The following is a 71,609-nucleotide window of genomic DNA, read 5'->3' as shown; positions in this document are numbered from 1 at the left end:
TCTCTTTCTATTTTTATTTTAATTTGTCCGCACCAATCCCCTCGCGTATTTATCTCCCAAGTTCTCTTCCTCATGCGCGAGCAAAATGCCAGATATTATTAAATGCTGGCTAAATTCTGTGTTTTTTCATTAATACGTTTATCTCCCTCTTCTGGCGTGGTTTTGGAACAGCAAACACAAGGTTAGAATTGTCCACCCGGTAGTTTCCTTCATCGGCTGTTTGGCTCACTCCGTCGTCGCACAGCATGATGCCGCCATTGGTCGGTTGCGTTCAGCGCTGCGACGCTGTCCGCCCGTGTGGCGACGTTCATGATGTTCAAGCATATGGCACAGAAGACTGGGTGACGCGGCAGGGTTCAGATAGGTTTAGGAAACCCTGCCTTCGTGCCTGATGTTGGAGGCCATTGCTGAGAGCTCTCGTACCTCTCATTGCCTGTGAAGTGGCACTAGTTCGCCCTCGTCGTCAGTAGCAAAGGGTACTTTTTCTAGGCGCTTGAAACCATGGTCACAGTTGATATACAGACTTCGTGTGCCTCAGAGCGGAGATAGTAAAACATGCTTCCAGGCAAGTTGGCGCATTGTTGTAGAAAAAATAAAGCGCCAAAATAGGACTGTATACTCGTTGCCTCTTCCCTGTGCTCTCCTGTTTGGCGCTTGACTTTTTCTGCGGAAAATAGCGGAGATATTTTTGCGTCTTCCTAGGTGTGCCGCTTCAACATTCGTTTTGTACCAAATTCGCGCAAGAGCCGAAGAGTGGTATGAATGTTCGATATTTGTTTAATTCAGGTATTATATAGATAATTGGTGTAAAATCGGTTCAGAAAACAGACTAATCGTATCGGATTCGGTTTCGCATATTGTTATTCGGACGTCCCTATCATATGTCACATAGAAAGGGCCATCAAACGCAGAGATAATTTAACTTCAAAATCTACCTCAAATTATTTCCGCTCTCATGAAGACATCAGAATCGGCCTGCAATTGTCAAAATCATTTCTATTATGGGTCGCCCTGGAACACCACCAATCAAAGTTACCGTGGGCAGCTTTCAAAAGGAGCAAGTGCTCAAGCCAAAAGTAGCCAAAAGCAGCCACGCCACTTATTCTTAGAGCCAACTTTATAGCCAAGTAGAGCAAAAGCGATAATACGCCAACAACTTTTATTAATGAACAAAATCTAACAGGACATTAAATGAACACAATAAACACAATAAAAATCTGAAAAATTCGGCATTTTTGCTTGGTCTTGAAGGTGCACGTACGTTGTGAATAAATATATAAATTATTATAAAGAAGAGTGCGCGTGCACATCTACAACAGAGAGCGTTTTTGGTGCAATGTTTAGGGGAATCCCCAAATGCGGATTAGGTTTTCAATAAGGGTGTAATACTTCATTAGCATCCACCCGAGCGCTCCACACGGCTTAGAATCAAAGCTATATGGCTTTAAAAGAAACTCCGTAGCAGAAGAAAAATTCGCTCTCGTCCGAGGTTCGAACACAGGACAACCGCTTGTCAGGGGAGTCACTTTACCAACAGCGCTAACCAAGACGGCTAGGACATGCAGATAGGGCGAGAGCTAACTGATAAACAATCTGAGATGTGAACGGTGTTGGTCCAATCTTCAGGAAGTAAATACTGATTAGCATCCACCCAAGCACTGCTAACGGCTGCATTAGCATCCACCTATGTTTCTTGCCTTTTAGCCATTCCCCTCGGAACGTACCCCCTTTGCGAGAAGTAATCAAGCGGCAGCTTTTTGCTTCTCAACCGTATAACGGAGCCTTTACGGCACCGCTAAAAACAGCAAGGTGTTGAAACATGAGGACAAGGGTTCGCTTTTCTTTACAGAGATTCAGAGCTTAAGGGCTGCCATGAGTGCTTCGCTACACGGCTAAGAAACAAACCCCCGTTGCTCGGTTCTTTTGGCAAAGACTGTACGTTAGCACTGCGTGCACTCCTTTGGCAGACGGAGGTCTCGGTACGTTGAAGGCATAAAACAAAAGCTCTGTCACCTTGGGCCGCACAAGTGTTTTCTCGCCGACATTGTGCTTGTTCCAAAGTTATGTAGCGTTACGTAGCGTTGCGCCATCCAGAAGGCTGTACCTAAGGCAGCACCCTCTGGCATGGCTCTGGATGCTTCGATACGCCCCATCGTCGTCGCGGGGAGGACGCGCGCGAAATGGCCACCACGATTGCAACGCTCAGAAATAACGGGTCGTCTTTATGCTTTTTAGTATTGTATGTACAGTTACCAAAAATGGCTAGTAATGCAATAAACAAAAGTCAGAACTCGCCAGAATATACTCAGGCAGCCAACCTGAAATTCTCATCGCCGCACGGGCTCCTACAGTAGACAGTTTAGAGCAAAGTAGCCACTAATGACAACCCTGCAAATGGCAACCCTGCACCTAGTATCCGCAAGCAAGCACCCCAGAGTCAGGCATTGGTGCTGCAAGGGGCGCCGACCAGCAGACAAAGTACTGAGACCCCAAAGGGAGTGAAGAAAAACCGCACAAGAGCATATCTAAAGCGACAGACTCAGACTAAATTTCTTACTACTCTGCGAAGGCGAGACATTCGTGCACTTGCAACAGCTCCCGCAGCTACGTTCCCGGATTGAAATTGGGGCGGCGAAGTCGATCCCACGGGAAGCGCATTTTCGTTCTTCGACGCCAGAGGCAGAAGTTCGGACTGAGTGCACGATAGTAAACAGTCCGGGTAGCGCGACTTCGAACGTGACCAAGTTTTGTTACAGCATTCACCCAGAAATACGTGTACATTGACCGTACCCAGGCAGCGCTCCTTCAATGCCCGCTGCCATGCGCGGCTGCTGTTATCTTCCGCGGCGTCGGGCCCGTTCGATTCTTTGGTTCTGACTCTTGGGACAAAAAAGGAGTTCTAAGCAGGACCCGCCGCGGCATCACGTAACACACCTGCGCCCCTTTGCGGTAATGGATGCGCCTCCTAGTGCGCTGAAATGACCCGGCGAAGAGAGCAGTCCAAGACCTCTGCGCCGATGAGTTGCATTCTGCTCGACGTTTCGTGTGCGGTGGAGTGTCCCAGACCGCTGGAATACTAATATGGAGTATAGATGCTTGTATGGTGTTCTGGTATGGCGATGCACTTTACCTTCGAAGTCTTTTTTTTTAGCTACCCGGATCTCAGTTTTGATCGCCTGCATATTTTACCAGCGCCGTATTCCTAATGGCTTCAAAAGCAGATTCGAAAGCTCACATTCTCATTGGAGGTTGTTTTTGAGGGGTATAGGGCTATAGGAACGGGCAATGAAGTAGCATACGGAGCAAATAATGCTATCACAAATTTAGCATTATGGTCGGTCACAATCTTTCTCCAGTTATTGTAACCGGAAGGTGGCGCCTAGACAGCAAACTAAGAGGCAGGTGGGCCATCTAGGTCACGGGAGCTTGCACCGTCCAGCCTCCACTAGGCCTTTATCAATCCCCCAACCGCCCCACCACGGCGAATTCAAGCCTCCACTCACCGTTCCTCACCCTCCGAAGATACACCCACCTCCACCTTTCAAGGCTTTAGCCATGTGCATCCTTCAGAAGCATTCACCCCTCCCAAGCCTACGCAGAAGCGGCACGAAAAATCAAATGGAAAATCGAATTGAAAGGCGCAATGGAAGGCGATCATTTTAAGAGCTAAAATGAAACGCTGTAGTGTAAAATAAATAGTTTTAAAGGCCGCCGCTGTGGCTCAATGGTTATGGCGCTCGGCTGCTGACCCGAAAGACCCAGGTCCGATCCCGACTGCGGTGGTCGAATTTCGATGGAGTCGGAATTCTAGAGGTTCGTGTACTGCGCGATGTCAGCGCACGTTAAAGAATCCCAGGTGGTCGAAACTTCCGGAGCCCATCTCTACGGCGTCTCTCGTAGCCTGAGTCGCTTTTGGACCTTAAAACGAAGCAAATAGTTCTAACGCTGATTTGTCGCCTCAGGTCATAAGACCACACGGCAGTTCTTTTGTTTCGCGATATGTTATGCATTACGATAACTGACGCACTTCTCACGGTGCGTTAGCGACGTTCAGTTATACTGCTCATTGAAACAGCTTTAGAAACATGTAAAGTACGGAGAATGCCAAGGATGGGCCCTGCACATAAATTATGGCAAGGAAAAGAAAATATTTCTATCGAAAGTTTAGTACAACCTCGAGAGCTGCGCATACACGCCCTCAATATGGTGAACAGAATAATGTGAATAGATCATGGACCGTTTATGTGAAAGAATAGTAGAACACATGGGTGCGCCAGTACACCTGGCAGAAATTTTTATAATTTCGTGCACTGACTCTCCTGACAGTCCATGTGCTTAAGATCTATAAAATAACGTAGTAACACTTTTTTTAGCGCTGAATAAGTCGTCCGGCCTTACATGGCTCAACAGGATGCTCAACATACCGTGGCATGTTTTAGTGCCATTCCTGGCGTCCTCGCTGCGTACGGCAGGAGAATAGCGTATATCCGACACCTGCGCAAGACCCCTAACAAGGAGGAGGTTTCCCGCTCCTTGGCGGGGCTCATCTCTCTTTTCGCTTGTCCGCTTGTGGTTTCTAACTGTGTCCAACCAAAAGAAGAGTCGCCTTCAGGACCCGCTGACGAGCGGGCACTGTTGTGCAATGTTTCTTTGAAAATACACAGCTTTTTTGTGCCTGTGAATGCCTAGTTTCAGGTCTGCTTCCGACATAACGATGATGACGTGGAAGGCGATCAGGAGAGTCGAGTCATTTGCTAAATCCGTACATTATGGCTATCCTTCAGCCTCCAGGCCAGATATCAGAATGAGCGAGTCATCCTAGGCATCATGTTGGGTCGACTACCGTTCATCTTCGGTGGAAATAACATCATAGATCTGAAGACGGCCGAAGACAGCCTAGTTGCTCACAATCGGCAGGCAAGAAAGGTACAACCCCGTCTGCGTTTGAGTTCAATAAACACTCCAGCTGCCGAGGCCTAAATGAAATCACATGTTCACTGTGGCGGCACTTTGGTCCCAGCCATCTGAAGGCTCACTTTTAACGAAAAGGCCAGTTGGTACTTAAAAAGTTGGCAGTGGCTTAGCTCGGCTATGCCAGTATATACGTAGCGAAAGCCGGCGTGTGACACAGCTGGCGAAGCGAGCGCAACGAGGAGGCAAGCGGTGTGAAGTTATACCAAACAGAGGCGGCGGCTCCGCTACGAGGCGCGGCGTCCACCAGCTACGATTGTTGCTAGGCAACGTCTCAAGGTCGGTCTCTTTACCTCCTCAGAGCACCGCCAGAGCGAAATCGCAAGTTCGTGGCCAATGTAGCGAAAGCTACATTGGCCGCGGGACTGCAACATTGGCACACTCCCTATGAACGCAGCACCCACCTGACGCCTGAGCGGAGTTACATCATCCCCTGCAGGAACCACTGCGGTGGCTGAGTGGTTACGGCGCTCGGCTACAGACGCGAAAGACGTGGCTTCTACCCCGGACGCGGCTGTCGAATTTCGTTCGGTGCAAAATTCTAAAGGCCCGCGTACAGTGCTAAGTCAGTGCACGTTAAAGAACTCTTGATAGAAGAAATTATCCGCAGCCCTGCACTATGGCGTCCCCATAGCCTAAGTCGGTTTGTTACGCTAAACCCCGCAAGCCATAAATCACCATCACCCAATAACGCCACAATGTGTTCCGTTTGGATGTCATGTGAGACCGAAACATATGAGGATTGCACGACGAAGCTCTGCGTCACAGCCGTTTCGCTGGGAAGAATCTTTCGTACGATAAACCAGATGAGATGGCCGTAAAGTTCCACTAAACCGGCATAACAAGTCACTCTTGGTTGATAGGTTAACGTCAGGCTATAGCAAATTAGCCTTTCTCGCCGAAAACACTGCTTTTATAAGTAGAAAATTGCATAAAATCCGATGACACGTGGCGCCCCCTCTTGCGGTTTCGTATGACAAAGCTAGCTGACATTTTTGTGAGCGCCATCGAGGAACCTATTTCGCCGACAAGGGTTCGAAATATGAGGATAGGAGCGATGCTAGCCTAACTAGGAATGCGACGAGTCTCATAATTAAATCAGGGTGATACAGGCGACGTAGATAACGGCTACATGCAAAAACTAGCGCTGCATTTCTTCCCTTGCATTCTATGCGCGCAGGCTGCGTGCAGCCTTTGCACGCAGCAAGCTCACAACCGCAAGCTCTCCATTGAATCCGCGATTTACTGGTCTTGTAAGGCGGCCGGTGAAGCGGTTTAGTTCTGCCTTTAGCAGTCGATTCAGCTACTTCATGCAGTTCAGAAATTTCAAACTGTCTGTTTCTTTTTTTCTTTTTTAGTGGCGCTCTTGCAAACACATGCAAGCATGCCTTCAACGTGAGAAGTGTGGTGTGAGCATGTGGTCTCATGTTTCCTGTGCATTGACAAAGCGGATACGTTTTCAGTTGTCCTGAAAAATATCTCAAAGTGCCACATGTTTGGATCGTCATCCCTTATTAAGCTTAATAAAGGAAAAATTTTTTATCGTGGGTCTTCATATATGCCGTACATGAGGCGCCGGAACGCAAGCGTTGGTTAAGAGCCTTCCATTCACGATAAGCGGCATGCAGCTATAACGGTATTACGAGGATGTGCGCTTCCGCGAGGAAGTCTCCTGCAACACTAACACGGTCTTCAACACGGTATCCTGCAAAACTGAAACTTTCAAATCTGCAACCAATTTTTGTTCATGCACTTCGGAACAAAGGCTTTATTTGCACAAAGCACCTTGGGGCGAATGAGTTGTTTTCAACCTAATATACAAATTCCAGAAGCAGATACATCATCCGTTCAATTACAAGAAACTTTGCAAGTGGTCACAACTAAAAAAGGCATAATCACCCCGTCTCGCCTCTCTCTCTATCGCTATCGATCGGACCCTTCCTGTCCCAACTGCCCCTGTATCTATGCGGACCTGGCCCATTGCCTCCTCTATTGCCCGGCTGCTCAGCAGTCGGGTTCCTTTTTTTTTTATTCGAGCTGTTTGCCATCAGGCATAATGAAAAAGAAAAGAGAGTTATAAAAAGGACTGCAAACAAGTTCCTACTCCCCACCTTCTCTATTCATTACCACCTGGCTCGACTGGCTTGGCGCTGAAGTGGAGGAAGAACAGCGACTTCTGGTCGCCCAGGCGGTCGACATGCTCGGCCTGTAAAATATGGCGGAATAAAGGTCTTCTACTACCAACCATCAGTGTGCAGGTGCTGATATTAATTTACCAAAACATTTACCCGTCATTTTCGTAATAAAATACGCAGGGAAAAAATTGGCGAGTGTCAGAAGTTTATGATAAACTCGAATCAACAAATAGCAATCTAATTTTTCGCGGCTGCTAAATGTAGCTGTAAATTACCAAGCGAGGGCAGGACTTCACCGTTGAAGCTCCGGATTTGGCTATAATGCTCAAACTGCGCATTCATACAAGTAAAGTGTAATATTTTCTTTGCTTGTCATACCCGGAACACAAATTATATTAGCTGCCAACCCAAACAACGAAAACCGCTGTCTTATTAGACCGTAAATAAGCCACTAACAGATCTTTGCCGAGGCATCTTTTCGTGAACCAGCACAACCTCACCGTAACAGAGATACCACGTCTGCACTTCCTGTTAGCGCTGGTCAAAACAACTTCATTACTCGTTTCCACCACGCTTGGGCCGGTTCTGCTGAAAGGAGTCGCTGTTGATTGAGAAGGCAAGCACTGGACGAGTCCAGTTCCCATCCCGGTGTGGCAGACTCCTTCCGGCCATGAAGAGGGCAAGATTGATCACAGCCTCCTAACGAGGTGGAAACATCTACGAAGACCATTGGACAAGAGAAGATAAAGCATGTCGGCGCTTCGACCGGGGCCAATTTGTTGCGGAATCTAGCTATATAACTTAGTGCAAGGGCTATAGCTCGCGTCATCGATCATTGCAGAAACGCTTGGGATTAGGTAACGCTCGAGTAAGTAAGAGAAGGAACATGTGTAGTGCAAGGTAGGAGAGTCCTCTAGAGGGATCCTGGATGGCTTGATTACACCGGCAGCCTCCAATTTGTTATCATAAAATATGAGTCTTTTTTGGGACTTGTCACTGTTGTTCCAGTGCTGAGCCAGATTTTTTGCATCTTTCTTCATTCCCGCTCGCGCTGTATCTGAAGCAAGCCTTCCTGTTGTAATTACTGTTGCAGTTCCGTGTTTTTTCAAAACCACTTTGTTAATTGATGTGCGCAAAAACCACAAGTTTTTTCTTCTTTTTGAAGTTGTCAGAACGCGCCGTGTGGAATCCTTCTCGTAGCTAAAAAGGTGTAAACGTACCCAAGGAAAATGTTCCGTCTTTTCAATTTTACGGTGCTCGGCTGCTGACCCGAAAGACGCGGGTTCGATCCCGGCCGCGGGGGTTGAATTTCTTTGGAGGAGAAGTTCTAGAGGCCCGTGTACTGTGCGATGTCAGTGCACGTTAAAGAACCCCAGGTGGTCGAAATTTCCGGAGCCCTTCACTACGGCGTCTCTCATAGCCTTAGTCGCTTTGGGACGTTAAAGGGAAGCTGAAGAGATTTTTCGAATTCATTAAGATGCTCACGTATGGATGTGGGAACCTTAAAAATCATGCGGGTGAAATTTTTTTGCAGATTAATCACTTAGGAGCGACGTAATCGCCGTTTAAAATTGCGCGGTAGCTCCGCCCCCCGCTGTCCGCCGAGCGCTGCTGATGACACTAACGATGCGAGCCGAAACCTGAAACCGTGGGGTGGTGACGTAAACGTTGGTGTTCCGTCGCCTCGCAGCCTCCGCGACCGTGCTTGTTTCTGCGTGCGTGCCATCATAAGCTGCTTCGAGCTGCCGTGTGTTTCTTTATTTGTGCGTTTTTATGTTTGTGGTGACGTACAGAAACGTGTGCAGCATCGAGTGAAGCGGTGAACCATCATGCCGGCGTTCTGCGCAGCCTTCGGCTGCGCTAACACCAGCGGCCGCGACGATGTGGTCTTTCATTATTTCCCGCAAAATAAGAAGCTTTCCGCGAAGTGGGTCGCTGCTCTGAAGCGAAGGGATTTCAAGCCCTCAAAGACTACAGTGCTATGCTCTGACCACTTTCGTGATGACGACTATAACCAGAGCCTGTCGATAATGCGTTCATTGGGCCTGTCAACAAAGTCAGCTCGACTGAAACCCGGCGCAATACAGTCTGTCTTCGCGCATAGGAGCTCGTCACCGCCACCGAGGCCAGCTTTCGCGAAAAGGAGGAAGCTCGAGCTACGAATTTGTGTATTAACTCTATGAGAATTTGACTGCGCGAACCGGTGATCTGTGTAGTGTATGGCGCGTTATTTCGTGGATGCAAGACTTTCGGTAGTAGTGAGATGAACGGCGCTGGAATGAGAACGTCAGGACGGCAGCAAACTGCAACTTACAAAATAAGTGCTTAGCTTTTATGCTTGCAGGCATGCATCATGCATCTCGTACAGCATTACTCATATCAGAGCTCGGCCCTAAATTTTTTGGCTGAAGCAAGAGCTGGAGCGACGCGAAGTGCGCCTCACAACCGGAGACTGCGCACCGCGCGTGAGCAGAGAACTTCGTTCGGTATGCGAGCATGTGAAAAGACGTTATATGCAGCCACTTTACTCAATTATGTTGGAGCTCACATATTCTAGGATTCATGCGTAGCCCTCAGTGGCGAGAACATAGGGAGTAATACGCGGCACATTTTTCTTCGTGCTCGGAGCGCCGAGAAAACTCTTTGCAGATGTTTCTGGTATACGGGCGCGCGGCGGTTCGTTTTCAATTTGGTTTCGCCTGGGGCCTGGCTGATAGCCGCCTCGTCAGCGCCCAATGTGCGCAGTCATGGCGCTTGCAGTCCGGCCCCAAAGCGTACTTTTTTTTTTAGCGATCTACGTCGGACGCGCCCGCTGGCGCTGTGTTAGCGCGTGAAGTTGCCTGCCAGGGTGTAAGTTTTTGAAGAGATATTTTTTGCGTGGCTATAGTATTTGCAGGAGGTGCTCCAAATCTGTAAATACAACATAATATGAAAATAAAAATTTAATTAAGATATGCAGTTTAGTGAGCTAATGGAAGCCTTCTGCCTATTACTGGTGTCTTCCATATCCCCCAATATAGCCCCAGGGATAAAATTAATACATGGTTAGTTAACCATTTTTAAAAATAAATTTTGGACCTTCTAAAGAAACACCTGGTATATAATAAATGACCTCCCTTTGCACGGAGCTCGCCAATCAACAAAATGGTTTGTGAAATAAACCAGAAGATTTTACTCATACTGAAGCACACTTTTGTTCTGTTTGCAACAATAACATCATATGGCTTATGCCTTTCAGGTTCTTGCCGAATTGTTGCAAGATCAAGACTGCACATCAGACGATAGTGCAAATCAAAAGTGCTTGGAAAATGACATCACACCTGGAGGCTGCACACCAGACAGTCAAGAATGCACACCAAACAGCAGTAGAAATCACGACTGTGCAACAAGTCGAATGCCACTGGCAGATGCTGCTGAGGACCCTGCACTGAACTTATGTAAAAGTGCTGACAAGTCTGTTCAAGTTCTAATGCAGCCAATACCAGTAAAGAGTTCTGCCAGGAATACATTTATAATAACACACATAGTCGTAAAAAATTGCCGAGTGCAGCATGGCTTCATACATTAATAATAATATATAATTGTGCGCCACGTGTGCTACAGCCAGCCTTGCGATTCGGCCTGCTCGGTTGCAGCCCGAGGCCATCGAGTTAGTGAAAAAAAATCACTTGTCGCTTGATCTGAGAACAGCACGATAAAGGCGGCCGCAAACGGATGGAGATATTCCTACAAGGGCTTGCAGTATGAAGCAACTCGCCTAAACAAGAATTTTAATTTACTGCCAGATACCATCTTGGCACGCAGAACGGAAGGCGCACGTTTGTCACCTCGACGCGTTCTGCCGCAAAGCGCCGCGAACTTCTGTTTTACGCGTGTGTTATGAACCGAGCCGGCACGCAGCGACCGTGAAGCGATGCCAGCATAAAATTTGCGTGCAAAAAGAGCCTGATAACTTCTTGCGCATGTCAGTGGTCTGTTGTGGATTACAAGCAGATTTGCGGCAGCACCGACAAGCGGCAAGACAACAGTGCCGACGATCGCATCCCGCTTACATTGCATTAGGAAAATTTCGTGGAGCAGTGCTATACAACATTTGCTCGCTTCAAAATTAATTGTACCTCTGAATGAAGTTTGGCTAGAAAAGCATGCTTACGAAAGGACATTTCCAACACGTGGATATGCTGACACTTCGCTTTCGTTCAAGCCAAAAGCACCGCTTGCGCCAGCATCGTTGCTTCCTTGGAGCGGTTTGCTCTTTGCGATTGGTTCGTACATGTAGGGGATGACGCCAAGATCCTCCTGGTAATCTTCGATGTGTTCCATTGTGATATAAGCATCAAACCAACAGCCCGAACCACCGCGCGACGCGCTTCATGTACTACATCGGCGGCGACCGAGCCGGGCTCACCGAGCCAACGCCAGTGTGGACGTCACGAGGCGCCCAACCAATCACAGGCGGCAACGATTCGCGCGAGCTGGCCCGAGGCTCCTGCTGCACTTTTCGCCAAAATAAAACAGGTTCACGCTTTCCTCTGCCTAATTTCGATGAGAAATTCGAATTCCGAGGGTGGAAAACTGTAAAGTGCATCTCTTCACTCAATTTTTTTGGGAAACCTTTCAGCATCCCTTTAAACCCCATAAACCAAACCAAAACCTTTTCAATTTTATCTTGTAAGTGAGTTTATGTGCGGTCCTGCGTAATGCATTTGATGCACATGAAGTGCAGTCTGGGTGTCCCCCGATTTAATAATTTCCTGCGAAGCGGATACCACTTGCAATCTGCATTTGTGGAACACTTCAGATGCAGAAATTAGCCCAATAACGATGCAGCTCGCTGAAGTTAACCTATAACTTCATAGCTGTGGACGTGTTGTGTATACAAAACCTAATACTTTTTTTATTTTTTACAAAACAGGCATCTGCAGATTTCATCCTACGCTTAAATGAGCGCAGACTCGCTTTCTACTACACTGATAAATGAAGGGAATATCAAAAGACCCGTATTTCATGTAACGTTGCATTTTATTCAAGCAGAGTTACGCCTTTTGTATTATAAGCATTATGCCATGCTGTATTTTTTTTTGTGCAAGGTAATCAAAAGAACTCTAACCTTTTATAACATAACATTATTCTGGAATCGTCATGGGATGTATTTAATTTGTAGATTACAATATTTTCAAAACAAATCTGGCCGGTTCATCATAACAAATCTTGCATGAACATCTAGTGTTACGGAAATAAAAAAAAATCGCTCATTTTATACTCTTTAGCAAAACGGAGACCCATTTAGCCGCCGCAGTGGCTCAGTGCTTATGGCACTCGGCTACTGACTAATAAGACAGACGCGGGTTCAATCTCGGCCACGGAGGGTGAATATTGATGGAGGCGAATTTCTGGAGGCCCGTGTACAGTGCGATGTCAGTGAAAGTACCCCAGGTGGTCGAAATTTCCGAGCCCTTCACTACGGCGACCCTCACAGCTTGAGTCGCTTTGGGACGTTAAACCCCATAGACAGACCAAACCGAAGACTGATTTCTTCTTTGTTATGTTTTCATCAGCATTATCATGCGCCGTCGTCGTTCTCTACCGCTCATATCAAGCCTACTCATTCCATTTTATCTCGCCTCAATCACAAAAAAGTCTAATTCATATGTCTTCGTACTAACTTCGTCATGCAGCACTCTTTCTCGTTATTGATCACAAGAACAAGCTTCCGAAAAACACTGCATCAGTTAAGATCAGCGATGTATTTGTTCACAAACTCATCATTTCTAATGGGAAACATTAGACGAATAGCCTGTTTTTATTATTTGTGTTCATCATTGATTTCATTCATGTCTTGAACGTTTTTGTGTGCCCTCTATTTACACTCATTTCAACCAAGAATTCCTTTACATCGTGTTTTCTCAACTGACAGGGTTACCCAGAACTCGGCAGCCAAACCCACCTAACCAACACAACCAGAAAAAGCCTACTGCCAGCTTCGCTGCCCATAAAGAGCCCCCCTTACGAGACAAACGTTTATTCCCGCCTGCCTTTTGTTTTGTTTGTACTAGAGAAATTTTCCTCTTTTCTTTCTTAAGCAAACATATTTAGAAGTATTATTTTCTTCGCATGATGTTTCAAACTGAAGGGCATTGTCGACAAGCTCTGCACATAGGCTGAATGTCATACAGCCTTCGAAGACACGCCACGTGATCCAAAACGAGCGTGTGCCAGCATGATCGCTAGACTGTGGCAGACTAGTGCAATAATTACGGACAGTGTTTCCAATTACTGTAGCGAAAACTACACTAGATTACCAGATGGGATTTCGTGGAGTAGGGAAAAGGTCACTACTGCGTATTCGCCGTTACCATGGCATCCAGTTGCGTTGGAGCCACAGCTGTGCGCCTCGCGCCATCGCTCCTCAGATGCGCACCGCGGAAGGAGAGCGGCCGTACTCGTCATGGTAGCAGTGCAGTCTGCGTGAAATTGAGTCTTCCGATCCAGAAATCGTCGCATGGTACAAGGCCGGCCGACAGCGTGAATACGAGGCGAGAAAGGCTAAGCGGACTGGCCGAAACGCCCGAAGAACGACGGGAACGTCTCGCGAAGAGACGCCGCCAAGCTGCTGAACGATAACGATGGCAAGTCGCTTCCGAAATGTGAGTAGACGAAACTGCTTTCGCTACGTATATCCTAGCCTAGCTGAGCTAAGCCACTGCCATTTTTTGTGTGTGCGCTGAGCACTTGTCACTTTATTTCCTGTGCTACTTATTTTTCTTACGTATCCTACAGCCTTATAGTCTATGAAACGGCCGCAGCGAAAAACCCTCTTCCGGGCCATTGGTGGAAAGTGACAGGAAAAAAACCATGTCTATTTCTTGCGGCAATTCCAGCATCTGGCGGCTATTCGGCGCAGCAGCCGAACTGTGTACGGCTCGCCAGTGACGTCCCATTATAACGCCCAATCTGGAGGTTAGCAAGAAAGATCGAAGCCAGGCTGGCGACAGTTTGCCTGGCGCACTTACCACGGCCTTGGATATTTCTGTCGTGCCTTTACCGCGAGGCAATGACAGAGCTCGGAGTAGATAAACGGTACTATCAGCAACAGCAGTTACAGTAGCCTGACTCGGTTCAGCAGCAGCTTCGCGCCGTTACCGGGGATGCAGTGAGCTGCGCCAAATTACCACACCTCCGTAAAGGAAGCAAGTTGCCAGCAGTGAAATACATCTGCCAAGGAGACAACATTTCTCGGAGCCCTAAACTGCTTCCATCGATAGGGGAAAAAGGGGCTATCAGATAGAGTCATTTCCGTTATGTCCTGACCGTGCTGGTATTTCCATGCTCCGTCGTGTGTATTTTATTTAAGGAACGGTCAATATACCGGAAGCTTCTTTTTCTCTGCTGTTTCTTTGCACGAATCTCCGTTTGATGCTCAACTACGCCATCAAATAAGAGAAGCATGTTCGGCAACACCCCTGCGCGTGAAATAATAGCAGTTTTACTGCTTCTGGGCATCATATACCGCCACCTAAGATCCTATTCCAGTACGCTGCTTAATATTTTATAGGTGACCTAGCGCTGGCGTAGTTTGCGCTTATGTTAATGTTTCCTTTTATTTCTTGTTCGGTGCTTCTTTGTTGGCAACTCTGTGTTTTATGTACAGTATGATAAGAAAAAAAACATCTCGCGAGAAAACAGCGGCAAAACTATTGGATAATAAAAAATACAAACCGTTTTGTCATATCGAAACGAATAATAAAGAAGTAAGGCGCGCAACTTTTAAAAGGAAGAATAATTTTAGGAAATGCAAAAATATTTATTTGTCCCAGCGTGCGCTACCGAATGTTAAGCAAGGTTTGCCACAGCAGCCTGCCGATAGCACTGCTGTTTACATGAGTTCTGATGTTTTTCTTTACTAGTACGCTGCCAAGCCCACAGCGCATGTAGATACGCGATGCGCGATTTCTCGATAAAAGAAAAGTGTAACGGAGACCACATAGCTTCTGCCCAGTAAATAACAGCCAGAAGTTCTCACTGCCTGTTGGATTGCATGTGTCCTGCTTTGTATAGTGAGGTACGAAAAAAAGATAGCACGAGCAGAAAAGCAAATATGTTCCCTCAAAATGGAAGGCGATGCTCGATGGCCTGTTAACTTCCACTGCGATTAAATTAAGCCAGTTGTTCCAGCTAATAAATACAAACCACTATACTGCCTTCTACTTAGGTTACGTTACGTGCGTGCAACTAGAAATCTTTTCATTTCGGATATCCAACTACCTCAAAGAAGTATGGACCCTGTGAAAGCATTTCGTTCAGCGAATAGTGAAAAAGGAATTTAGAGCACCGCTGAAAAGGTTAAATTCGAGGAATAAGAAGTAATTTAGTGAAATTCGGGACCAAGGAATCATTCTTTTGTCTATTCCCATCCGTCAGCCAGGTTTTCTTTACTGAGCTGGCAGCCTACATTGATTGCCAGCCGCCCACTGTAACTGCAAGCAGCAAGACACTAAGAAAATAATGACTTCGAAGAAGAATTATTTGGGAATGTAGATTCGAAAATATTTTGTTTTGATTAGTTTCAGTTTGTGATACTGAGAATGATGAGAGTGCTCTTGTACCTGTGCCACTTGGGCAAATTTAATGCCAATAATAACCTTTCTGCCATAAAGTTTAATGAAATTCACGCAGGGCCACAGGCAAACATAGTGTGGCATTAGCTGTAATCCGATTCGTAACTTATGCAGTTCGATGTAACAGATTCGCTTGATAAATGCTCACTTCCGACCCCATTCCACCTGCAAAGCAGCATGCTAATTTGTTGGCAACAATTTCCTATGAAGTAGCGAACAGTTTACTGAAAACTGAATCATATGATGCACTTCTATACTGAACTTTCGATCCAAACAGCGACATTTTCACCCGCATTTCCGGCAGATATTCTCGGCTCGCGCGTAGACACCACTGGCTGACACGGGAGTTTAAGGCTACTTTTTCTAGTCGTCCATCCAGAACAGGGGTGTTTTGCGCAAAATGATTTTTACATTACATTTCGGCAACTACGGTGAGATACGGGGCTCATTAGCGCTGTTTGTAGTGAAGTGGCATATTTGACTGCTTTGCAGGAGACATCGACATAGTGACTTACGTATATTGACCTTAATTCTGCATATGTAGCACCAACTCTAAGAATAACTGCACGACAAACTTAAGGCTTTACGCATTCATCGATATTTCTCATGAGCGTGTGCAGCACGGCTATTCGTCAACGACTTTATTGCTTCGCCGCAAGGCAATGCCCCTCGCACTTTGCTCTGCTTCGCATTTCACCGCAATACCGCTCTCGTCATGAGCTCGGATAACCAGACAACAGGTGAGAACACTTCGCAGAATCGAGCGCAACATTGTTCCCGACCACAGAGTCATTTAATCCTAAATCTCAGCCGCAGCGGTCGAATTTCGATGGAGGCGAAATTCTAGAGGATCGTGTAGTGTAGGATGTCAGTGCACATTAAAGAACCCCAGGTGGTCGACATTTCCGGAGCCCTTCACTACGGAGTCGCTCATAGCCTGCGTAGCTTTGAGACGTTAAGTCCCCTCAAACCAAACGAAACCTAAGTAAAACATTTCGCTTAACAACTGAGTACAGCAGCGGTGCGCGTCGAAGGCATGTTAGAGCGTTGTTTTGGCAATGTATTTCCAGACACGTGCTGAATTGTTCACTTCCAGAGGGCGCAAGCATTTGTCGTCTGCGCGGGAGAGATATGGACAGTGAAAGCGTGGCACTGTGGGAGGGGTCTGGACACATAAACGACGTGCCTGAAACCTCAGGGTACAATTTGGCGGTGGTATGCTCAAAATATATTTTGCTGTTGGTAGTGAGATTCATTTGCTTCCTCAGTCATTCAGAAAACTGCCGCGCTCCGGTACTTAACACTGTACTGAAAAGTTAATGGAGTGATTTGCCTTGCGTTCTAAAGTATTAAAACGAGGTGGTTGACCCGTGTGGCGCACTATTTTAGGCCAACCACGGGCAAGGATGTAAGAACGCTAGCAAGGGGCTTCAAAGCAGGCGCTGGACTGGTCTTGCAGTAGGCATGAGCGAGCGAATAACAACAATGATCATTGTGGTGATGCAAAAGGTATCAGTAATGCGATGACTGCGAAAGTATAAGTACACAGCCTTATGAAAATGTTCATCGTAGAAAAGCGCCGGTTAAACTAAGAGAAAAAGAGGTAGGTAGGGAACTTTTAAATGGCTCATTACGTAGAAATAAAGTTAATGTGCTTGATGAACGAAGATGATGAAGAGCCCAATGAGTCTTCAATAAAACGGAGAGTTGAGCTAGTTGGTACATGTTTCTTGGAAAAAACAGCGCTAAGACGAAGGACAAAGAAAAGAGTACAAAAGGACCAGCGCCGGTCCTATTGTACTCTTTTCTTTGTCCTTCGTCTTAGCGATGTTTTTTCCAAGTCCAATGAGTAGCTCTGCTAGCGTTTTGCCTAGGGGGCCCGGTGTGTCCCAGTGCGCTAGCAAACCCGGGTGTAGGTGAGCAGATTTTAGCAACAGCTATTTCAAAGTTTTCACCATTCTCTCCACCTCCCCGTTTGCCTTCTGGTACCTTAGGTTACAAGGGAGTAATTACTCATTGACGTCCACCCGAGCGCAGCCATACGGCCACAAAGGAAAGCTATACAGCTTTCACAGAAACTTCGTAGTTAAAGAAAAATTCGTCCTGGTCCGGGGTTCGAACCCGGAACCACCGCCACACCGGAGCAGTCGCTCTACCAATTGAGCTAACCGGGACGGCAAGCTTATGGTAGGGCGAGAGCGAATTGATCTATAACTCGAAGTGGGAACAGTGTTGACCAAATATTTAGGGGAATCCCCCAAGGTGGAGTAGATTTGTAATAAGGGAGTAATTACTCATTGACGTCCACCCGAGCGCAGCCATACGGCCACAAAGGAAAGCTATACAGCTTTCACAGAAACTTCGTAGTTAAAGAAAAATTCGTCCTGGTCCGGGGTTCGAACCCGGAACCACCGCCACACCGGAGCAGTCGCTCTACCAATTGAGCTAACCGGGACGGCAAGCTTATGGTAGGGCGAGAGCGAATTGATCTATAACTATAACTTTGTGGCCGTATGGCTGCGCTCGGGTGGACGTCAATGAGTAATTACTCCCTTATTACAAATCTACTCCACCTTGGGGGATTCCCCTAAATATTTGGTCAACACTGTTCCCACTTCGAGTTATAGATCAATTCGCTCTCGCCCTACCATAAGCTTGCCGTCCCGGTTAGCTCAATTGGTAGAGCGACTGCTCCGGTGTGGCGGTGGTTCCGGGTTCGAACCCCGGACCAGGACGAATTTTTCTTTAACTACGAAGTTTCTGTGAAAGCTGTATAGCTTTCCTTTGTGGCCGTATGGCTGCGCTCGGGTGGACGTCAATGAGTAATTACTCCCTTATTACAAATCTACTCCACCTTGGGGGATTCCCCTAAATATTTGGTCAACACTGTTCCCACTTCGAGTTATAGATCAATTCGCTCTCGCCCTACCATAAGCTTGCCGTCCCGGTTAGCTCAATTGGTAGAGCGACTGCTCCGGTGTGGCGGTGGTTCCGGGTTCGAACCCCGGACCAGGACGAATTTTTCTTTAACTACGAAGTTTCTGTGAAAGCTGTATAGCTTTCCTTTGTGGCCGTATGGCTGCGCTCGGGTGGACGTCAATGAGTAATTACTCCCTTATTACAAATCTACTCACCTTGGGGGATTCCCCTAAATATTTGGTCTACCTTAGGTTACATGTCACACTTTTGAATGCGTAATCGTTCGCGAACTGCTGGAACTTCTGGCTGACAAATTGAGCACCGTTATGTGTAACCAACGTTTCCAGTACGCTGTGCATAGAAAACACCTTCTTGATATGATAAATAACTTCAGTTTAAGAGTGGCCAGCGGACGCACTTGTGAAAATCGAGACAAGTGTTCCATCAGGAGCACATACTTACAGCCTTTAACTTGGCAGATATCCGCCGCAACCGTTTGCCATGGCCCATAAGGAGACTTGGTCGGGATAATGAGCTCGCATGGCGAGATGCGTGATTGGGAACACGTGCGGCAGTTGGCAATGTAAAATGCAAGCTGAGCGCTTAAACCTGGCCACCACACGGACTCCCTTGCCCTTGCTCTGCACCTTACAACACCTTGGTGGCCCTCATGAAGCAGCTTCAACATTCTGTTTTTAAGGTATTGTGGCACAACAAAGCAAGGACCGTGCTTGAGGACACCCTACATGTGCTCAAAACGTCAAGATCTTGCCAATAGGGTCTTAAAACTGCCGATAACGAAGGTAGACTACGCCAGCCCTCGCGGACAAAGCAGCCTAACGTAAAAGTCTCGTACTTCTGTTCTTCGGTTACTAGCCCGAAGTGATGCAACTGGCTCAACTTAGATAACGAAGCGGCAACGAAGCAGTTAATTTCGTGGACTGAAAGAAATTTTTTCGTCTTTTGGCCTTGCAGTTGCGGTCGGGAGAGTGCATCAGCTATTTCTAGATTTTTACCCGGGGCATACTGCCCCTGAAATCTGAAACGCATTAGCCGCACTCAACTTTTTCATGCGAGGCGCAACCCGTTAAAGCGGCGTGTTTCCTATAGCAAAGCAACCAACGGTTTATTATCCGTCTCTACAGTAATGTGCACGCCACGCATACAGATGTCGACTCTTTCTACGGCCCATGTTATAGCTAAAGTCTCTTTTTCAACTTGAATATAACGCACCTCGGTTGGGGTCAGTGACTTGGAGACAGAAACAACTGGCGGGTTTTCTTTATTCGGTTGCACTTAAAGTAAAACTGCTCTTAAGCCGTACGACGAAGCATCTGCAGAAGTAATCGTTGGACGATGCGCATCAAACTTAGCCATACACCTGTCTGACACTCTTCACACTATCAAAAGCTATCTGCTGAGGTGCTGCCCAGACCCACTCAGTGTCCTTTTTTTATCAGTTGCTGCAAAGGTGTCGTTTGCTCAGCCGACTCTTAAATGAATCGTGAACACTGATTAGCAAGGCCTAAAAACCTGCGCATTCCTGCAACATTCGATAGCGTGTTTAAATCTGCAACTGCACAAACCTTCGCTGGATCCGGGCGTATGCAGTTTTAGCTCACTCGGCGAGCCAGAAAACAAAGCTTTTTGCACTGGACTGTCATATTTCTTTCCTTATGGTGACGCCGTTACCGGCCAAGCGTTCCAAGGAGCGAAACAAACATTCGTCGTGTCCTTCTGAGTAGCGCTAAATATAAAGACATCGTCCATTGAGTTGACGACCACCCGCGATTCCATCAAGAATCTCACACATTTCTATCAAAATACTCTGGGGCCGAAGTTATGATAGGGAGTGATGCTTTTCACGGTCCACGATGGTGCAAAGATCCAGCTGCTGTTGTTGCACAGTTTTTTTTTTTCAGAAGTGTCTTGATGAGAGCACTTTTTAGTCACCGCAGCATCCAACTGAAGAACTTCCGACAACTTGGCGTCTCGTAGTTCAACTACGAAACGGTCGAAAATCATCCGCTGGTTGAGCTGCACGTTGCCGGATGTATCGGGCAGCGTATACAACTCGGTAACATACTGATCGACTCACTCGCCTGGTTCTTGATGGCTGCGATGGAAGCACGCACTTTCGTAGACTAAGTTCTGTGCGCCAAAAAAATGAGCATCGAACTGTTTCTTCATAATGTTGCAGATCTTCAAGGCTGCATTTCTTCTAATGTTGCGGGCCTCTCGTTCCATAGTGTGCAGCAACGAGCGAGCCAGAAGATCCTGAGTTCACTCATTAAGTCTTGAGACGAATCAGCAGTCATCTAGTTCTGGTATCCACACAGGCCACTTGAATGTCTTGTCAAATTTGAAGCTCGCTGGCGGCTGCACCACAAAAGCGTGGGAGGAAACCTTCCTTTCTCGCGACATTTTCCGTTGCTGCTATCCAGATGAAATCCCATGATGCTGGCGGCGGCAACAGGCGGCAGCCTTACATCATCCGTGGGTCCAGTTTAACCTGGACAACCACATCTTACACGATGTTGTGTTTTGCAGAACGACACTTCGATGAACACTTGTGCGTTGACCCTCCAGGCACACGCCTAAAGTGAAAAAGCCCTCCGCTTTATTGGCACATGACAAGTATATGTACAGACAATGAGTAGGCCACGCATTCGCCGATTACTGATAGGTGCTACCACACGAGGAGTGGTAATGCGTCGGGCCTATTTGTAGTCTTGCGTGATTTTATTGTAGGCAGAAAGACGTTCTGTGCCCCTTTGATCGCCCCTCGTCGTGGGGCTTTCTGTTTCAATGCTCCAAGAGATAGTGAGCGGAACAGATAAGATGTTGATTTGTCGGTTGGGATGATGTGTAAGTAGAATTTCTATTGCCGTCCCGTTTATATTGTCGTGTGAGTAGTTACGGATGGCGGTCAGACGGCAGTTTCTTCTTTAGTTGCCATAGCTAGGGAGCTGGGGACCTCTAACGAGTATTCCGAAAAAAGGGTTTCGGCGGATGAGCAGTTTAGTAGTCTCCTGATTTGGTCGTTCACTAAGGCCGTCGTGTCTTGATTAGCTTAGTATGTGGCCGATTCGGTATCGGCTACGCCATGGCGTGAGTGTAGTCGAGTGTAGAGCTTTCTTCTTGCTTCGTGGCATTGTGGGAGCATATTTTTGGTATTGTAATAAGTAGTAGTTGTTTGTGAAGGCTAAAGGGGAGGTTTGCTTTAGGTGTGTCTTGCTCAGGGATGGAATTGGTGGGCAGGCTTTCTAGGACTATCTTGCCTACAGGAGTACTGGCGAGTCGAATCTATTACGCGGTTAGGTGAGCTTCAATTGCATTGTCCAGATAGTTGCGGAGTCGCGGTACCATACGTCTCTCTGTTGAGGTATGAATTGGGAGGCCGATGGTTTGTCTGTAGGCATTGTGTGTGATGGTGTCAATTTTTTTCCTGTAAGCTGCCTTAAGGCTGAGGTATATGGGCAACCTGCACTATTCGTCTGGAGAGAAAGGCGACGGAATCCTGCCCCTTCCAGTAGTAGGGTAGACCGCTTATGCGTAATAGGAGCCGCAGCGTCTTGAGCATGGCTGGGTTTAGCCTTGGACTATTTGCAGGTCTGCGCCCGTAGATTTTAGATGGAGGCCGAGAAGTCGATACGGTAGACTACTCGTGCGGGCTGGCCCGCAGTGTTTAATCGAATTACGCTGTGCTAGCGGGCGTTGTATTCTTTTTTGATTACCATGCGGAAGAGAAAGAGTTCCATTTTGTTAGCGGAGCATTGCCGACCGCATGTAGAGCCGTGTGAGTACTGCTTAAGTACCTTGCTGTGTGCGGTCTTGTACGCCAGTGTCTGAGAACTTGTTGGTCAAAATGGTAATGTCAGCTGCCGCTATGTTGCTGATGAAGTTATGGAGATATATTAGAGCGGTGTTAAAGAGCATCGAAGGTAGGACGGTGCTCTAGGATGTTCCGACGCTGCCAAGAAGTACAAATTGGCTTGTCTGCGATCCAGTCCCTAGTGGAGCTGTGCGTGCGCTGAGTGGGTCTCTAACGCAATTGTACAGTTGGAGTCCGCATTTGACGTCTTGCAGGGTTTCAGGGTGGCGGAATGGTATGTGTTGTCGACAGCACCTTTGGAGTCAAGGCCGAATAAGGCCTTGCTGCTTCTTCGGTTCATTTCTTCGAAGATGTCGTGTTTAAGTTGTCGTAGGACGCCTTGGGTGGATGTTCGAAAGCCGTACATGCTAATGGGCTGGAGGTCTTGCTTGTCCGGGTGTATTGTACCCAGTTCAGGATTGCATGCTCTTCCGTTTTCCCAATACATAGTGTCATGAAGATCTGGCTGATGTTGGAGGTAAAGGAGGGTTTCCCTAGTTTCGGGATCGAACAGATTTTAACTGCTTTCCATTGTTAACGTATCGTATAAGACATTACAAATATTATGGTTTAATGAAAAGTGCAGTAATTATTGGATATTTAATTGGTTTGGTTTGGTTTATGGGGTTTAACGTCCCTAAGCAACTAACGCTATGAGAGACGCCGTAGTGGAGGGCTCCGGAAATTTCGACCACCTGGGGATCTTTAACGTGCACTGACATCGCACAGTACACGGGCCTCTAGAATTTCTCCTCCAAAGAAATTCAACCGCCGCAGCCGGGATCGAACCCGCGTCCTTCGGGTCAGCAGCCGAGGACAATAACCACTGAGCCACCGCGGCGGCTGGATATTTAATTACAGCTTTCTCAGATAAAATGTGTGGCCGATAGTAGCCCATGGAAACTAGCAGTGCCTTTTTCGAACCTATCTTTAAAGCTATTCTTTCAATAGAGTTTTTATGAATGTTGAGCAGCTTCTTTCTAAATTGCCCATACACATACATGGCGCGATATCATATTACGGGCTCGCGTAGGTACCACTGAAACCAAGCTTAGGAAATCTGGACAAACAATTCTAGTTTACGCGGCTGCCACCAGGCGGCACGTGGCGAAGAACACTCAAAATCAACGCTGGAATTTCCTCAGTTTGGTACTTCCTATTGCTTCTGTAATGGCATGGGAAATAGTTGTTCTTAGAGAAGCAAGCATTTTATATTTCGAATTTTGCGGCAAGAAGGAAAATTCGGCGATGATATTGTCCATGTTCGCTCAGAATCTATTGGTTCTCTGTAGTTTATAGAAATTTCATATTACAAATATTCCCATTGCAATACGTGGTATTTGTTTAGCGGCAGTAAACAGATTACGCTGTTTCTAGAATGTCCAAAAAAGCTAGGTACAACTTGTGGGGTTGCACTCGCCTCCCCGTGGTTCGCTTCCCGCAATGTACCCCAGCTGTGCCCCCGCAGCGCACTCTTCTCAGTTGTGTTTGACTAAAAGGGGAGGGCGCTCGCGTCGCAGCGACACCAGCTCCACGGATGGTGTTTTGCTGTGCGCGCGCGGGGGAAAATCTGCTCTCTTCTCCTTGGGACCGGGATGCGCACGGACGTTTCCGCGCGCCGCTCCGCTCTTCGCCGCGGGCGTCTTGTGGTTGGAACTTGCTCCCGCCACTCCGTCCCGTCGGGCCTCAGAGCTTCCCTTTGCCCTACCGTGGGCGAACGTTCGCTCGTAATCGTGCTGGTGAGTCGGACATCCTCGATTCCTTAGTGTATTTTGTTGCTAGCTGGCGTTATTGTTGTTATAGCAATAAATGCCTTGTTTGTGTCAGCCAGTGTGTCGTTCCTTTGTTCCCGCAGAGCACGGCCCGCCGTGGTCGGCGTGCGCTCGGTAGCGTACGCGACCACGGGGTGGGGTCCGCGCGGTTTTGAACCGGATCAGCCGCGTTTAATCGGAAAGAACGCATTTATCTCCCCTATTTACAACCCCATAAACTGTTCTCGAGTAGCATTTAGGTGCTTACGAAGTTAACAGCGTCTTTCAGGTAGCATTTGCTAGACACGTCAGCTGCGCGTCCTTATCAGGTAAAAACATGGTGTGCTGCATCACCGTGCTGAAATTGAACCGTCGCCATCCTTACGACATGCATACCGCTATATGTCAGTGAAGTGCGAAGATATAAAATGTAAAGTTAGAGCGCTTTGCTAATTTCATTGATCTTTTCATGTTCTGTAGGAGCCACGGGATTTTTTTTATCACTTTTACTGAGACGCTCGAATCTCTTCCTTTTTTGCTATTAGACACATATCGGAGCAAAATATCTGAAGTGAATCTGGCTGCTTTCTTCTCGTAGGAATGTATTTGTATGCATGGTAAACCTATGTTTAAGAGGAGTAAAGCCAACAGCCACAGAAACCGTTCTACGTCACATCAGCGGTAACTCAGGACGTGCCACGTCCGCCGCTTAAGAATGTGGGTGGCGCTGGTGAACACTGCCAAGATTAGGTTGTTTGTAAACATAAAAACCCCCGAAAGCAGAAGATTCGACAGCCGTCGCCGTAGCTTAGAGGTAGAGCACCGGACACGTAATTCGGAGGTCCTGGGTTCGGATCCCACCGGCGACATGTGGTTGTTTTATGCGAAGCATATTACTAGAGGTACACTACAGCCCTTCGCCGTGGTTACGCGCCGTGCACACCACGTGACACATGACGTCACGACAGAGGAAGATGAGGGTCTACCTCACGCCGTCGCTGTGGTTGCACGCCGTGCAGACCACGTGGTACAGTGACGACACACCACGTGACACATGACGTCACGACCGATCGCCGTCACGCGCTGGGAGAGGGAGAACGATGCCATCGCCCAGACACCGGAATGTCCTCGAGCGGCATTCCCGCGCATTTCGAACGCGCGTTCACACTCGGTGTAGGTGAAACGCTCGCTCCACCGGGCAGGCGGACGCGGCTTCCGCGAGCAATCCAGGCGCCCACCAAACGCGCGTCTCGGGGTTAGTCGCCGTTCCGCTGTAGCCAGGCCGTTGTCTTCCCCCACGACGAAGGCTTCTAGTGGTTGTATTAAAATGATCAAGTATTCAACCAAGGAAAGCCATGTATTACCAAGCCTAGCCATCAATATGCTTCGCATCTGACCAGGGTTAACCAAGTTAAGCCTCAGCCATTTTCTCTTCTGCTTTTCTAATCAATTAGCTTTCAGCGATAACATATTCAGTAATATTATAAATTCATCAACACCACAAAATAAATAAATTAATTTAAAAAAAATCCCCTATGCCCCTTGGTTTCTGTGGCTGTTGGCTTCATTGATATTAATAACGAGCCCCTCACTCCCCTTTTCTTGTTTGCTTTATGTTTAAGAGGGTTGGCCAGAGAAACGGAGGTACACCCAAAGAATTGCGGTTTGTACCGGGCCTGATTAGGTTTGCGATCGAAATGACTCCTAAACTGCGTTTATGTTTTTTCCGAGGCCAATATGGCGGCCATATTTACACAGCACCTTAATTTTCTTATTGAACAACACGCTCCGGCTGCGTTTGATGATTTTCCTACTTAATTCATTTTTTATCCCTGCCTTAAACTTCGCCCATTTCATATCTAAAGGTGCAGTGTCAGAGATGTACAGGGGGGGGGGCACTCGTAGGTGATTCTAGGACGCTCAATGTGCATCGAGTTGCACGTCACTCGTCCTCTACAAGCGTCGAAACTCCCGGCAGGATGCCGCATGATGACGGACGAACCCTTCCCTACTGAAAAATCCGGTATGAATTTTAAACCGGAACCGCATACCGGGTTATTGTACAGGATTTGCGATACCGGATTGCCGGAGTATCCTGTATAAAACAGGACAGTCCTGTATTATACAGGACACTCCGGTATCGCGATATTTGCGATATCCGGTATTTGCGATACCGGATTACCGGAGTATCCTGTATAAAACAGGACAGTCCTGTATTATACAGGATACTCCGGTATCGCAAATCCTGTACAATAACCCGGTGTGCGGTTCCGGTTTAAAATTCATACCGGATTACAGGAGAGTCCTGTATTGTACAGACTAACCCCGTAATATATAGGAGGGCCCTGTATCACAGGACAAAGGGAGGAATAAAATGCTTCAAATATATCCCACTTGGTCTAAATCTGCACAAAAACTGGGGCAATTCTCCAACAAGTGCCATAAGTGTACATGCGAAATGCTGCAATATACGGAGCCTCAGAAACTGGTAATCTGCGATTATCAGCGACTCGCATTGCAGTCGATGTGCACATGTGTTATTTGCTCCCAGCTTTCACCAAGTATCGGCAGCTTGGTGAGTATTATAAAGCATCAAAAAATTAAAACGATGTTTATTTTTTTCGCATCCCTACTGAAAAATCCGGTATGAATTTTAAACCGGAACCGCATACCGGGTTATTGTACAGGATTTGCGATACCGGATAACCGGAGTATCCTGTACAAAACAGGAGAGTCCTGTATTATACAGGACTGTCCTGTTTTATACAGGATATTCCGGTAATCCGGTATCGCAAATCCTGTACAATAACCCGGTATGCGCTTCCGGTTTAAAATTCATACCGGCATACAGGACAGTCCTATATTCTACAGGCTAGGCCTCAGAAACTGGTAATCTGCGATTATCAGCGACTCGTATTGCAGTCGATGTGCAATTGTGTTATTAGCTCCCAGCTTTTACCAAGTATTGGTAGCTTCGTGAGTATTATAATGCATCAGAAACTCCAAAAGATGTTTATTTTTTTCGCATCTCTTGAACCAGCTCACTGAGGTAATTAACTCTTTGAGACGATCTACCGGTGCTGGGGTCTCTACAGGGTGCAGGCCAATGAAGTAGTCAAAAGCACCTGCAGAAAAGAAAATATGATTGGTAGTACGTAATTCCCCCAGCTTATCATTTAATTGGGCACTGACACACAACATAATGCATTGACCACTGTGACATGCAACTTACGGCCAATGGCTTGTAGCCTCTCAGGGGTCATTGGCTTTCTGCCCACTGTGGAGGCTTCTGACTTCAGGTTCCGATGGCAAGCTTGCCCTGTAACGCTCCTTTCCAGGAGTTGCAGAGTCGTCCAAAGGCTGCGTCCTTGCAGAAATGCGAATCTTTGGGTGCCACCATAACTGCTGCCCACGTTGCCGAAGGAATAAAAATTCCGTTCGCGAGGTGGACCTGTATGCAATAATTACAAATGCATACCCCAGTAGCATAAACGGGGCTCTGAACTGCGGGCCCAGACAAGCCACAGACAAGCCAGGCGTCTCAAGACGCCAGGTCCTGAGCATTGGTAATGCTCAGTATCGTGAATGCACCTCACGCCTTCCATATTTGAATCAATAATGTATTGCAAATATGCGTCGTAACGTTGTTGGTGTGTAAACAGGTTGCTCGGACGATTCCGATGCTTGCGTGGTGATCCTCCATTATTTACGGCACATACCGCAGCATCGATGCGATGGGTGATGTTTGTTCAAGGTGTTGAGCCGCTCCCCCTCAGGACGCTTATCGATGATTGCACTCGCACGTATACACCATATGCCTCTGTAAAGAAAGAATACAAACTATAAAACTAATTTTAGTCGTGTTATCATGATGGACAAGCAATTTCGGTATGTAACTGAAAGAAAATTTTGCGCTATTTCGTCCCTCTACGCTGTGCAATCTACAAAGTTTTAGTTAAAAAGACACTGGACAGTTAGAACGTTTCTGTTGACGCCGAGCATATAACCGAGACGGAGGCAGTACTTAACGAACAGAGTGATTTAAAATGCGTACTTACGTCCTAGCAGCACGACGTCGCCGTCATAAAATCCGCCTTCACCGCCGTGGCCTACACCGGTCAAATGGTCACCACTCGCGTCTTTCGGAGCAAAGTTATTCATCACTGAGACAAGGATGATAGGGATCCACCATATTTGCACTGGACGTAGGCATGAAAGGCGATGTCATCTTTGATCATGGATTGATCAAGGCAACACGAAGAAAGGCGCAAAAAATTGTATAACACAAATTCAACGCCAACCAGCGAGTGCCAGCGTGTTTTCGCAGCTACCTTCATCGCTTGACACTCAACGCAGCCGCAGGAGAGAAGAAAAACCTGTTAAAAAAAACGCAGGAAAGGCGGGGGAGCACTTCTGCATAAAGTCACCGCGCAGCGACCGGACACAGTGAACAAGCAGAATCGGAACCTCCTCGCCACTTCATGGAAGCCTCGCGGGGAGCATGGTCGGGAGGGCGGCTTAAAATGTTCGGTCGTGGGTTGTAGAGTGAGAGCCTCCGCGCCGTTTCGGGGAACGGCACTGGGAGGGACGGGACAGACGCAGAGGAGCCCAAGGGGAAGGAACAAAGGCCGATAGAAAAACCAGGAATGCGCAGGTTTTTTGTTGCGACCGGACCCAGGAAAAGCAGAGAAGGCGGTGATGAGAGAAAAGAAAAAATCTTAAAAAAAAAATTGCGCAAAGTCGGGTTATTCGTGTAAGGTTTCTGCAGGTGGTTTTTGTTTTTATTTTGTTCTCTCGAGCGCTGTATCTTTTAGCTAGCACGAAGCGTCGAACACCCGAAGCTGCCGGCTCCGTTGAATTAATCTTTTCTTGTTCGTCGATAGAAATGTTCTGGGTGATTTGTGATTAGTACGTCTTCCTGCTAGAGTGAAGGGTGGGGCCGCTCGCGATGGCGCTTGGACAAGTTGCGTTATCAATAGGAAATCACTTGACGAAGAAGAAGTGCAAAGAATTCCTGCACGAAAACCAAGAATTTTCTTTCTTCATCGGTGCGTCGCTACTGACTGCCGCTAGCGAACATTAAGAAAGCTGCTGCAATCAACGCGACAGTAACAAACCTTTTGGAGCCTCTGCCGCAATCACCGGAGGCTCGCCATGTTTATCAGCCAGTCGTGAAGTTCTGCACTGTGAAATCCAGAGTAATCTGCGCAGGATTTACGAAGGCTGCTGGCGGATATATACTAGCCGTTAGCCCGCACATAGCCGCCCAGGTTTTGTCAGGGTGCTGCACGGGAACCGAATATGGCAGTTGCCCGCAATTCACCTTCATGCAGCCCCCGCCTTTCATGCACAAACTGCATGTTTTGCCACTGCGAAGCTCACGCTTAGCCCTTTTCTTTTCGTAGCCCTTTCAACAAAACCGCGTATGTGTTGATTATCGCACTTATGCGCACGCTGCCCCCCCCCCTTCCCCTAAAAATATCTGCTGGCGTACAACAGTCAATCTGCAGACCAAGCACCGAAACCACAGCACATATCGCTCTGAATACAGGCTAGTATGTCCGGTTTGAGCTCCGTACCGGACTAGTCTGTCCGGTTTGAGCTCCGTACCGGACTGGTCTGTCCGGTTTGAGCTTCGAACCGGGAATAGACTGTCCGGTATGAGCTCCGTACCGGAGCGGTCTGTCCGGTTTGGGATCGATACCGGACCGGTATGAACCCGTATAGCCATCAAACCGTACGTGTCTCGCCGGCATGAGAGTGATACCGGACCGGTATGAAACCGATATGTTCCGGTAAAATCCGGTTTGCCACAATACCGGATTTTTGAATAGGGATATGTCTTGAACCACCTCACTGAGGTAATAATTTAACTCTTTGCGACGATCTACCGGCGCTGGGGTCTGTACAGGGTGCTGGCCAATGAAGTAGTGAAAAGCACCTGCAGAAAACAAAATATGATTGCTAGTACATAATGTCCCCAGCTGATCATTTAATTGGGCACAGACACACAACATAATGCATTGAGCACTGTGACATGCAACTTACGGCCAATGGCTTGTAGCTTTTCAGGGGTCATTGGCTTTCTGCCCACTGTGGAGGCTTCTGACTTCAGGTACCGATGGCAAGCTTGCCCTGTCACGCTCCTTTCCAGGAGTTTTGGAGTCGTCCAAAGGCTGCAGGCTGCGTCCTTGCAGAAACGCCAATGTTTGGGTGCCACCGTAACTGCTGCCCACTTTGCCGAAGGAATAAAATTTCTATTCCCGAGGTGGACCTGTATGCAATATGTAATTACAAACGCATACTACAGTAGCACAAACGGGGCTGTGAATTGCAGGCCCTCGTGGGCCCAGACAAGCCAGGCGTCTCATGACGCCTGGCCCTGAGCATTGGCAATGCTCAGTATCGTGAATGCACCTCACGCCTTTCGGATTTGAATCAATAATGTATTGGAAATCTGCGTCGTAACATTGTTGATATGTAAAGAGGTTGCTGGGACGATTACAATGCTTCCGTGGTCATCCTCCATTATTTACAGCACATACCGCAGCATCGATGCGATGCGTGATCTTCAAGGTCTTGAGCCGCTCCCCCTCAGGACGCTTATCGCTGATTGCTCTCGTACGTATACACCATATGCCTCTGTAAAGAAAGAATACAAACCATAAAACTAATTTTAGTCGTGTTATCATGAACGACAAGCAATTTCGGTATGTAGCTGAAAGAAAATTTCGCGCTATTTCGTCCCTCTACGCTGTGCAATCCACAAATTGCTAGTTAAAAAGACACTGGACAGTTAGAACGTTTCTGTTGACGCCGAGGATATAACCGAGACGGAGACAGTAATTAAAGAACAGAGTGATTTGAAATGCGTTCTTACGCCCTAGCAGCAGGACGTCGCCGTCATAAAATCCGCCTTCACCGCCGTGGCCTCCACCGGTCAAATGTCAGTAAATGACACTGTTCACCACTCACGTCTTTCGGAGCGAAGTCATTCAACACTGAGAGAAGGACGATAGGGTTCCACCATATTTGCACTGGACGTACGCATGGAAGGCGATGTCATCTGCGATCGTGGATTGATCAAGCAACAAGAGGAAAGGCACAAAAAACTGTAGAACACAAATTCAACGAGGACTAGCGAGTGCCAGCGTGTTTTCGCAGCTACCTTCATCCCTTGACACTGAACCCCAACGCAGGAAAGAAAAACCTGTTCCAAACAAACGCAGGCAAGGCGAGGGTGCACTTCTGCATAACGTCACCGCGCAGCGACCGGACACAGTGAACAAGTAGAATCGGAGCCCCCTCTCCACTTTATGGAGCGTCGCGGGGAGTGTGGCCAGGGAGTGAGTGCCTCCGCGCCATTTCGGGGAAGGGGACTCGGAGGGATAGGACAGACACAGAGGAGCCCTCGGTGAAGGAACAAAGGCAGACAGAAAAACCAGGGTTGAGCAGGTTTTTTTTTTTTTTTGAGAGCCGACCCACGAACAGAGGGAAGGCGGTGGTGAGAGCAAAGAAAAAAAACTTGAAAAAAAAGTGCGCAAAGACAGGTTACTCGTGTGACGTTTCTACAGGAGTTTGTTTTTATTTTGTTCTCTCTAGCACTGTACCTTTTCGCTAGCTAAACTTTTCTTGTTCGTCGATAGAAATGTTCTCGGCGATTTCTGATTAGTATCTGTTCCTGATAGGGTGAAGGGTGGGGCCGCTCGCGATGGCGCTTGGCCATGTTGCGTTATCAATGTGCGATCACTTGACGAAGAAGACCCGCAAAGAATACTGCACAAAAACCAAGAATTTTGTGTCTTGATCGATGCGTCGCTACAGACTGCTGCTAGTGGACATTAACAAAGCTGCTGCAATGAACGCGACAGCAACAAACCTTTTGCAGCCTCTGGCGCAGTCGCCGGAGGCTCCCTATGTTCATCAACCAGTCATGAATTCCATGCGCCACATGTTGCATGGAGACGACGAAAGCGCTTGCAGTGCTGGCGAAATTGAAGTGCATTGAAACAAGCAAGAAACCTTATTCTGGCAGCTTTCTCCGCGGCGACCGTAGCACACCAGAAAAAAATGCAATGCGATAAACGCAAAAGAAGCGCCAACAAATCTTAGAAGCGGGTTCTTTTGTTATTACGACGTTCAAAGAGCAGCTCTTCATCAGACTGAAACGTGAAAGGTCTTGCTATTTGGGCACGCTTAACCCTTTTACCTCTCTTGTAGGATATGCAGGCAGGCTAAATGCCAGAATGTCAACTCTTCCCGTGTACAACTAATGTACGTGGGACTGTCGATAGGTGTTGCCCGGCAACTCGCTAATGGCGAATGATGTTTCTGCACTGTGGAGCCCAGAGTAACCTGCGCAGGATTTACGAAGGCTGTTGGCGGATATATACTAGCCGTTTGCCAGCACACAGCCGCCCTGGCTTTGTCAGGGTGCTGCACGGGAAGCCAATATGGCGGTTGCCCGTTATTCACCTTCATGCAGCCCCCGTCTTTCATGCACAAACTGAATGTTTTGCCACTGCGCACTCACGCTTAGCCCTTTTCTTAGCCCTTTCAACAAAACCGTGCATATGTTGATTATCGCACTTGTGCGCACGCTGACCCCTCCCCCTAAAAAAATATCTGCTGGCGTACAACAGTCAATCTGCAGACCAAGCACCAAAACCACGCAGCACATATCGGTCTGAATACAGGCTGGTTTGTCCGGTTCGAGCTCCATACCGGACTGGCCTGTCCGGTTTGAGCTCCGTGCCGGACTGGTCTGTCCGGTTTGAGCTTCGAACCGGGAATGGACTGTCCGGCATGAGCTCCGTACCGGAGCGGTCTGTCCGGTTTGGGATCGATACCGGACCGGTATGAACCGGTAGTAGTTGTAGTAGTAGTAGTAAAAGACTTTTATTCGACCAAAATTTATAGCCCGACCATTTCGACCGCCTGGGCGACCAGAAGCCGCTGTTCTTCTTGCCCTTCAGCGCCAACCCAGTCGAGCCAGGTGGTGATGGATAGAGAGGGTGGGGGGAAGGAACCCGACTGCTGAGCAGCCGGGCAATAGAAGAGGCAATGGACCAGGTCCGCATAGATACAGGGGCAGTTGGGACAGGAAGGGTCCGATCGATAGCGATAGAGGAAGAGGCGGGACGGGGTGATAACTGCATTCATCTGAATGTGCCGAAGAAGGCGAGACTCCGGCACCGTGAGTGATGGATGAGGGGGAGGGTAAAGGCGTTTGTCGAGGCGGAGCTCAAGGTAGACCTCTTTTATGGTGCGGCGAAGAGTGAGTCTCCCACCGTCCTCCGAGGGCTTGGACCAGGGGATCAACGGTGCCCGGAAAAGTGTGTCGCGGGCGAGCTGATGGGCCAGCTCATTGCCGTCAATCCCTGAATGCCCAGGGACCCAGCGGAGGAAAACGATGGAAGGCTGCAGTGCGGAGACCGCTCGTTCGACCTCCTGTTGGAGAGAAGGGGTCAGGGTGCGTTTCTGTATGTGGTGTATAGCGGCTTCTGAGTCTGAATAGACTGTGTACTCTTGGAGAGAGGGAAGGAGGGCAAATGACTGGAGGGCATGCGCAATGGCGAGAACCTCGAGGGACAATGCGTCTGGAGGGTGTAGGTATGGCCCGCTGGTGTGGGTTTCAGGAGCAGGGAGGTGTCGATGGTACAGGGCGTAGCCGCAGGAACCTCGAGGAGCCACGAAAGAGGCATCCGTGTAAGCTACACCCTGGGTATCAAAGAGAGGGGAATGGTGCTGTGCGGCCGCATGACGACGTCCGGCGTGCAGGACGGGGGACATGTTGGTCGGGAGGGGAAGGATACGAAGATTGGGAGCGGGGGTGGGAATAGGAGAGGTAAATGGGGAGATTGGAATGGGCGAGATACCCGCTTGAGTCAATAACCACTGACCCTGACGGGTAAGGGAAAGCCGGGCAAGCTGCGAGTCACGATGGAGACTGAGAAGAGAACGAAGAGGATGGAAGAGGCTTGTGGCAAAGAGCTTAGTGGTAGAGGTAGTGATAGGGAGGTTGAGAGCTGCCTTGTAGAGGCCCACAAGGGCAGTCTCGAGAGCGTTAAGTTGAGTCTGAGTGAAGGAAGCGTAGGGTGCAAAGTACAAGACCTTGTTGAGGGCCAGCGCGTGGGCAACTCGGCACGCGTGAGCCTCGTGGAGACCTGAGCGTCGAGTGACCACGCGCCGCAGGAGGTGAGTTACAGAGTGGCAGGTGGTGACAGCGCGATGGAGGGCTTGCACATTCTTAGCCGCATGCAAAGGGAAGCCAAGAACTTTGCACTGTGTGACGACAGGAATAGGAGAGCCAGAAAGGTGGAGAGAGACGAAGTGGTTGTGTGAGCGCTGGTAGGAGGAATGGTTGAGAAGGAGAAGCTCGGATTTCTCAGGAGCAGGAGAGAGGCCAGCGGTGGTGAGAAAGGAGTCGATGAGATCTAGGCCACGTTGCAGGGTGTCCTGTACGTGACCGGGAGAGCCAGATGAACACCATAGTGTGATGTCATCGGCGTAAAATATATGATGCAGGTCGGGAATTTCAGCTAGCTTGGAGGCGAGAGGGGCCATAGCGAGATTGAAAAGGGTAGGAGAGGGAACAGCACCTTGAGGAGTGCCACGGGTGAGGTGGTGTGGGTTAGACAAGTGGGTATCTACTCGAAAGCGAACCACACGTTTAGAGAGGAATGAGCGGATATAGGAGTACATGCGGGAGCCACAATCTAGAGAGGCGAGTTGAGAAAGGATGTGATCGTGGCAAACACCGTCAAAGGCCTTGCGAACATCGACGGTCACAAGTGCGTAAATTTGAGTGGGTGTAGGGGACAGAAAAGTTTGCTGGAGAATCAGAAACATGTCCTGTGCACAGACGCGGCGTCGGAAGCCAATGAGAGAATGTGGGAAGAACTCCCGTGCCTCAAGAAAATCAGAGAGGCGAGTCAGAGCCATTCGCTCAAGGGTCTTACCAACGCACGACGTCAGGGAGATTGGGCGGAGGTTAGAGAGAGAGGGAGGTTTGCCCGGCTTTGGAATCATAGAAATAAGGGAGGATGTCCAGGAGCTCGGCAAGCAGCCGCTCTGCCAGGCCTCATTGTAGGTTTGAAGGAGGAATTCTTTGGCGCAGTCAGGAAGGTTGCGAAGTGTGGTGTATGTAATGGCATCCTCACCGGGAGCTGAGCGTGTAGCATTAGCAGCCAGAGCAGATTCGAGCTCCCGGAGAGTGAAGCATTGGTCCAGATCGGGGTTAGGTCCACCTGAGTACACCGGGTAGGAGGGTGCCAGAGGGGGCGGGAGGTAGAGAGAGGCGAGTTGATCAAAAACTTCGGAGGGAGTCCCCTGAGTGAGGGCTTTAGCTAGAGTGGGAGCAAGGGCAGGCTTAGTGTCAAGGAGGGATTTAAAGAGAGACCATGCGGATCGCGAGTGCAAAGAAGAATCAAGGCCATCACAAAGAGCACTCCAACGAGAGTGCTCGAGGGAGGCGCAGTGGGCGACGATCTCGGCCCGCAGAGCAGTGATCCGGGAGGAAAGTTGGGCATTGTGTGGTTGGGAGCGAAAGGAGCGTTGAAGACGTTTACGGCGACGCCGTAAACGGAGGAGGTGAGGATCTGGGTCTTGGATTGGATTGGGTAACGAGAGCGAACGCGACGGCTACTGGACGTGAGCGCTGCAGAGATGCGCGACGTCCAGTCGTCGTAGGATTGAAAGGAGTCGGAGCGAGATTGGTGCGAAAAGCATGCCAGTCAGTGTGAATAACCGGATGACAGCGAGGGATGTGGGAAAGAGAGGCGGTGATGTGGATGAGAAAGTGGTCACTTAGAAGAGTTTCGGCTGTCACCTGCCAGTGAAAGGAAAGTGAACCCCGAGAGAAAGTGAGGTCGGGTGTCGTGGGGCGTTGTGAGGCAGTGCCCGCTCGAGTAGGAGAGCCAGGAGTATTAAGAAGGGTGAGGTGGCGTTCCTGGGACAGACAATGGAGGAGGCGGGCGGGTTTGAGGGTTTGTGGGTAGCCCCAGAGTGTGTGAGGGGCATTAAAGTCACCACCAAAGAGGAGATGGGAGGTAGAAGAAAGAGAGTGAAGGAATTTGCCCAGAGCAGAGAATAAAGAGGAAGTGACAGGGGGGTTGTAAAAAAACAAAAGGACGAGTGAGATGCGGGAAGATGGGTGGTAATAAACCACACCAACTAAATTTTTAAGGAGGGTGGAGGGGATGTCAATTTGCTCTACGAGCACGTCACTGCGTACATAAATAGACGCAAGTGGTGTGGCCGTAGTGGCATGGTAGGCGCGGTAGCCTGGGACATTGCGGGCCGTCCGGGTCTCCTGGAGAAGGAGAAAATGAGGCAGAGAGGGGCGGGTGAGTAGATACTGGTGGAGGGGGGTCTTATTGTGGCAAAGATTTCGGCAGTTCCACTGCACAATCTCGAGGTCCTCGCCAAACGCCATTATGATAGTGGAGAGGAACGCGATGGTGCGCGTTCCTTCTTTTTTGCCGGGGGCAGTGACTCATGGACGGATTGGAGCATAGATGTGAAGGATTCCAATTGCTTTGATTGTGCTTGGAGGGTGGTAAGAATCTGGAGAACCGAAGTTTCCAGCTGAACCAAGCGAGTGTGATGTGCCTGTGTGGTGGTTTCGACTAGGTGAGCCAAAGGGGCGACCTGGGCGCTGGAGGAGGGAGTGGTGAACGTGGCAAGGTGCTCATTTAGCTTGCTAAGCTGTGAGGTAAGAGAGGAGGTGGTTGTCTGGAGGGTTTGAGTCAAGGCATTTATCTGTTGTTGTAGATCATGGGAAATGCGCCGTATAGCCATCAAACCGGACGGGTCTCGCCGGTATCAGAGTGACCGGTATGAAACCGATATGTTCCGGTAAAATCCGGTTTGCCGCGATACCGGATTTTTCAATAGGGTTCTGAACTGCTCAGAACATGACTGGTTTCTTAGAGGCCTCGATATGCGCTGAACTGACGTAGATCCAGCGTGGAACGGCCTTCTATTTCGCTTCAACAAAGGAAGCCTGGAGAGTGAGAAGATTTAAAGCAAGCAGGCGGCAGTAACACATTAAACGAAACGCAATTTGTGTTCTAGAATGTTTTAAAAGTTTTATTGGCTATTGATACTCTGACACACTTCAATAAAGACAAGTCGACCAGGAACTGGTGCACGAGATTCAGAATTTTGAGTTAAAATTGAAGGCAGTGCTTCTCTGTAACTTGTTCGCCAATTACCGCGAACGAGCTGTATTGTTGAGCCTTGACGCACGTTCAATGGCTCCTTTCTTGTCGAAGTTTTCGCAGTCAATCCAGTCGACAAAAGGGCCATCCTTCTTCATAATGACCACAGCCTGGCATTGGCCGGTGGGCTGTTGAAGAAAAAAAAACGGTATAATTCTACAAACAGGTGAAACTCCTCCTGTATACATACCCATTGGTTGGGGTGTACTACATAATTCATTGTATACGTGTTTAAAGTTAACACGTTGAAACGTCTATGTTATTGTATGAGGCCCTTTATTTCAGCGTGTGTTTTTTACAGCTCGAGCATCCAATATTTTCCCTCCCTCGACTGAAGCTGGTTGGATTGTTATAAATTGAAGCCTGTGCTCTCAGCAAACCTTTTCAATTCAAGCATCAAAGAGGTGCACATAGTGAAATACAGACAATCCACTACCGCAGCGATCCTTCTACTGCACAACCAGTGAGTGCTATTTGGAGACAGTGACTGCGTGTGTCTGCGTGGCCCGCGAATGAAGCTTCCGCCTCTTGCAGCGAGTTGAGTTGAATAGCCGGTCCCCGTTGAGAAGGACAATCTGCACCGACGGAGGCAGAGACGCGGGTACAGCGACGCCCCCAAGCGAGCGGCGAGTGCGAAGAGAAAGCGGCGCCGAAAGCTAGAGCGCGGCATCAACTGATCGGACGCTCTGCGCGAAGGCCCAGTGCGCACAGTGCATCCAATGCAAAAATTCAAAAATCGTCAGTGTTTCGGACAGCCAGCCAAACAAAGGAAGAATAAATGCAAGAAACGAAAAGCATAAAATCGTTCGCAAGCCATAGAGGCCGGCCAAACTAAAGCGATATTAACACGCGCAACATTTGTGGCGGGGGGAATAGCGAAGGGAACAGCATAAAATAAAATGCATCATCCAGAAAGCACATTCTGTTCTCTAAATTGATGGCATCACAACACCATCGTGTCTGTCAGTTTCTTCAGAGCAATACCCTCAGAGAGGGGGAGGAACAGCTCTGTTAACCAGTACTTGAAGAACAATACTTCATGACACATTCATAATCTGTGCCCTTTCTTAACGAGCGCAGGCCCTCAGAGGAGCAAGCTAAACAAGCGATCTTGTGTCTTTCTTCAGTCAAGGCTGTTTAATCGAAAATGTCCCGGGTGGTGCCCTAGCCTGATAATTAATTAGTGGCTTGATGTTTCAATTTCAAGGGCAATATACTGACGGAAATTATTTGTCTGGCTAATTGCAAGCGCGAGAGGAATGCCATCAAGTATTGTCGCGCGTGGAAGTGTCGCGATGCAGTCAAGATGTTGTCACGATGCTGCGACAACAATGGCAGGTGCTGCATTGTCCGCTGTATGCTGTTTTCGACTGAACTTCCTGTGTGAACGGACATCTTCTCGTTACATACCGGAGTGTAATTCAATTTCCACGGCCCAGAGGAGAGCTCTAGAAGAACATAAGTTGCTCATGGAGCTTGTCCTTACGGCGCATGAAATGGCAGATAGGCATTATATGCAACTACACGCCGTTTCACCCACATTACTGCTCTGCTGAAAGGAGCACTTCCACCTCCGCAAATAAAAAGAAACAAGCGATTTCGATGGAGGCGAAATTTTAGAGGCCTGTGTACTGTGCGATGTCGGTGCACGGTAAAGAACGCCAAGCTGTCGACATTTTCGGAGCCCTTCACTACGGCGTCCCTCATGGCCTGAATCGCTTTGGGGCGTTAAACGACCATAAACCATAAACTACACAAATCTGTCCCGTTTGCATTTTGCATAAAATGCAAAATGCAAATGCAGCTCATTTTGCATAAAATGTGAACTCTTAATTATTCTACACCTTGCTAGGCCGATTTTTTCACCTATACGGCAGTGCGCCGGAAAATCTGTCGTATCCACCGCATATATCCTGACCACACGATCAGTTTGACAGCGAAATTTGTAATAGTTCTGTACAAGCCATTTAGTAGAAGCCTTTTGGGGTGCCATCGGCAGCCGAGTTACGTGTCACGTGTAAAGCGCTTTCGTTTGTGGACACCGCTTACACGTAGCTCAAAGTGCGACTGACGTATGCACTGACCCAGGAAGCCAGATATGAGTCTCTTCTTTCTGCCTCAAGTTGCCTCAATGCGCCTCAATTCGTAAGTGGACACCACCGCCACTTCACCGCGCGATTAAGGTGCCCACCCGGTCAGTGACATGGCTAGAGGGAGCAGCGCGAGGAGAGGAGGACCATGCAGCAAGAGCAACAAGACCAAGTATAGCAACAAGTCTAGTTAGCCCTGTGAAACAGCTATGCGCCTTCCCTTTCCTCAAAACCAACGATGTGTTAAGACTGTGAATCAAAGAACACCGGGAGCTTGCTGCAAGCGGGCCCTGGAATCTCTAATGATGATGATGATGTCCTCAGGCATAATGGCACATACCCACGGCGGGGGATTGGCCAGGGTGCATAGCGGATACAATGCTTGCTAGGAACGCGATAAAACCGATGAAAACAAAGTGAAGAAGGCTGAGTAAACATATTAGTGTATAGACGCCGAAACGGGCTTGTGAGACATCCAACCGAGCAGTCGCCCATGAAACGTCAAAATGGACCTGCCACTTCGGACCCCCAGGAAGCTAATGATGATCAGCTTTCGCTGATTAATGCGCTAAGCCGGTAATTAGCTTAGTTGCAGTAGTTTTCAGACTGCTTAGCGCTTCAAATGGGTGTGAGTTGCGCATATTTTGTAGCTTCGCGGAGGTAAGCAAATGTTGTAAAAGTGTGGAAACGACGGCACCTTACGTGGAGTAAACTGTTACAATTCTTACACCGTCGGAAGAAACTGAATGCCTGCGCACCACTTTTTTATGCATACGTGTACGGAACCACTATACATTACAAAACACTGATTGTCTTGCAGAATTGGTTACGTCGTTGTTTTGTCGTAATCCGTTCTCTGTGCTGCGTTTAGAATTTTGGTGCCACCTATTGTCAGAGCATTGTACTGTTCACTCTTCGCAGCGGCGCCAACAGATGTCGCAATCTGTTCATTTCCAAAGAAACAGACGAGCGGCGAAGATGGCCACCGTAGCACTGCCTTTTCTTGAGGTAAAGCTCATGTAAGAATGCTCAGCGCGTACCACTTTTCTTCAAAACCGCCATGAAAAAGCACGAACAGGAATTTTTCTTCTCTGGGCATCAAGTGTGCCTAAATACGGAAAAAGAATGATCTCAAGAGCCGACAATCTCTATTTTCTTTTCAATAGTTGCATGATTTTGTTTTTACGTTATTTCAGTAGAAATGGTTCTTGCTCCAGGAGGTGCTAATCATGCCATACCAGATGCTTAATCAGGAGATTCGGTAATATTGATCTGAAACTGTCGAGGAGGAAATGAGGTAAAGACTAAGCTGTGTATAGTAAAATATTTCTGCAACTGCGTTTAGTGAATGTGTAGGAAATGTTCGCTTAGCTACAAGCTCTCTGAAGTCTATACAACGGGCAGCCAATTATTTTGATGAGAATCTATAAATGTTCAGCCAGTTATTTTGATGAGCAGTTATTTTATTACATTCTAGCACTGCTCAAAGGCTTTTATTTCACAGTAAAAGGTACGGTGTCCACGTATAGTTCCGGTTCTGAACATAATGTTGCTATCATAGATTTCAAGAAATAAACCAGTCGACGCACTTCACTTTCCAAAAACACCGAAAGCTGGCGGGCCAAATGGTGTACGTACCTTGGCACCGACTGGCTGGCAACGGTCAGGCTCGAACACGCCCACGACTGAGCAACCGGTCGGAACGTAAAGAAAGGTCAGCCTGTACTGCTTGCCCTGCGATGGGAAGCAGAGGGATCAGTGGAGTGAATATGTCACTGTAGACGTGAGTTTAGTACAAATTCAGAGTACAATCTGATCGTTCGCATCATGCGAGTCAAGTAGTAGTTGAGATAAGCGCCTCATCGGCGACCTCAAGACCACGTTTGTTCAGCCACCTGCTCCAGCTTATATCGCAGAAAAATCTCATCAGTTTACTTCCTGTCAGCGTCGCCTGCTTTCCGCTTCGCTACTTGTTTACACTTTCACTAAACTAGAGACCAGTTCCTCGTTCTGTGGCTTCGGCCCGAACCAATTTGATCTCAATAATGTCATTTTGAATAGAAACAACTTCCTGCAACTCTCATATCTACGCTGCTCTCATTCTACCTCTTAATGCTGCACTTATTATTTTCCTCCCTACAGTTTATCTTACTCTTCCCACTTCTCGTTTCGTCTATTTCTCTAGCGTCAAAGCATCGGCCTTATAAGCAAGGGCTGCGAGGCCTACATCTCTGATATACGAGTGAACATGTATACCTCTTTAGTAATAGCAGGCCTCGCAATATAAGCGGGTCATAAGTATGAAACCTGAGGCGAAAAAGCTAGTGACCTCCCTTGCAGATAAGGGAAGGGAAGTCAGGGGCTTGTTATGGTATAAATAGGAAAGAAGCCAACAGCCAGTGACACCAAGCAGCATAACGGAATTTTTCGATGTTTTTTTTTTAATTTGGGATGAAGAACAGTGGGAGATTAACCGTGAAATTGTTATATCGCTGAAAGATAATTGATTCAACAGTTGTACTGATTACAAAGTAAATTTTAGTCAATTATCCTTCTACATTTCACGCCGTAAAATTGCCTGATTATTTCTCTTAAAGTTTCATCACTCGCCGTTTGGAAGGTAAGTTATCACCCCAGCTCACTGCGTTTCTGACCGCATTAATTACAACAAGGCCATTTCCCCCCCATCTGCACATACTACTGCGCATCTCAACGCTTTATTTCCCCACACAGCCAAGGACTGGAATCGCCTTCCTGCCGTCGCAGCTCACCGTACTAATGCAGCTCGCTTCAAGGCGTTCATTGAAAAAAAAATCATCGACATGCTGTAACGACCCAATCTCATGTAATACCCTAACCGGGGAATTTCATGTATCACTAAGTGAATAAAAAATAAATTATCTTCCATTGATACATCGACCAAATAAAAAAAACTAGAAACTTCCCTTATGCTCTTTGGTTTCGATGCCTGTTGGCTCCGTTCATATGTAGGACCCTTTGAGTTACACATAGAATACTCTCTAGCGACCGGTGTTAAAAGCACATTAGCAGGCTTAGGGTAACTGGATAGGAACCTCCTTTCAGTGGTAATGAAAGGTGGAACTATTGAGCTAATCGAAGCCCTCCGCTTGAGACACCTCCACTCTGCTAAATGCGATGTCTTCACTCGTGGTCACTAGAGAAGATCAAAGGCTATTAGCAGAGCGCATACTTTTACCGCTTACCTCGGGCCACTACTGTGCATACGCACATGTTCTTGACGCGGCATATGTGTCCGAAGCTGCCCTGAAGCTGACCGACACATGGCGTTATGTAGCGCCTTCAGGGCGATCTTAGCATGCGCGGTAGCAGGATGCAGTGCGTGGTACCGGTAGCGGCAACGGGGTTGATCAGCTCTATGCTGAATAGGTGCTTTCACCCCAGCATGTGCCGCTACTGCATGCTGCGTACTGCGCCCTCACTGCGCACGCGTTGATTGGTCCCGGTTCGGCAGGCTGGCGCCCTGTTGATTGGAGCCATCTGGCCCTTCAGAGTGATTTACGCGTGCGTAGTTGGGGCTTCCGATAAGCGGCATGCGCATATGCTAAGAGTGTCTAATGTCTGTACTACTATATATGAAAGCGGCCCACCTCTCCAAGAACCTGCGAAAAAATTTTACAGGTCACAGCAAAAATTCTTTTTCATCGCTCGACCGCAGTTACAATAAATACGGCTGCCGTCACTTATTGTAGCGTAGGCCAAGCAGCTTCGTGGTGCCATATTTTCTGCCTTTATACACTATAACTGCCGGGGAAACGGATGTCTGGAGGCTGGAAGATTGGACATGAAAAATTTTTAGGGGCCCAATATCGTGAAAACATCTGTTGGTGCTTTCATCTCGGCGTCCTAAACGTAATCCTTCGCCGTGAATGTGCATGCTAAACATGTTTTCGCTTTTTATTGTTCCGTTGCTTGCGACGCTAGCTTTGTTTTAATAATTCTAGTTCCAAGCTACATTTTAGTTATTTTTATAGTGTGCCAATGCTAGAAAAACCAGTTCTAGGTCATTTTTTTTTCTTTTTTGGGGGTTTAACGTCCCAAAGCGATTGAGGCTATGAGAGACGCCGTAGTGAAGGGCTCCGGAAATTTCGACCACCTGGGGTTCTTTAACGTGCACTGACATCGCACAGCACACGGGCCTCTAGAATTTCGCCTTCAAGAAATTCAGCCGCCGCGGCCGGGATCGAACCCGCGTCTTTTGGGTCAGCAGTCGAGCGCTGTAAACACTGAGCCACCGCGGCGGGGCCAGTGCTAGGTAAAACCTGCTGAAAAACCAGTTCAAGTTAAAAACAGTTTGTTATCCTAAGAACTCCCTTCTGAAACCTTCCGGACAAGATCTCATCGTAGAGTGCTATACCACGTGACAGTCTTGGATTACGGTCTTGGTTGAGGTGCCCACCTAGATGCCACACTGTTACTGCCCATTTCCTTTCCTCAAAAACCGATTTTCGAACCAAAATTGTGGTGCAACCGTTTGTCGTACAGCGTTCAAAGTGGTGTCATAAATCGTCGCTGGTTTTTATAGCGGCCTGTTGTGTGTGCGACCCTACATTGAACAGTGAACCGCCAACGTGTACAGCTTCGCCATCGGCACCACCCGAAGTGAAAGATGGTCGTCCGCGCAAATGCGCAATCACCGAAGAGGGACGACAGCGTTTGTAGTGCTTCGTTTATGGGTGGTTTATCGTCCCAAAGCGACTCAGGCTATGAGGGAAAATGTAGTGAAGGGCTACGGAAATTTCGACCTTTTACGGTTCTGTAACGTGAACTGACATCGCACAGTACACGGGCCTCTAGAATTTCGCCTCCATCGAAATTCAGCCGCCGCGGCAGGCATCGAACCTACGTCATTTGTGTCAGGAGCCTAATGCCAAAACCACTGAGCCACCGCGGCGGGGCAGCGTTTGTGCTTTCGTATTTCCACATGGAAGAAGACATAAGTGTCTGTGCTTTTTTTTTTTAGTTGGGCGTTATAGGCTGAGCGCAATGCCTCTCCAGATAATTATAAACTTATAAGGAGCTTTCCCATACAGGCAGCCAGGCAGCGGTGGCTGATCAAAGTCATCTTACAAATTTTGCGTTGGAAGCACTAGGGGTGTGCTTGTAGGCCATACACCGATGGTACAAGAAAAAAAACAAGTTTGTTCAAATTGTGGTGTATAATAATTGTTTGGCGACTTTCCCGGGTTTCGACGATGCCGAAATGAGCTCTACGTCTGGTTCAGGTTATTACTGGCATATGCATGACTCTAGACTGAAACGGAGGTTTTGCTTGATTTTGGCGCTAGTCTTCTCCTTGCCTTTTCCTTTTCCTTATATCTTTTCGAATTATTCTGATTCGCCCTGAGGGTAAATAAATAATTAAATTTATTCCAGGAGTAGCGAAATTTGAGCTCTTTGAAGAGTAGTCCCTTCTGCAGAACACAGTTAGTTAAGGCGGTTATAAACTTTCTCAATCTTTTCCAAACTTGGTTGCAAGGAATCAGTTGGGAAATTCCTTGCGGCCCGAAAAGAAAATCCTAGTTACGTTCCATATAATTCACCTGGACCCGCTCCAAGAGAGCAAAGCGACACCCTCACCTTCTTCTCCACCTTTAGAAGCTTGTTCACGACGTGGTAGAACTCCACTCCGGTCGTGAACTTTCGGACGGCAAGGTCTGCCAGTCTTGCAAATTTGGGATTGGTCGCCCCAGCTTGGAGCTGCTGCCAACTATCGGAAGCGGCTGTCTTAGCCCTCCGTTGCCTGTGCGGAGCCACCGGGGCAACGAGCAGTACCAGAAAGGAGACCCCAAGGACAGTCGTCATTGTTGTGGCCTTCATGTCTTCAGTTATCTGCGGAAAAGAGAACGCATGCTCTTCTGTAGTATTTATGGAGTGGCAGAAGATTTCGTGGTTTCAGTGCGACAGCATTAAAACCTCCAAGGTCTAGTTGGGTACTGGATCCGGACATAATAACTAGCGCAAAAAGAGAGGGGCAGACATGGACTCTGTGTCTTATCGGGATATTCAGTATGTCTGTATTAAAGACCACATGGGGAAAATATCTCAACGGTCATAGTATTAGCCCATTGGCCGGAGGAAAGTGACGTCATCAGACTAGGTAATTCCCACTTGCTGGAGGGAAGTAGCGTCACCCGTGCGGATAACTCCCATTTGCTGCAGGGTAGTGACATCATCGAACTGGAACTGACCTCACTTCTGCAAAGGCATCAACAGCTATTGATGATATTGCATTGCGGACTTACAAGGTACTTAGGTGATCCTATGAATTTTGTTGCATTTCTGATAACACACCGCGTTACATCACACCGCGCACATCACACCGCACCTCACCGCACATCACATCACCGCACATCACCGCGCACATCGCGTTAGGAATGACAGAACTGGACAGGATATACCTCGATCTATTCTTCGAACTACCTTTCTTGCAGGGGCAGTATCTGCCCTTTATAGCAAATCATTCCGGCTTTCGTTTCTGAAAATTTCTTATCCTGAAACTTGCATCCCTATGCATTGAATGCCCAACTCGATTGCTCTTTATAACAATGGTAGCGAGAAAGTGCAGACTGCCCAGGCTACTCGTCTTCTGTCTTGCTCAAAAATGCTTATTTAAGGCACGGCACAAGACTATATTGTAATTCCGGTATTCCAATATTGTAATTCCTATATTCTAGTTGGAATATTTTTCTCATCTAACGTAGCTCATCGGAAATTTTAGCTGTCCCCTATACAAAGATGACGCAACTGTTGATAAAACATAGATGAAGTGCCGCCTTGTCTCGAGTTAGCTCCAACGCACACGGGCTCGTGTTTTGTTTTTTTTTTTCGAAGCTTGCCATCTGGCATAAGGAGAGCCTGTCGATAAACTACGGTGAGTCGTCGAGGCCACTCTCTTCTCGAAACCTGAGCAGGCTACGAGTATTAGCGTTGTCCATTAGCCACAAGGAAAGGTGTTCTCCCTTGTAACCCTGAGTCCGACTTCTGTAATCGACTTGTTCATGAATGCTGCCTTCCTGGGCACGTCCACTAAATGTGGCGAAGATCCTTATCAGGGGCGGGCGCAGACATGTCCCAAGTGTTCCAAGGGCCCAAGTCAGCTTTCTTCAAGTAGCGGCAAAGTCCAGAAGCGGTGAACAGGAAACCAGGCATCGGTAAAAACCAGATATACAGACAAGATAGTAAAAGTAGTCGAAGAATTTTAGACTAGTGTGTACAGTTTCCGAGAGGTTCGTTTATTGTTTTATTGGGATTTAACGTCCCACAGAGACTCAGGCCATAAAGGACTCCTTGTGAAAGGCTTTGGAAATTTTAATCACCGGGGTTATTTAATGTGCACTGATTTCGCACAGTGCACAGGCCTCTAGAATTTCGCCTCCATCGAAATTCGGCCGCCGCTGCGTGGATCGAACGTGCGTTATTCGGGGCTGCAGCCGAGCGCCATAACCACTGAGCCACAGCAGCGGCTAGTAGCTAATACAGTTAGAACGTTAATAAGATAGGCAGTAGAGCATAACAATAGCACATCCCGCCAGTAACAAAAGAGGAAGTAAAAAAGCCTTAGTAGCAGTGCCTTAGTAGCCACTCAATACCTTATGACCTCGAGCGTACCAGCAGCTTGAAGATCGCTAAAAATGTCTTTTTATAAGAAAGGAGACGTCAAGGACGTCAAAAATTACAAACCTATTAGCTTCCTGTCAGTTAGCTACAACGTATTTACTAAGGTAACCGCTAACAGAATCAGGACAGCCTTACACTTCAGTCAACCAAATGATCAGCCAGGCTTTCGTAAAGAATACCCGAAAATAGACCACAATCACACTATCATTCAGGTGACAGAGAAGTGCGTAGAATATAACCAACCCCCTATATATAGCGATAATTGATCATAAGAAAGCATTTGACTGAGGGGAAACCTCAACAGTCATGGAGGCACTACGGAAGCAGGGTGCAGAAGAGCCTTATGTGAAAATAATGGAAGACATCTATACCGACTGCACAGCTACAATAGTCCTCCATAAAGTCAGCAATAAAATCCAATAAGGAAGGGTGTCAGGCAGGGGAACACGATCTCGCCTATGCTATCCACTGCCTGTCTACAGGAGGTATTCCGGGGCCTGAAATGGAACAGTTATGATCAATGAATTGGACAGGCAGAGCGGAACGGTGGGTCTGAAAATTAAGATCCAGAAAACCAAAGTAATGTTCAAAAGTGCCGCAAGGGGACAGGAGCGGACAATCGGTAGCGAGGTGCTTATAGCGGTAGTAGGATACACCTACTTAATGGCAGGTAGTGCCGCTGATCTGGATCATGAGAGGGAAATAACTAGACGAATAATAACTGCGTGGAGTGTATATGGCAAGTTCTCTCAGATCTTGAATAGCAGTGAATCGATATTCCTCTAGAGAAAGGTACGCAACAGTGTTCTTACCTGTACTCAGCTATGGGGCAGGAACGTCGTGGTTAACGAAAAGGGTTCAGCTTAAGCTAAGGACAACGCACTGAGCTATGGAAGGAAAAATAAAAGGTGTAACGTTATGAGAGCGGAAGCGGCCAGAGTGGGGCAAGAAAGGAACGCGGGTTAACGACATCCTAGTCGAAATCGAGTGGAAGAAATGGGCTTGGGCAGGGCATGTAATGCTAAGGCAGGATAACCGTTCGTCCTTAAAAGTGGATTCCAAGAGAAGGCAAGCGTAGTAAGGGGTGGTAGAAAGGTGGGCGGATCAGATTAAGAAGTTTCCTGTGATAGGGCGGGTGCAGCTGGAAAATTTCAGGCTAATCGCATACACATGGCACAAACGTTTGCCCTGCAGTGGGCGTAGTCAGGCCGATGATGATGATGACCCATAACTGTTTTACATGCATTTAAAAAAAAAACTCACCACTGCGCACTTTTCGGGCGGCTAACATTTAAATGAACCGAAGCAATTAAGTTGCACCTGGTAAACAGACTTTTACGAAGTAAAATGAGAGTTGAGCTAGTTGCTACATTTTCACTGAAAAAGAAACATCTGAATGTTAAGTGACAAGAAAATAAACAGGACAGCGCCGGTCCTGTTTCCTTCCGTGGCCCTTGTCGTAGTGCTGTTTTTACATGATATTTGAAGTACTACTTCGACAGCTACACTACAAAAATAGTTTGGACCAGTCAAAGGAAGATTGTTTATTAAAGAAGGTTCCCCTTAACAGTATCGGGCGCCTGTTGTCACATCGTCATCTACTTAAAGCGCATTATTTTTGGTTAATGATTAAAAGCACGAAAATTCATCGCAGTTATAAGGAAAAGGATGCGAAGAAAAGGCTACAGGTGCAGTATGTCGCACGCTTGTTCCCACTGTTGCTTCAATATGTTCGGTTGAATATGTTTGATTGGTCCTACATACAAAGCGACTATAAGAACGCTTGAAATATCAGACACTTTCGAAAGCCGCTGTAATAGAGAAATCACGGCGGCCTATACAAGCAGTAAAACAAGATCTTTACTCTTCTGCAGTGAAAAGTGCTTGGAAGGGGGCCCATTTGTCTAAAAGCTGAGTATGAAAGGACACGTTTGACGGAGAGACGTCCACTCCGGAATGATTCAAAGCAACATGTGCCAAGCCGCATGATTATTCCAGAGTAGTGCGTTCTTGACACATTCCGACCGGAAAGAACGTGTATGTCTTTTTTATTCCATCCAACATTCCTCAGCAGCGAAGAGTGGCCAGTGAGTGCGACGGCTGCAAAACGACTTTTCACGTGTGTGGAAAACCTCCCCTCAGAAATATACAGGCTCGGAACTTGATATGGCTCTCGAAGGATCTCTGGGCATGCGCTTTGCTGTTAAATGTGGTCTTCCGTTACATGTTTCGCGGTTTGTAAAATGTGCTTACAATGTTGCACGTTATACGCACGGCACGTGCGCCATTCAGAAAGACCTAATCCTTGAGCCAAGTTGCTAAAAGTTCTGAAAATTTGGAAATTTTTACTTGCACTGAGATATAGTAGTTTCGGGTAACAAATATATTTAGTGATTGCCTATGTGGCTTTAATGTTTGTATCGTTACTTAGGAATGCGTTTTTAACATCTGGAGGGCATGGTCCCGTACTCAGTGGATGGCTTCGAGAAAAAAAACTGAAGGTCTTTTAGTTTCTGTATAGGTATATAATCTTTTAGCTGTTTGGAAGGCAGAGAGAAGCAGCTGGATGCTTTATCGCATCCATTACCAGTGGGTGCACTCAGACCTCAGCGCATTAACCGACATTTTCGGCTAACTTATATTTTGCTGTTCAACTCATCTTTCAGTTACATATAGATTTAAGTAACCTGAAATTTGCGCCTCATCTGCGGTTATTTCGTGAAATTGTAAACAAAGCGCACTCGCGTGAACTCTGGACGCGTCATTCGCAAAAGGCTCTACAAAGAGGCCATCTGCGTGAACACGTGAAAGTAATTATCATAACGTTGGATTTTCTTGGCGCAAGCGCAGCTTTGGTGAAAGAGCACAGTGGTAGAAGATATTTTTTGTTATACGCAATGTTAGGTACGCTAAAACGTTAGACACGTTTTCCAAGCATTTCACCCAAGCGAAGCCGACCACCAAGCTAGGAGAGCATGAGTGCGGCAGTTATCACGCACTGCTGAATTAACCTCGGCAATGCGCCACCTTACCTCTTGTTTTTACGGCCAGCTAGTCGACCAAGTGCGCAGCGCAACTCGCCCCTCTGTAGAGCCGACGTTCGACGTCTTTCGCCCCAGCCGTGGACGACACAAATCGAGGGCAGTTTCCCACACACACCGCCGGAGCACTTTTTAACGCTGCACAGAGCATGCATCGATACTGGCTAGGAGTCTTCAAAGGCGGCGGGTACATAAAACGTACGCTAGCGTTTCGCGGGAGCGCATTAACCTACAGGAGAAAACTAAAAAAACAAACAAGAAACTTTCTGGTACCTCCGTTTCGCGAGAAAAGGTACGCAGCTGCTTCGGCGAAGAGGGAGGGCAGTACTTGCACGGAGGGCTGGACGTCGAGCTGAAATTGCAGGTGCTGTAGGTTGAGAGCCGCACGAATAACATGGAACACTGAAGAGGGAGTAAAAACAGCCCGGCAACTCGTGATCCACTCGATGCTTTCATGGAATTTGCTCGTTTCTTTGAAGACGCCGAGGCCAGCAGTCGCCTAAACATACCCAACAATTCTGGACATAAGCAATTTTGAACGGGCAAGAGTTTATTAACGCAACTTTTGTGTAAAATGTAAGATTTTACAATAACAATCAATATAACCGCATATCTCCCAACGGCAGGCTTGCGTTCTTTGCTAATAACGTTTTTGCTATCGTAAAAATGATTCCCCATTCATTTTCTACGGTAGTCTTAGTTGTTCGACGCGGCAGACGGAAAAACCATAAATGAATTTGCTAAACATCGGAAGAATGCACCATTACCTTCAATATTTCATAACAGTGCCTTACATTTTTCAAACATTCAAAATGTTTGTCCAAGAATGTTTGACATGATGCCATGTTCACTACAACCTTGGGTGTTATTCAAAAGCTTGTACTAGGCTGAGGGATTTGCAATATCCTTTCTGCCTTCGAATGCTCGTGGTAGATATCATCCTGTACGCCTTTCTACATGCTGTGTGAAGTGTACATGGTGTAAACAGCGATTGCGTACAATGGAGGGAACAGCTGTTGCATGCAGTTCTGCGAGAACGATATAATCATGTGGTGTAGCTAAATGCTGTGTTCCGGGCATATAATTTCACGACGAGACGTCAAGGCAAGCGATATAAGAGGCACCGACACACTAACGCGTGACCATGCCATATGCAACCCGGAAATGATGTTCAATGTCCGCGTTTTTTAAAGTATTTGTCAAAGAATGGCGTGGTGTACAATGCGCTGAAATCTATCGCAGATGCCTTTGTCCTACCGAGGCCGGGGTAAAGATGGTGCTGATGATTGGGAAGATGTGCTTACTTGAGCACCTGTTCAGACCTTCGTGTACTTTCAGAAACACTTTCCCGGGCTCAGGACGCCCTAAATTTTGCTTCTCATGAAGGTAGAAGCGATTCGCCAAATAGCACCCAAGAAGGAGGAAACCAGAAATGAATGTGGATCCAAGTGCTAAAACATAATCTCTTGTTACAATGCAATACAGTTTATGTTCTAGTCTTAGAGCGAAAGCTCTACTTCGCTAGTCCGAACCAGTTTCGCTGCTTGTTACGTTGGTTAGCAACGCGTCCTTAGCAACCGGATTAGTGTCTAAAAACAGGTGGTCGCTGCGGCGAGCTCAGTGCTTCGTCGCGGCGTAGCTTCGCTACATCGCTAGACTAAGATAACATGTAGGCGTGTACTAGTTAGTGCGGTTAACCATGATAACGTCATAGTATAGTAATGAGCATAATTAGTAGCAAACATAAGAATGCCCAAATGTAATATATGCTTGGAAAGAGGAACGTAAGCCTAATTAAGCAACATATCTAGACAGCTTAATTACCGTAATTAATCAGTTGATATGTATGTTGCTGTTGCAACGAATAGCTACCACTGCTAAACACGTGACGTGAGCTTCAGCTTGACGTTGAAAAAGAATTTAGCGAGATATAATAACAATGGATGAACGAATGACGTCATATGCGGTATAACGCAGTGTAAATCACGTGACTTAGCATGACTTCAATCGGTGTGTTGAAACGGTGCGCACTAAGGCTGCTCTCGCCACAGACGGTGGCGACATGCACGGGAATGAAGACGCATTCGCTTCGACGAGCTCCGGTGCTGGCAGTTGTCTAGAATGCACTCAGCGTTCCAGACGCCAAGCCGCGTCTAGTTGCCCGATACAACAGAGCTTTCGCTCTCTAACCAGGTTCCACAGCAGTTAAACCGCGGCTAATTTTTCTAAAAAAAGTCTGCTGGTCAGCGTAAACACATAGGGCTTGTTGGTTTATCTGGCAGTTAATAGATACATCATCTGTAAGATCACAATGTTTTCGCAAAGTGATGATCAGATAGCAGGCTTCTCCTGTCCGCAAAGAAAAACTGATCGAAAAGAATAAGTTCAACACTACTTGTCAAGCAAAAAAAAAAGAACGCCAAGTACATTAGGTATAAAATACCAATAAAGTACCACTTTCTCTCTTTCGTCTTTCAATCCCACCTTCGTTCCTTCCCTTACGGCGTGGTTTCGGTGTCCGCCGCGATGTGAGATTAAAAACTAGTTTTAACCTTCAAAAATGTCAGTGTCACTTTCGCTTGCAAGATCGCTGCGCTAACGCTGCGCGATGTAGACAGAGTTGAAGCCGATGTCAGTAACCTGTCATTGTACGCAGCTGTTGGCGTCGCAGCGGAGCCAACCCCTCCTTTATATGCCAACATTCGTTACATCAAAGCATGAAGGCATATACAGTTTAGTGTGAGCTTCAGTTAAGCATTATATACCATCTAGCAAGATTTTCGGGAAAATAACTTAACGTCAGCTAGCCAAAATGCCGGCCCGAGCTTCTGTCATCCAGCCAGAGATCTCGCGCCGCGCGCTAGCGGAGCGGTGGCCGCCGCTGCTCATCTTCCTCTTTACAATCACCCCCGGGCTGAAGGAGAAGCCATCTTGGCGAGTCAGGGAGACAAGACACACGGGTCATAGTACGGCTTCAGGCGTGACACATGAACAGTCTCGCGGCTACGTCGGCGTTGATCTGTGGCGAGTGTCACCGGGTCGACAATGCAGTTGACCGGCGAAGTGCACTCAACGATGCGGCAAGGTCCGTGGTACTTGGGGAGAAAAGTTTGGAGGAAAGGCCAGGTGAGGTACACGGCACGGGAAGCCAGACGAGAGAGCCAGGTAGAAAACTGTCAGCAGTGTGGCTTGTGTCGAAACGGAATTTTTGACGCCCCTGCTCGCCGGATGTTAACGACCGAGCGAGCTGACGGCACTCCTCGGCATGCTTGGAAGCCTCCGAAATAGTGGTGCACTCAGACACGTCGGGCCGGTAAGGAAGTACTGTGTCGAGTGGTGAGGAAGGTTCTCGCCCGTAGAGGAGAAAAAACGGCGAGAAGCCGGTGGTGGTCTGCTTGGCGGTGTTGTGGGCGTAGATGATTAACGGCAGGATCCCGTCCCAGTCGGAGTGGTCGGAAGACACGTACATCGACAGCATATCGCCCAAGGTGCGGTTAAACCGTTCCGTCAAGCCGTTAGTCTGAGGATGGTAGGCCGTGGCGGTATGGTGAGTGATCTTACACTGTTTGAGAAGATATTCCACGACCTCGGAGAGAAAGACGCGCCCACGGTCGCTCAGCAGTTCCTGGGGCGCTCCATGGCGAAGAATGAAGTGATGAAAGATGAAAGAGGCAACGTGTGTTGCCGTAGCAGCAGGAAGAACCGCGGTTTCGGCGTAACGCGTGCGGTGGTCGACGGCTACAATAACCCAGCGGTTTCCAGCACCAGTGTAAGGAAAGGGGCCGTAGAGGTCAATCCCAACTCTGTCAAAAGGACGGCAAGGGCAAGGAGGAGGCTGCATCTGGCCGACTGAGTGGTGAGAAGCCGGCTTGCGACGTAGACAGTCAGGGCACGAGCGTACGTATTTGCGGACGTAGGTGAACATACCGCGCCAATAATAGCGGAGACGAAGTCGCGTGTATGTTTTAAAGGCGCCGGCATGAGCAGACTGCGGGTCGTTGGGAGACAGGGCGCAGAATGTCGACCGCAGATGGGCAGGGACGACAAGCAACCACTTCCTGCCGATAGGGACGTAGTTGCGGCGGTACAATAGACCATGACGAATGGCGAAGTGAGCAGCCTGGCGGCGTAGGGCACGAGGCACGTGTGCCGCCGAGGAATTTGAGAGAAAACGTACAAGCGAAGATATCCAGGGGTCATTTTGTTGCTCGCTGCCCATGGTATCTGTTGGAAACGACAGCGAAGCACAACCGGCTGGCGAGTGGCAGACAACGTCTGGCGGCAGTGGAGAGTGGGACAATGCGTCGGCGTCGTTATGTTTTCGGCCGGATCGATAGATGAGACGGATATCATACTCTTGTAGGCGTAGGGCCCAGCGAGCGAGGCGGCCTGTAGGGTCTTTCAAGGAGGCCAGCCAGCACAGGGAATGATGGTCCGTGACGATATCGAAAGGGCGGCCATAAACGTAAGGGCGAAACTTTCCGATCGCCCAAACAATCGCCAAGCATTCCTTCTCGGTTACTGAGTAGTTGGATTCCGCTTTTGTCAGTGCACGGCTCGCGTAGGCAACGACATACTCGGGAAATCCGGGTTTACGTTGCGTAAGGACAACACCGAGGCCAACGCCACTGACATCGGTGTGAATTTCAGTGGGAGCAGTGGGGTGGAAGTGGCGTAAAATGGGAGGCGCTATGAGCAGCCGGCGTAAGGTGATGAAGGCGTCGTCGCAGTCAGGTGACCAATCGGACAGGTTGTTGGCGCCCCGAAGAAGGTTCGTAAGTGGTGCGATGATAGAGGCAAAATTTCGGACGAAACGTCGGAAATAAGAACAAAGGCCGAGAAAGCTTTTGGCTGGAAGTTTGGCTGGATCAGGAAGCACGCCATCCTTGGAAACGACGTGATCTAAAATTGTCAGTTGACAGGCGCCAAAGCGACACTTTTTGAGATTAAATTGGAGCCCCGCGGCAGTTAAACTGTCAACACGTGCTCCAAGCGGTGAAGGTGCGTCTCAAAATCAGGTGCGAAGACGACAATGTCGTCTAAGTAGCACAGGCACGTGGTCCACTTCCCTCCGCGTAAAATGGAGTCCATCATTCGCTCGAAAGTCGCTGAGAATTACAAAGGCCGGAAGGCATGACGGTAAATTCGCACAGGCCATCTGGTGTAACAAAAGCCGTCTTGGAACGGTCAGCCTCCGCCACAGGGACCTGCCAATACCCCGAACGCAGGTCTAAAGAAGAAAAGAACTCCGCGCCTTGGAGGCAGTCAAGGGCGTCATCGATTCGCGGCAGCGGGTAAACGTCTTTGCGGGTGATCTTGTTAAGCCGCCGATAATCGACGCAAAACCGTATTGTGCCATCTTTTTTCTTCACTAGAACGACAGGAGAGGCCCATGGACTACTGGATGGTTGAATGACGCCTCGCTGAAGCATGTCGTCCACCTGAGTGTTGATAATCTGGCGTTCGGCTCCCGAAACTCGGTACGGGCGTTGATGAAGCTGCAAGTGGGCTCCGGTGTCGATCTCATGGGTCACGGTAGACGTGCGGCCGAGTCGGTTTTGAGCCACGTCGAAAGAAGAGCGAAACTGGTTCAGTAGGTGAAGAAGTCGGGCGCGTTGGGGTGTGGCAAGACTGGCATCGACGGAATCAGCAAAGGCATCGTCCGTGGCCAAAGCGGGAGATGCGGGCAAAGTAAAAAAAGTAAAAGAATTAGTAGCACGAGAACATGATTCGAAGCATCGTTCGGGATCGAGCAGAGTCGACGGGCTGAATGTGGCCAAGGCATTCGCGACGGAGAAATATGCAGGGGCTCAAAAAAGCGTTCGAGATCGGGATGAGGCTGCAGCCGTCTTGAACAGTGAGCACAGTGAATGGCAGAGATGAAGACGTCCGTGTCGAGAGATGAAGACGTCGGATGGGGTAAAGACGACGGCGCCGTCAGATGCGGTGAGGCAGGAGACAGGGACAGGAACAGATGAGCATGGAGGAATCTCGATGTGGTCAGCCACAGACAGTTTGCTCCACGAAGATGACGTATCAGGCGAGGTAGCACTGTACTGAAGAAGTTCGAGCTTGGCGCGAGCGCAGTAGGTGAGGGCCTCATGTTGGGAAAGAAAGTCCCAACCTAAAATAATGTCATGCGAGCACGATGAGAGAACAACGAATTCAACAGTATATAAAGAACCCTGAATGATAACCCTGGCTGTGCAGGCGTCTAAAGGCGAGATTCACTGCGCATTAGCTGTATGAAGCGAAAATACGGATAATGGCGTCGTCACTTTACGAAGTTTGCGGCACAGTTTCTCATTCATCACAGAAACAGCAGCGCCAGTATCGACAAGCGCCAAGGCGGTGTGGCCCTCCGCAGAAACTTCGAGCACATTCGCTGGGGACAAACGAGGCCTTGAACTTGTCGCCGAATACGCAGTTCTTGCCTCAGGAAATGCGGTAACTATTTTTCCTGGCCCATAGGGGAATGAGGACGCAGTGGCGAAAAAGAACGGCGCCGCGGGGATGGCGAACGGCGGCGAGAATACGGGCGGCGGTCGGAGGCATCAAGCTGTTCGGCAGCCGACGGAGGTGGCGGGGCTGTGGTGCCATGTAGACGTAGGTCCTGGGGTCATCCACGGGTGGTGGCACACGGCGTCGGCACAGGCGCGCAACGTGACCAAGGACACCACATACATAGCAAATGGGAAGGTTGTCACGGGTGCGCCAAGGGTTGACACGAGCAGGAGGTGGTCTGGTTGGAAAGGCAGGCGGCGTCGTCGGAGGATATAACGGGACAAACGGCTCGGCTCTTGGTTTTCGGACGGCGTCGGCGTATGTGAGCGGCGCTGCAGCAGGAACCGGCGGACGAACAGGTGGTAGCGCTTCGGTCACTTGCTCGCGAATCACAGTTTGCAGGGTCGGATCCAGGTTGGAGGGAGGCCCCTCCAAGCCGTGAAGAAGTGACAGCTGTCGAGCCACCTCCTCACGTACAAAGTCTTTTATCTGGTCAAGCAGCGAGCTGTGAGACGTTGTCACAGCGAGGCAGGAAAGCGAGTCAGGCTGCACGGAAGGTGGTGGCACCAGAATGCGCTGCTTGCGGAGCTCATCGTAGCTCTGACACACGTTGAATACTTCAGCAACGGTGGTAGGGTTCCGGGCGATAAGCATCTGAAATGCTTCAGTTTCGATGCCTTTCAGGACATGCTTAATCCGGTCCGCCTTGGACATACACGAGTCTACCCTTGAACAGAGGTTGATGACATCCTCGATATAACTCGTGAATGATTCTCCCTGCAGCTGGGCTCTCACTCGCAGGCGCTGTTCAGCGCAGCTTCCGTACTGCAGGGCGCCCAAAGATGTCAGAAAAGGCTCTTTTGAAGGCAGACCAGGTGGTAAAGTCTGCTTCATGGTTCCTGTGCCATAGGCTGGCCACGTCCGAGAGGGAGAACACCACGTTGTTCAGTTTCATGGCGTCGTCCCACCGGTTGTGGCCACTTACCCGCTCGTAGGAGGCAAGCCAATCCTACACGTTGTGATCATCGGACCCGCTAAAAATGGCTGCGTCCCGCTGTCGGAGAGCGCCAGGGCAAACGACGGGTGTAGGCGAAAGGGAAGATGACTGGCTTGCGTCTGTGGACATAGCTGAAGCGCTGGTTCTTCTGCGAAGCTCCAGGACGTTGGCCAAAGGCTGTACCCAGCACACCTCCACCAAATTGTAGCAGGATTTTCGGGGAATAACTTAACGACAGCTAGCCAAAATGCCGGTCCGAGCATCGGTCATCCAGCCAGCGATCTCGCTCCCCGCGCTAGCGGAGCGGCGGCCGGCGCTGCTCGTCTTCCTCTTTGCAACCTGAATAAAGTGCGATAGGTTTATGTAAAGAGTGGCTGTACACATCTGCTCACATGGTAGAATGCAACCATAGTGCTTAAATTTTCGCATGATCTTTGCGCCGTCTACCTTGATGCGACTGTCTCTTCCAAAGCAAATCAGAGAGGTAATATTATTCACTAAAATGTCAGTACTCCTCAAAATCTGTTTTTCCCCAGTTTAACAAAGCAGATTAGAGTTAGTTGTCAATGATAGACATTTGTCAAGAAAGAAACATTGTTTCCTTAAAATGAAAACGAAACATTTGTTCGCAATAGCATAAATGACCTATAGATGAAAAATGAACTTGCAGTTTATAAAATTAAGCTTGAGTAATTGAGCAATTCACCTTTATTTTCTTGTTGAATCAGCCACTTGCCACATTTCAAGTTGTATGGAACTTTTTAAGGCCAAACTTAGCCCGCTTGACGAAAAAAGCAAACATCAGCACAAAGCAACGGGTTTACACATGTGGTTGATGTAAAACGCGGCATGTGATACGGCCAGTCTCATACAGGTTAAGGAAAGTAAGTAACCGATTACAATTACTTCATGTGATATGTAAAGGATTACAGGGGACAATTCCAGACCCAGAAAAGTAACTCAGCAATTAGAGAAAAGTAATCGATTACTATTGCATTTTTTGCCTCCCGACTTTTAATGCGATAACAAAAATTAATAAGACTACAATGAAGCACCGGCTGGATCAATATTTTGTCACACGTTAATTTTCAAGAGGATGTTTGTCGAGGTTGTTAATTTTCCTACATTTCCTCGTCAAGACATCAGCAGCTGCCCTGAACACTCTCTCAATTTATGCGCTGCAGGGAATTGCGGTATTTGAACCAGGAATACCTTGAGCGCCAGCTCGTAATGGCGCAGTGTGGCGATGTTAGTGTCGAAGTCCTCTGTGAAGCGCCGCGCTTCGTCCCTGATCCGTGCTTTGTGTGTAAGCCTCCGAGTTGGTTGTACTGAAAAACAAGTTGCGGCGCCATCTGACAGGACGGGAGGGGCAGAGAGGGTCCTACAGAGCGGTCACGTTATAATTCTCGGGACGAGAACTGCCCTAGATGGCGGAGGTAAACGGTTGTGGTCCGCATAGAGTTTCTCAATATTACCAACCAAGAAAGCTGGCGCCACCGTCTATGAGAATTACTTAGAGCACTTCATCCACCCGGGGAATGCCGGGTAAACGAAGTTTCTTATTCCGCTTGGTTCGTGTTGGGCCCAAAACATGGTCCACCGCGATTCTCTCCTTTGCACGCAGATGAAAAACTTCAATAGTGCGCTTCTCACTTCAATAAATTTAACGGTAGCGTTAGGCTGGTATGCAAACTTTGCCTCGGTAAGGACCTTATTGCTTCGGTTTGAAGCCAAGTACAAAACTTCATCTTCCCGCATGGTGGATGAAGTTCAGAGCTGCTAGCTTTCCCTGTAGGCTACACTGAGAAGCTGCATGGCTGTACGGACATGATCGCTTCATATACTTCTTCGCAGCCGACCCGTGGTCGTTCTGTCGCGAAGGAAGCACTCTTGCTAGAAGCAATCTTTGCAATCAAGCTGTACAGTCAAGCTGGTAACTAACGGTATACAGTCAAGCTGTACTCTTTGTTACAACTTGTTTTGGTAAAAAATAACTGATTACGAGAAACAGTTTACAGAAAAAATGATGCTATTGCCCTGAACGTTAGCGTCCGAAAAAAAAATACTCGATTAATGTCAAATTAGAAGACAAAGTATTTTATTACAAGTAATCAATTATTAGTAGGGCGTAACGTACAACTTGGTATGCGGCCGCTGGGAATAAAGCACTTTCGTTCTAGGCTGTTACGCGACCGTATACGTATGCCACAATGAAATGCCAGGGTAGAGCTAAGAAAATGACGTTCATGCTAAGGCCACATCGTGAGATAAAAAATGTACAGAAAGCAATTGTGACATGTGTAACAAGCAGTTATCCGTTAGTTTACGTCTCGTATGTTCTTGTCTGTTTCTTATCCGGCCTTTTAGTCAAACTTTCTGTACCAGAGCGCAGTGAAGCAAGGTGCAGAACCAACTCCCCTTGCTTTAGCTCTGTTCGATTTCTGGGAAGTCGCGTTTCTCGCGCAGTATTATAGCGGAATAATGCAAGGATTTTAAGCGTACCACTGTTCTGAATGCTGGCAATGAGAGAATGGTAAGAACCAGGATGTTTTGACTCGACGCATTTTTACGCCGCGAATAACCAGTGCAAGGGCAAGGGCAATTGTAACGCAAGGGCAATTGTACATGGCAAGGGCAATTGTAACGCGCAGAAACGTCCTGCTGCAGTGAAATGAAATCGTAATTAAAGGATTTTGTCCTGACACCAAAGCGCTAAAACTTGGCGGCCTTGTTGACCACGTTGCAAAAGGATTTACTGGGCTAGTTGGTTCATTTCTGAATTAAAGATTTAACGGCGCGAAAGGGATAGGACACCAGGGAGACACATTCACGACCGTTCGAAGCGCTTCTAAGTGTCGTGAATGTGTCTCCCTGGTGTCCTAACCCTTTCGCGCAGTTAAATCTTTAATTCTTAACCACATTCTTAAAGAAGAAAATGGAATAGCGGTTGGAAGTTGGGCGAAACCCAGAAAATTTCTAAGCAGGCCGAAAAATATATTAAGGTGGACTGGTGAGGATTACGGTGGACTCATGTCAATTAGTAGGCCAGTTAAGATAAATTATCTGATATTAGTGGATGGATTACCCTAGAATAATAGATCCAATTAGTATATTCTTATATTACAGTCCAAATTTAGGTATTCAAACATTCTTGTCCTCGAATTTTCAAATTTTTCAGTGCTGATGATGTCATGGCACTATCGACCAATTAGGGACTTTGTTACGTTAACCCGGAAATTTTGTTAATGAAGACGGACTAAATTATGTCGCATTAAAACGCTTTTGGTCAGATGGCAATTCTTGGTGGGCATCATCGGCACGCTTTCCTCCATCCGCTGGACCTTGAGTTCTTCGCCAGGTGGCTTCTGCGTTTCGCTTTCGTACATCGGGATCTTGGTTTCTGAGACGAGTGACAGCTGCCTGGCGTACTTTCTTAGAACTCTTGGGTTAAGGCATAGGTGGATCAGCTCATCATGCTCGCGGGCTGCTGGCGACTTTATCCTAACTGCTGCGGCTGCTACTGCGCAAGGAGCCAAGATACCACGTGATCGTCTAATTTCAGGACGTCCTCATGTGAGGTGTTTCAAAGCGTTGGCAACGGACTGTACGCACGTAGTGATCACGAGACTTTCGGGTGCAAAATGACTACGAACGCTAACAGCCGGCCTTTCTCGGCAGCCTTCGCTCTAAGAGCTAGCAGTCTACCACACACTCAGCTTGATTATGGAGTATGCTCACCTTTCAGCACCTATGGGTAATCGCGCTGCGCTTTGCTGCAGATGTTAAAGTCTAGGCGCTCATAGGTTGGACCCGCCGTCAGTGAAGCCAGTGGTATAGGGTCGATTTATTAATAATTGTGAAACCACATTTAACCCGAGTGGATGGTACAGCCTAGAAGCCCTGCGAAAGTGATTGCACAAATGCGCGAATTTGGTACACATATTGCTATCCTTTGGAGTTAATTCAACAATTTGTTTGAAATGACGCATCCGGAATTTACTGAACTTTTGAGGAGTCTGTAACCGAAACCTATTGGCATCACCTAATTTTTACAGTTTTGTTGATGACGATAAGTTTTAATGGCGCAGAGGAAATTTTAGCCCAAGAGCGCCAGATCACAAAGTTTTGGATTTTCGTCGAGCTGGGGTCAAAGTGCCACTATGCAAGGGATCCACCTCAGATAATGCGACTTCCAAGCCAGGGGAAAGCTTGTATTCATTGCAAACCGGTGGGTACCCGGCGCCACTAGTGATCAGAATCCCTCTCTCCGATTTTTATGCGTTTCTTTTGGCCTTTCCTTCAGCATCTTTGTTCCTTTCCTGTACTGCTCTCCAGTGGCTGTTCGTTTTGTTTCGAAATGGTAATTTGTCTGCGTCGGAATCACGCCTTTGTCCCATTTGTTTCGCGCTGCCTACTGACTAGGAAATAAAGGCAATGTTGCTCAGCCCTTCGCCTGGAGACAACACTAAAGGCTTAAAAAGAAAAAGTTTGAGTGGAACACTGTCTCCGAAATGAAAGAACACATAATGTGAGAATGTTTGCGAAACATATGAATTTCATCGCTCCTGCGCACGCCTTACCCAATCAAAACAAGCGCAGGTGGTGCTGAACCTCAGCTTTAGTCCAACCTAGAAACGACGCCACGTAATTGCTCGCACGTGGATGTTCTAGCACGGCTTAGGCACGCTAGCTGCTCCTAATTAAGTGCTGTACAAATATACTAGGCGTTCAGGGAAGAATTTCAAAAAGTTTCAAAACTAGGCTTTTTGGGGTAAAAACATAACTTTTGCGGCATAATATCACCAGTACTGGCGGACACCAAAAAACCGGTGATTTGTCTTTAGTAGTAAGCTGTCTAACAAATTTTAATAATTAACTTTTTAAATAGTAGAATTCGGCGCCTAGATACAATTAGCGATTTTTTGCCGGTCGTTAGCAGTAGCCATATCGGCTTTAGATTTTCTACGACGCGATTATCCTCGGTGGTCAACAAAATTTGGCAGCATCGTGCCAAAATGCATGCACTTTCAAAAAGCATGCAGTTAAAGCAACGTTTTCAGTGCACGCAACTAGATATAAATTCAAATTTTTTCGAGCCAACACCGAGGATAAGCGCGTTTTCGAAATTCTTAATAATTCATATGGCTATTAGTTACGACCGGCTGCAAATCTTTCATCGCAACTAGGCGTCTACTAGTTAAAATGATAATTATTAAAAATTAGTTAACCAGCTTAATGCTTACGACGATTCAGTAGTTTTCTTGTGTGCCAACACTGCAATACCGTTCCGCCAAAGCCATATTTTTACCCTAAAAATATGATTTTGAAATTTTTTCAAATTCTTCCCTGAAACAGTTGGTATATCGACATTCTGCCTGGTAGAGCACCACACATTTGTCTATTTTGGTTCAAAGATGCACCGAGCAGTACACTTATGTCACTTATGTACACTTATGTCACTTAGGGCTTGAAACCTGGCCTTTTTGTTGATGAACACTCCCGAGGATCGTGTTTACCTCCTGCGCTCACTGAAAGCTGTATTGGGCCCGCCAGGCTGCGGCAGATTTTCCAAAGGTAAAAACTTGCGCAAACAGTAGAAGAAGAAGGAGACGGTACAACAGGACAGAGCAGGACAGTGCGCTCTGTCCTGTTGTACCGTCTCCTTCTTCTTCTACTGTTTGCGCAAGTTTTTACCTTTGGAAATTATGAACCAACTCGCCCAGAAGAAAGTACTTAAAGTACTTATTGGGCAGATTTTCATAACTACACGACATGGCGTGGCAGTCGGGTGCTCTAGGCAAGTATGTGAACCACTGTACACGTAAAACAGACCGACATATATTCACTCGCAGAAAACGAATAACGATGAGGAGAGCCAGACTCCTCACGTAGGTCGCTAGGTAGCACTCTCTGGTAACCGCAAGAGGTTTGAGCCCTGAAAATTATTGGAATTTAAAAAAAAAGAGTCGCAGAATTTGTTATCCTGCTTGCCAGTGTATTAAGATATAACCCACACTTTTCAAAAACACCCGTGCAATAAAAGGGCTTTTAAAGGTGACGGCACTGAACGCGATGATTATGGTAAAAATGAAATTTAAAAATCAGTCGCACATTGCCTGCATCAAAACAAGTGTGCCTTTCTCGTGGGGCTCCGGCTTTTACGATCGTGTTTAGGAACTGGCGCCTTTATCAACAGCGCAAATTTAACGGTTATTGTTCCGATTACCGTCTTTTTATTTATAAAATTTGATCTATATTCTTCCGTTCTCTAAAGGAGAAGAAAAGATAGCGCTTTCAGCGTTCACATGTGCAGGGCTCTTACATGCATATCGCGCAAATAACGAAAGGCCCATCCAGTCTTCAAGACAAAACAAAGGACGAATAGCTTTATTGCCCATTACATGGAAATGCGCAGACACGAACTGAGACGAGGCTTTTATATCAGCAGAATCAAGACTACTCCTCAGCTCTGCTTGTCCGACTGGTGAGTTCGGCTGAAATAACTCTTTAATCCCCCACACACAGCAGCGCATCACAAAATTTTCTGCTCTCCACAGGATCTTACAATGGAGCTTCTGAGCGCCTGGCTACTTGCTTGCGTCATGATGCACGGGGTACTTGGTGGCAAGAGTGCTACACCCTCACTCCTGGTCAGCAGTGGCTGGCAGGAAATGGACGCCCGGGGAAATCCTGCGTACAAGGAGCTTGCAGCCAAAGCAGCCTCTTCGTACACAGAACATATGGACTTCTACTTGGTACTCAAGGAAGTTGAGAGCGTAGAAAAAAAGGTACTGTAACGGTAATTCCCCGGCAGATGCCAGTTTTGCTGGAGCAGCTTGCGTGTTAAGTTGTTTGTAAATTTAGCAGTGGCGCGAATGCCCTGTGAAAAGGCGGGAAAAAAGATATCAATCTTGATATTCAAAAGTGGTTAGATGCATATAAGCATTTCTTTTGAACAGAAATTAACATCCAAAAACGGCATCAGTTCCTGAGACGCTTCCAGAAATTCAGCCTCTATGAGGGAGTCATTGTTTAAAAACCAAGTGCCAGTGACAGCCTATGTTTAATGCTTAATCTGATTATCAGAGAAGTGCGGCTCTAAATTCAAAGGTTCTACGCGCTGAGCCCGCGACGCTGAAACGCGGCCACTGGACCACAATGGCTGCTACAGGCTTTAAATAGTAATGTCATATTTTTATAACATACAAGTTTGTTTGGAAGTCCGTCCTACGGCTCCACATAGCCTGTCGTTTCTTAGTTATTTTAACCAGCTATACAATGTGGGGAAGGGAGGTGGCAGCCTCAGGGTGCTCACCCAACGTTTCAACAAGATTAATTACCCTCGTCCAAACGAAAGCAAGTTCTGCTGTCGAAACGTTGGCGTAGCAACCCATATTCTTGCCCTCTTTCTCTCCCATGGAATTCAGCGCGCACATATTTTTGTCTGCGTCATTGGTGCGCTTCTGATGTTAAACAGCTTTTCAGCCGCATCTCTAGCATAGCGCTATTAACGAGTTTTAAGCTGTTCCTGCCTTTCTCGAGTCGCAGAGCTGCAACTTTAACGCCTTCATCGCCATCATCATCATCAGCCGGACTACTCCCAGGCAAAGGCCTCTCCCATGTATCTCCAATTAACCCTGTCCTTTGCCAGTTGCGGCCACCGTATCCCCGCAAACTTCTTGACCTCGCCCCTGCTACGTTTGCCTTCGATTTAAATCCACTCCCTTAGCCTTAAAGACCACCGGTTATCTTGCCTTCACTAAAGAAGCATAGCTTGTTGGGCCAGTTGGTGCATGGTAAGTAGAAAACCAGCGAAAAGGACGCGTTCACAAGGAGAAGTACACAGGACAACGCTGGCGTTGTCCAGCGTTGTCCTGTGTACTTCTTCTTGTGAACGCGTCCTTTTCGCTGGTTTTCTACTTATCTCGCCTTCACATGACAGGCCCTGCCCAAGCAGATTTCTTCCTCTTGATTTCTGCGGGATGTCACTGACCCACGTTAATTCCCTCACCCATTCTGCCCGCTTCCGATCTCTCAGCGTTACACCTACCAGTTTTCTTTCCGTAGCTCGCTGCGCTGACGTTAACTTAAGGTGAGCCCTTTTCGTTAGCCTCCAAGTTTCTGACCCATAGGTAAGTACCGGTAAGGTATAGCTGCTGTATACTTTTCGCTTAAGGGATAGTGGTAAATTGCAATTCATGATCTGAGAGGAACTTCGATATGCGCTCCATCATATTTTTATTCTTCTAGTTATTTCCCTCTCATGATCCGGATCAGCGACCGCTACCTGCTCTAAGTAGGCATATTCCGTTACCACATCCAGCATCTCGCTAACATTGTAAACTGCTGTTTCCTGGCGAGACTGCTGACCATTACTTTCCTTTTCTGCACGTTAATTTTAAGGCCTACCTTTCTGCTCTGCTTGTCTAACTCATTCATCATGTTTTGCAGCTCATCTCCTGATTGACTTAGGCGGGTAATGCCATCAGCGAATCACAAAATGCTTAAGTGTTCTCCATTAACTCTTGTCCCCATCTGCTACCAATTCAAGTTGCGGAATGCCCCTATAAACAGTCGGTGAATGGTAATGGCTAGATCATGGCTTCCTGCCTGACACCCTTCCTTACTAGAATTTCATTCCGGACTTTATGGGCGACTCCGGTGGCTGCATCTTCGTTATGATATCTTCCAATATTTTCACATAACACTCTTGTAAATTCTGATTACGCAATGCCTACAAGTCAGCTGAGGTTCCCATTCAGTCAAATTCTTTCTCGTAATCAATGAATGCTATATATAGCGGTTGGTTGTATTCTGCGCATCTCTCTGTCACCTGATTGAGAGTATAAATGTGATCTATTGCCTACACAACTGTGTACAGTAGCCAATTCAATCAGAACGTTAATAAGGAAGAGTGTAGCGTACGAAAGAGGAAGTAAAGGAAGCCTTAGGAGCAATGCAAAAGGGGAACGGAGCTGAGGAGGATCAGGTAACCGCAGATTTGTTGAAGGATGGAGGGGTGATTGTGCTAGCAAAACTAGCCATCCTGTATACGCAATGCCTTCTGACCTCGAGCGTATAAGAAACTTGGAAGAACGCTCAAATTACCTTAATTCATAAGAAAGGAGACGTCAAGGATTCAAAAATTGCAAAACGATCAGCTTAGTGTCCGTTGCCTAAAAAGTATTAACTAATGTTATCGCTAATAGGGTCAGGACAACCAAGATTCAATCGACCAATTCATCATGCAGGCTTTCGTAAAGGATTCTTCAAAAAATACTATAACGCCTTCTTACGACATGAAAGACACCCATCCGTATGAGACCAGTCGCTATATCTGCGAGAATATATTTCATTTGTAGGCATATGCAGAACGCTGTTGCTTAGAGCAAAAAAAATGTTAATAAATGCCATGCAGGAGCGATACGCTGTCACAGGCTGCTGTCAAAGAAAACCCCGATAAACTTCAAAGAATTTCGGTCTCACTGAGACTATTTGACACATTCAACATAGCGCGTGCAGCTATCACTTACCGGAATAATTTGATTAAAGTCCGGCTATTTTTAATTTTAACTGTTGCTCGCCTGTCCTATTTCCGTTTAGCATGCAAATTTATTATCCGGCTAATAGAGTTGCTTTCACAACTGAGATCTCTGGAAGCTCTATTGCTTTCGCCTTGAATACTCAATAGCACTGCTGCCACGTGGTCAATTTGCTCTAATGCCGCTCGTTTATTTATTGTTGAGAATGTGACAGCGAAACTGATTATTTTGAGCAGTTTCGACCGAAGATTTCTCGCCCGTTGTATAGGGACGCTGCGCATACATTAGCTGGCGCAAATGCACGTGCCACACTTGCTGATTTTAAAGCACCGGCAGTGTGGGCAATTCCTTCTGACAAGTTGCGAAACTGCTGATGAGGACTACGTATAAAAACATAAATAATGCTGTTTGACTAGCACGCAAATAAGCAGGTCGTTTCCATGTTAAGCCGCTTTTGGTAGTTAAATAAACTGCTCGGGAGGGTCTAGAACACGAAAAAAGGCCTTTAAAGGCACTCCACCTAACTGCACTGCTCACAGAGGGAGGCAATATTCGCCTACTCCTGTGAAGTGGCTGCAAGAAACGGTTGGATATATAGCCCTGAGAATTATCGCACGGCGTTATTTTCTATCTTAACGAGATAGTTTTGTTGTCTTAGGTTTCTTACCCTCATGTTATTAGCAATTCTTCGTTAAATGGTCTTTAATTGAGAGTTGACCCTGTAAAAAGTTCAGAACTGCCACATTCCATCCAAATCTTATTTGGTTTGGTTTGGTGAGTGTTCAGCAAACTTAGGTATAAAAATGCATAGATGATTACTGGGAAAGTTATTTCAACACAATGATGTTCGGAGGCGCCCGGAAACATGTTTTTCAGTTTTTCAGAAGCTACTAATTCACACACTTTTGTTTTTTTTTTCAAATTGGAAGCTGATTGTACCGGTTGATTTTTTTTTTCTTGATGCGTAAATCTTCATACTGTCAAAAACCTTTGGATAACACTGCCTAGTAAAAATCTGCAGTGGGTGCGCCTCTGCTCGTAGACCATTTCTTATTCTGTGGCTGCGGCTTGTAATCTTCATAGTATGGCTGAATGGCCTTTTCAAAAGCAGTGGCAAATATTGTCATAATCTTAGTTGACTCTTGAGCGGTATGGTTATCGAAGCCGCCTTGAAAGAGTTTATCTGCACAAGCGGGAAATGCGGAGCATATACATGGTCTGTTCTGAAAGTAGTAGGACTGGTTTTTTTCCTGGGTGAGCGGGCGGAGAAGGGGTGGTCTGCGCGTGCAGGATCGTTGAATTGGGAATGCTGGGGAAAATCGGCAGTCGGCTCTCGGCCGTTGAAGAGAGGAGGGCGCTTGTACTGCGAACCCCTGTCGAAACGTCTCGTCACGCAGAATCGTCGAGCGTTTACTGCATCAGCGATACGCGATCAAATTTTGAGTAAATCTTGGTAAAACGGGCAAAGAGACTCACAACGTGTTTAAGGAGGCCTACGGTGAGGCTTCCATGGGTAGATCAGGTGTTTTTGATAGGCACAAGCTTTTCCGAGAAGGTAAGGAAAGAGTGGAGGAAGACGACCGCTTCAGACGCCCTTCGACCAGCAAGACCAACGAAAATGTGTAGCGAGGGAAACATTTACTTAACAGTGATCTATCAGAATGACTGCTGATGACTTGAGCATTCCTCAAACCCAAGTTTTTGGGATCGCGACAGAAAACTTACCCATGAGGAAAGCGTGCGCGAAGTTGGTGCCGGGAGTGTTGTCAGAGGAGGAAAAGGCCAACCGGTAGGATCTTCTTCGTCATCTGAATGAGGACCCCGATTTTTTGTCCCGCACAAGGCGGTAACGCTGTCTCAGCCCCCCTACAGCCTCGACTTGGGCCTGCCAGACTTTTTTCTATTCCCGAGAATGAAATCGACGCTCGAGGGGAAACATCACGGATCGGTAGAGGTGGTTCAACAGGCCGTGACGAGGGAGCTAAACAGCATTCCGGTCCAGGCGTTCCTGGAGCCGTACGAAAATTTTAAAACTCATTAGCAGCAGTGAGTAGGTGCGGAAGGGTGCTACCTTGAAAAATTGTAATCGTTTGTACTATTCTCTTGAATAAATTTTGTTTAAAAAATGAGTCCTACTACTTTAAGAACAGACCATGTATATTGAAAAAAGAAAATTATTGACAGGTGACTAACAATCATACTGGCGCACTCGTTCAAACAAGCAAGGAGCCCGCCGCGGTGGCTCAGTAGTTACGGTGCTCAGCTGCTGATCTCAACGGTGGCATTTCCGTGGAGGTGAAATGCTAGAGGCCCGTGCAATGTGCGATTTCAGTACACTTAATAGAACCCAGGCTGGCAGAAATTATTCGGAGCTCTCCAATAGGGCGTCTCCCATAGCCTGATTCGTTTTCGGACGTTAATTCTCATGAAGCCACCAGAGATCTAACAAGCAAGTTGATTATGACCTTAAGGAAAAAATGCATAATGACGTTCACTGTATTCTTTCATGCAACAGGGTGAAAAGCACAGGATTGTATTTACGTATACACCGACCGGCTGCAGCGTTCAGGAACCGTTTGATGCTGAGAAGTGCAAGCCGATAACACCCAGGGTAAGCATTGCAAATTGAGCAATTAAGAGATTGCCCAAGAAAGCTTTTTTTAACGTTTGGAACGAATTTAAAAAAGACATTTGACGGTCTTTGCCATTCGTTGTTGAAAATAGTGCACGATTGTCCAAAGTCGCAAAAGAAAGGCATTCGGTTTTTGAAGTATATTAGACGCATATCCACAATTCCAGGAGAAAGCGAAGGAGACTAACGAACTGCCGCGAAATAATAGTTAGCCACCAACGTCTTACACCCATAGTGCTACGGTTCTTTCGGACGTAATACACACGGGTGTTGTAGGAGCTACGTCGCAGAAATTACGATGGGCGAGTAAAAGACATAAGAAAAATATTGCGCAAACCGCACCGCTTAAAGCACAACCAGCTAAGCTACATGGCAGTGGGAACCAGTCCACGTCTGATTCACTGCCTCGCAATGCCCGAAATGTACTCATATAAGCTGCAAAGTGATTTCAGAGGCCGTATTCTGCAAGGACCTATTATATATTTTTTTTTCTTTTCGAATCCATTTTGTCCTCTGCCATTAGGCACTGAAGCAATTGTGAGGAGGTTACCAGGCTTACCGAAGTGCTGGAAATATTTCTGATCAGAAAAAGATACTTTCTTAAAATTCCGCTTTCTCCTGACGTCATGCTAGCCAGAGCCCATTTTTGGTTCTGTGCTGTCGGGGAAAATTAGAGCATGCGCTTTTCGTGCGCATTTTACCGAACACCAAGCCCTTGGTTTTAACTAACCGTGTAGGGCGGCTCAGTGCAAAGTTTGTTTGTAGGTGGAAACTTACCTTTGCCCTAATAGATATTTTGTGTAATGAGCAGGTTATCCTATCTGCCAAGCTTAACTTGCAGTTTTAAATTTCATCTTGGTGTGCAGCTTTGTCTGCGCTGTTTGTCCTTCACTGTGACCACAGGGATTAGAATTCAGCTTTAATTCATTTAAGCTCATTTCCACGCCTACGATTTCTACCAGCTCTTGCAGAAGGCGACGTTTTCAAGAGCTGTATTGGACGGCATTGATTTCTTTTTAGCTTTTATTAACACAGCTGCAGTGCTTTGTGTTCAGTTTGAAACGTAGAGGTATTTAGGAGTTCCGTGTATAACCGTTCACTTCAACGATTTCTGCACACAGGCTTCTGGTGAATGCATTTCGATGTTCAAGTTCCAAAACAACAAGGCATCTTCAGCTGTCTTGAACTGGATCCATTGCAAGGATTTCATGGCTCCCAAGCGGCGCCGCTATCCGGAGAACTACCAAAGAAAGAAGAGCCTCTAGACGAGTGTTCCCCTTCGCCAGAAGTGCGGCTCGAATAATCAAATAACCTGCCACCGCCAAACAAGTGCTCTCTTGTCTTGTGGTTTTGCACGGTATCGATGTCCTGAAGTAGAGCAAAACTGCGGGCAAGACTTTGTTGGCTTCGTACCGAGCGATAAAATACCGCTCCTCGTGAGTTTCGGGCTTGTACCGTGGTAATATTTTTTCGGCTTAAATAATTGATAGTAGCAAAAAATAAAAAAATAAAAGCTACATAACATGCGGTAGAGATGTGCCGTGATTTTCCTAAATGACAGGCAGGAAGCACTCAAAACGATGCTGTCTACTTCCCGAGTCGAATAAAAGGCATCTCAATGGAATCTATAGAATGAGTTTGTTAGGACGTTGT

General features: G+C 47.5%; 2 protein-coding genes across 2 annotated transcripts; one reads left to right on the top strand and one right to left on the bottom strand.

Moving 5' to 3' along the window:
* Positions 1–37,481: 37,481 nt before the first annotated feature.
* LOC149334222 (mialostatin-like) lies at positions 37,482–45,440 on the bottom strand. The gene is made up of 3 exons (XM_089556215.1): positions 45,201–45,440; positions 41,220–41,315; positions 37,482–37,619 (listed from the first exon to the last, which is right to left on the bottom strand). Exons 1-3 carry the CDS (start codon positions 45,438–45,440, stop codon positions 37,482–37,484), a joined length of 474 nt encoding a protein of 157 aa, XP_089412341.1.
* Positions 45,441–64,348: 18,908 nt separating this feature from the next.
* Positions 64,349–71,221, top strand: LOC149334221 (uncharacterized). The gene is made up of 3 exons (XM_089557888.1): positions 64,349–64,570; positions 69,840–69,935; positions 71,078–71,221. The coding sequence occupies exons 1-3, from the start codon at positions 64,349–64,351 to the stop codon at positions 71,219–71,221; spliced, it is 462 nt and encodes a 153-aa protein (XP_089414014.1).
* The last annotated feature ends 388 nt before the right edge of the window (positions 71,222–71,609 follow it).

This window comes from Amblyomma mixtum, chromosome 8 (genome assembly GCF_055824585.1).
Source record: "Amblyomma mixtum isolate Tamu chromosome 8, ASM5582458v1, whole genome shotgun sequence".
Taxonomy (NCBI): domain Eukaryota; kingdom Metazoa; phylum Arthropoda; class Arachnida; order Ixodida; family Ixodidae; genus Amblyomma; species Amblyomma mixtum.
Note: the sequence above shows the minus strand (reverse complement) of the source record. Positions and strands in the feature narration are given on the sequence as shown.

Bases quoted from the DNA above. Each gene is read 5' to 3' on its own strand.
- LOC149334222 (XM_089556215.1), bottom strand. From the start codon at position 45,440: ATGAAGGCCACAACAATGACGACTGTCCTTGGGGTCTCCTTTCTGGTA. The intron at 41,316-45,200 runs GTGAGGGTGTCG...TTCCCATCGCAG, and splicing joins TTCTAAAGGTGGAGAAGAAG to GGCAAGCAGTACAGGCTGAC. The intron at 37,620-41,219 runs GTACGTACACCA...TTTCTTCAACAG, and splicing joins GCCAGCCAGTCGGTGCCAAG to CCCACCGGCCAATGCCAGGC.
- LOC149334221 (XM_089557888.1), top strand. From the start codon at position 64,349: ATGGAGCTTCTGAGCGCCTGGCTACTTGCTTGCGTCATGATGCACGGG. The intron at 64,571-69,839 runs GTACTGTAACGG...TTCATGCAACAG, and splicing joins TTGAGAGCGTAGAAAAAAAG to GGTGAAAAGCACAGGATTGT. The intron at 69,936-71,077 runs GTAAGCATTGCA...TTCTGCACACAG, and splicing joins GCAAGCCGATAACACCCAGG to GCTTCTGGTGAATGCATTTC.